Here is a 72,089-nt window from a genome sequence, read left to right as displayed (position 1 = left end):
GCTGTTGTTCCTCTTCCTCATCAGCCACCTCCAGATCCAGGAACCATTGACTCTCCAACTGAAGGCTGATGGGCAGCCCAGACTCTGCCTCTGTCTCTCTCTTTGCCAGCTCCATTCCCTCTTCCCCCTTGGAGCTCTCAGGTTGCCTTGATGCAGACCCTGACTCCAATGCCTGCTCCTCCTCCTCCGATTGGGCTGCTGGAGGGGCCAGAGGCTGACGAGCCACCTCAATAAACGGTGATTAATCAAGAATTACCAACCTCCGGAAAGCGGTTGTTTACTTGCCATTCCAGACAGTGGAAGACAATCTATGCTCTTCATCTGGACAACCGTTCTCATAATTTGTGGCAGGATTTTTCTTCCGTTCATCTCATTTCCATCTCATACAATCTGGATGGTCCTTCTTGGGTGCTTTGTGTCTGTCCCAGCTAGAAAAGTCAAACAAATTATCATATGCATCCTGGCACAGAAGGGAAACCAACTCTTCCCCTTGGAAATACACAAAAGGCCCTTCCTTCCTCTGCTCCTTCACTTTGTCACAACTATTTTTTGTTGTTCTTGTTCTTCTTCTTGTCCAAGTAGTTTCCTGCAGACATCAAATGGTCCAGAGGTCAAGAAGTGTATTGCCGTCCATCAACAAGTCTGCAATACAACCAAGCACTAATCCAGGACTTGGCTAAAGATAAGGTAAATATGCTGAGGTTTTACACTTTTAGGGCTCCAGTTGTCTTAGACGCAAGATCAGACAATGACAACTCGCTGTAGCCAACTCATTCCTACCCATGAGCCATGGTCGACTCACCTTCGATTAATTCAACATTTCCATGTTAAAAATCATTTCAACATTGTTTTTCATGTTTCATTTTGTCCCTCCTTTGGCATCCTTTCTTTGATGCTTCTCTTCCATTATTTCTCGATATTAGGCAGACAAATGAATAATAGAATTACAGACTCGGAAGGAGGCCTTGGAGATCTTCCAGGCCAACCCCTTGCTCAGGCAGAAAACCCTTTACCATTTCAGGCAAATGGTTGTCTAATCTCTTTTTAAAACCCTCCAGTGATGCAGCACCCACAACCTCTGGAGACAAACTGTTCCAGTGGTTAATTGTCCTCACTGTTAGGAAGTTCCTCCTTAGTTCTAGGTTTGGTTCTCTCCTTGATAAGTTTCCATCCGCTTCTTCTCGTCTTGCCTTCTGGTCCTTTGGAGAATAGGTTGACCCCCTCTTCTTTGTGGCAACCCCTGACATATTGCAGCACTGCTATTAGTGTAACTCTGGTTCCCGTGTGAATTGGCTATGGCAAGTAAGCCATGGTTAGTTTGCCGTGCCAAGAGTGGTAAGGTGTCTCAATCACCAAGGAGAACTAATGCACTTAAAAAGACGAAGCTGCAAGATCTTGACAAAAATCATCAAGCATTTCAGACCCCCAAACAGGGAATTAACAAGAGGACCTATGGGGAAGGGCGAGGGGTGTGTGTTTGTGGGTCTGGCTGTCATATTTGCTTTTCCTGACCCGGGAACTGCAGTGGGAAACAGCCCTGTGCTTGACCACACGTGGCCCATTCCTGATTCTCCTTTGTCCTCTGTTTCCTTTTCCTGGCTGATGGGTGGAGCTCTCTAGGACTCATGGACTCTTTTTCCAACCTTCAGATTAACAGATATTACCGGTTAAAACTGAGGAACTGCAGGAGGAAGGACCTTGTGAAGTCAAAAGACTTCTCATGTTCTCAGTTTCAGATGAGACAGACAAAGATGTGAGTGGGAGTGGACTGCCTATGGGGGCTGGGACCTCCAACTTTGTGGGGTCCTTGGTGCTCTATAAGCTTGGTGATTTTCTTGCGACCCAACTAGGTCACGTCATCAGTTCTAGAAGGGAAGAGGTTTTGCAGTGTGTAGGTGAAGAGAGGAGGAGGAGGGCAGGAGGGGGAGGGGAGGAGGATAAGGAAAAGAACTGTGGTTTTTGGTACTCTCTTAACTTGGTTGTTTTCTTGGAGATGTTTTCATTATCTAGATGGTTACCATTATAAGTGCTAGAAGGGCATGGGGTTTGCAGAGAAGAGGAGGAAAAGGGGAGGAGAAAGGGGAAGATTAAAAAAAGGAAAATGTGCAAATGTTTTTAATTCATAAGCATCACTTTGCCTAGGGAATCTCAGAAACCATCCACCTCACTGCATTTTGTCATCTGCCCGAAATCCTCCAGATCCTCAGGGAGGTTGGCCCCAATCAAACCTGAGGAGACGGTTTCTCTTTGATGGCTCCTGTCAAATCCTGTGAGGACAGATGAGGCGCAAACAGCTGAGGTAATGAGGAACAGGGTTTATTGACAAGAACAAGATAAAACATAACAGTAGAAAGAGTGTACCTTTTTTGATGAAATTATCAGTACTTTTGATCAGTGATTGTCATCAAAGTAAACAAACCCACATGCTGATTATGTCGCCAGATCATGCCGCTAAGCGGAAGTGATATGCACAGCCCCCTCTGGATATGATGTGCATAGCCCTCCTCCATGGCTGGGATGTGCATAATTGACGTGGTGCAGGATTCACAAGGCCATAACCCTAGCGGATATGTTGTATTGGCCTAAGCCCATCATGATAAGTATGAGTAGCCCTAACAGATAAATGTTGTGCAAGGTCCTAGCCCTATTTTTCAGATTAGAGGTGTTGAACCTAACCCCATCAAGAAAGATGCCAAAACTCTGGGTACGTGATTAGCTTAACCCTAGACTAATTCTATGGACATTTAAGGGGGAGGGGGGTTGTGAAATAAAAATGTTTTTTATTTCTAATCATTCTGGCTTAATGATGATTTTAATTTTGTGGAGTTTTAAAATCAATGCCTCAAAAGCTGGGGACAAAAGGAGCACCTAGGGCCTGCATTTAACCCCACTTTTTTCTAAAAGGTATTTGTTTCTAGGCAATGATGTTTTAATTTTTGTGGAGATAGGGCCTGCATTTAACATGGCTTTTTTTCTAAAAGATATTTATTTCTAGGAGGTTTTAAAAACACTTTCCTTTGAAGGCAGGGGAAAAAACACAGCCCCTTTTTAAACCCCGCATCTGTTTTTTACCTTCGTAAAATCTAAAGACACAAATTTTGCCAATTTCCCCTTTAAATCCTCATATAACCAATTGAAGCCCACCTACAGGAAAAGACAAGGAATATTAACAGGAATTAAAGTGTTCACAAGATGCAAATCGCCAGGCGATACGTAGGAGTTAAGCCTTGTTCAGGCATGCCTGGGACATGCCCGGGTATGTCATACCCACACACCCACCCCCTGTGATTCTGTGCATGTGCAAGAGGCATGCCAGGGACATGCCTGGGCATGTCATACCCCTGTAATTCTGGGCATGCGGAAGGCTCAAGGACTTGTTCATACAAGAGCTGGAACTTTTTGCAGGTAGCCTTTAATTCCAGCAGTCTCTTGAAGGTGGGCAACCTCTGATTCCAAATATGTTTTTAAAACAACAGCAAAAGCCAGCATCGCATGCTCGACATAAGACCCCAGCCGCCAGAATGCAACAAACCCTATTGCAAGGGTTCAGGATCAGGGACGTGCCGTCACTAGAGGCAAGGGAGGCGGGGCCTCACCAGTCTCCTCAGGGAAAGGAAAGGATTTTAAATAATTTTCTTAAAATAATTAAAGCCAGGGTAGTTGCTACCAGATTTCAAGTCACAGTGGCTTGGTGTCTGCTCTCAGTATTAACTAGGAGGAAGCCAGAGAACTCGGGGCCTCCTTTGGATAAGGAATTTTTCACCTTTTAAAAGTTAAGAAAGAGTTAAAAAGCAAAAAATTCCATATGCAAAAGAGGCACTGATTCTCCCGCCTCCTGATCGGGGAGCAGCGAATCATGCCTTATGAGCATGCTTACGTTGAACACGCTTACGTTGGCCGGACAAGAGGAGAGTTGAGAGAGTTTCCACAGCTGGAAAAGGTATGTGGATCGGACGGAGGGAGGGGGGGATTCAAAGGTGAATCCAAGGTGGCGCGGTGGTTAAATGCAGCACTGCAGGCTGACTGCTAGATCAGCAGTTCAGCGGTTCAAATCTCACCGGCTCAGGGTTGACTCAGCCTTCCATCCTTCCGAGGTGGGTAAAATGAGGACCCGGATTGTTGTTGGGGGCAATATGCTGACTCTGTAAACCGCTTAGAGAGGGCTGAAAGCCCTATGAAGCGGTATATAAGTCTACTGTTATTGCTATATTGCTTATTATTGTAATGAAATATGTAATTTTTTATTGTGGAGTGTATGTGTGTGTGTGTGTGTGTGTGTTTCTTCACAATGGTCCGGTGGGGTTGGAGGAGGCGGGGGGCCGAGGCGGCAGAGCGCGGAGGCGGCAGGGACGTTCTCGCCGCTGTGTCCCAACAGGCTAGGCGTCTCGCGTTTATGTCTGCCATAAACGCAAGACACCTGGCCTGTTGGACACAGTGGTGGCGGGGGAGGAATGGGCTGGGTGGGCAGGGAGGACAAGCAGGGAGGAGGAGGAGGAGGAGGAGAAGAGTGGTGAATCCAGGCAGGGAGCAGGTCGGGCGGGGGGGGGGGGGGGGCTGGCTGGCTGCAGGCCGGGGCAGCAGGATTGTTTGTGGAGGAGGTGGGGTGGGCAAGGCAGTGGAGTGCGACGGCGGTGAGAAGCATCTCAGATGGAGCCGGGACACCCGGAAGGCAAGCCAGCACTTAAAGGCATGCCGAAGTGCCAGCTTGCCTTCCGGATGTCCCGGATCCATCTGAGATGCTTCTCGCCGCCGTCGCGCTCCACCGCCTTGCCCCCCCTGCCTCCTCTGACAAACAATCCTGCTGCCCCGGCCTGCAGCCAGCCCAGCACTGAGCGGGGAGGAGGAGGAGGAGGAGGAGAAGTCCAGGCAGGTCGGGCGGATGGTGGGTGGGCTGGCTGGCTGCAAGCTGGGGCAGCAGGATTGTTTGTTGGAGGAGGCAGGCCAGGAACTGGAGAAGCCGGCGGATCGCTCGGAAGCCATGCCGCGCCGTCTCCATGGAGGCTCCAGTCCGAGCGATCTGCCGGCTTCTCCAGTTCCTGGCCCAGTGCCTCCTTACAGAAGCAGCTGCCACGCGGCAAAGAAGCCCAAGGCGGCAGAAATGCCACCGCTGGGCGAAGGAGGGTGATGGCGGTGGCAGTGGCTGCTTTTAAGCGCTGCCTTGTCTCACAGCCGGGGCTGCTCCATACCGCAGCCGCTGGCACGCGCTCATGCAAGAACCTCTGCATGGTGCCGGGAGGCCGCGGAGAAGCTTTGCTCCGCTTCTCGCTCAGCCTTCCCCCAGGGGCGATCCAGGACTTCCAGCAGTGGAGCCTGGAGAAGCAGCGGTTGCAGGCCGGGGCAGCGGGCGCGTGGCGTGGTGGGGCAGTTTGCATCGCGGGAGCCGCCAAGCGCCTTTGCTGCAGACCTGGGCGCTTGGCGGCTCCCGCGATGCAAATCCCCCCCCCCCCCTGCCGAGGCCAACGCTGTACCGCTGAGCTGCTTCGCAAAGTCTGGGAAGGAACTACGCTGGAGCTGGCGATTCTTTGAAGAGATGCCAGCTGAGCCTCACCAGGCATAAACCTCACAGCACGTCACTAGTTAGATTAAGAAAATGTTTTATTCAGACCCGTTTTGCACGGCTGCAGCATGGTGTGTTGCAATTTTAATGTTGAGGTGCAGAGTACTTACCGGACAGTATGTGAACAGCGAATGAGGCTTCATTATCTCCCAGCAATGGTAAGTAAATATGTTTTTATTTATGACATTGTAAATGATACTGGAGTGGATTGCTCACTAACAAGATGTGCTTTATATTTTGCAGACTCCAAAATAATAACACCTAGACAGAAAAGACTTCAAGACAACCTGATTTTATATTCCAGTGGTAATTGCCGTGGTCACAAAGCTTCTTCAGATTTTTTCTGATCTAGACTATAACTGGGATTCTGAGCTATCCCAGAGAAGATGCTATCTACCTAGTGAGCTAAAGAGTTGCAATTTGTGTAAAGGCTGGTTTGCTTGTGGCTACGGACATGATTTGTGGAATACAGATGAGTCAATTTATTGTAAAATAGCATATTATGCCTCTCTATATCTGCTTCTGATAGTGGTAATGAGGGATATTTTTCTGATGGATGTGCCATGCCCCTCTGAACTATGTATAACCAATAAAACATTGTGTTAATGTCAACACTTGACCCATTTGTCAGTGTTCTTTCAGTATAATGATGCATGAAAAAGCATTTAAGCCATATTTAGTATTCACTATGATATGTAGGGAATTATGGAGGTGTAAACACCCTGTTTCAGGAAGCTAGAAAACATGATAAAAACCTGATCTTGAAGCAAGTCAAGACGTGGCTGTCAGGGCAAGATGCTTATCCGCTTCATAAGCCTATAATAATTAATTTTCCTACAAATAAATCAGTAGTGTCTGGCTTAGATCATCAATGGCAGGCCGACCTCATAGATGTGTCCAAAATTTCTAAAGAGAACCATGGAAAAAAATACATCTTAGCAGTTATTGATGTGTTAAAAGAGGGCGGGGGAGACACAGAGAATTTCAAGAGAGAAAGAAATGACATTTTTCTTTGAGAAGCGGGTACTATAATAGCATCCGACAACTGTTAGAAAATATGAACAAGCTTATATCAAATGTCAAGGATGGCCCTAAGACAACCCTACATTATGATTCAGTGCCATTACTATGTGCCATTACTACGCTGTGTGCCTGTGTGTGGGCAAGACAATGATTTCATAACAATGACCTATGACTGTCCACCTTATGTGCCAGTCAGCAAACATCACATTGATACTGTTACTATAGAATCAAAACCAACCTGGACAAAAAACGTGGCTTACTAAAGGACACAAGCCGGGGGAGGCCTTCCAGGCTTCAGAGGAGCATCCATTATGTACAGGACCAGTTTAGGAGGGTTGTTCCGTGAACTTTTTTTTTTAAATCCAATGCCTTTTTTGAGACAAGGATTAGAAATCATTAAGCTGCATGTGAAATCTGCTGCTAAAAACATTGCCAGAGATGTTGCATCTTGTATCCTGTGTTGTTGAGAGTCAGCAGAATGGATCAGGGCTGGTCATAGCCAGGAAGAATTACGAATCAGGCCTGCCTATTCTATTTAAAAAGAGAAAGCCTTGTGAAAAAGCCCCGTCATACCAAGAGGAGACATGCACAGGAGAGGAAACCCTGTGCCAAGAAAGACATAAGACAATATGTCATTTATTCATTCTGCTTCAGAGGAATGTGTTAAATCTGAACTGGATCTTTTTCAACTGGCACCTACACAGACCACTATTGAAAACAGTACCTATGTCGAGATCTCTCCTTTTTCCAGAGTGGGAGGAGGGAATGGTCACACGTGGTTTTATCACAGCCTGATTGGTCCAAGACTGAGGGGAAATCTATAAATACTGGTGCCTGTCCACTGTTAGCCCAGATTCTTTCTCAGTCTGGTCCAAGCTGTAGAGTAGTTTGGTAGGATTCTGCTTTGTTTTTCTCCTTTTTGGGTGAGTTCTATTCAATCTGATTTCTATTTGGCTAATTGGGCACTCTAAATCCTTTTAAATTCTAAATTGATCTGCTGCGGGCCCCAAGGGACAGATCTCTGCCTCGGGCGACTGGGGGAGGGCCCAGTGGGACACTAGTCTCCCCCCCCAGGCCAGGAGCCTCAGCCCGACCCCCGGGTGTGTGGGGGTGCCAGCTCCTTTTAGGCTGCTTAGAAGCAGCCGTTTTGCAGCAGGAGCGCTAAAAGCGGCTTCGGAGCCTCGAGGATCGAGGCGAGCAGCCCGCCTTACAGCTGATCGCTCCGGAGGGCGGCTGCGCTACAGGCTCCTTTGATTGTGTTGCCGTGGGGACAGAGCAGGGGTGAGGAGAGCGTGTGTGTGTGTGCCGTGCGGCTCTCCCCGCTCGTTTTGAAGAAGCGCCAGCTGGGAAAGCCTGGCTGGGGTGCTGGCATTATTTTCAGGGCTTTTCTCCCGCGCACGGAGTTTCGGCAGCCATTTTGGATGCTGCCACGTGCGCGTGGCCTTGCCTTATCAACGGGCCTAGTGCAGCCTAGTAAGAGGCCTTGAGCCTAGGTCTCCCCACAGGCTTCAGGCCCTGGTTTCAGGTGGGACTTTGGAGGCCGATTTCCTGCTCCTTTCGTCGGACACGTGAGTGGGGCATGGACGAGGGAGCGGAGATTCCCCAGGGGCAGGGGGCAGGCCCAACTGGGAGTGAGGAGGCCTTGGATCAGGAGGTGGGGGGGGGCTCCCTCTCAGAGATCCCTTTCTTCAAGGCGCCCCTCCAGATCTGCCACTAGGGATGAGGCAGGCGCCATAGGGCGCTGGAAAAGACCTTTGCCAGGGCAGAAAGGCAGGCCCAGTCCTCCAAGCCTTTATCTAGGGACAGATCCAGGTCCCCGCTTGGGCCCATTTCAGAAAGGTCACCCCTTAGGGGTTTTAGCCCAGCTTCTTCATGCAGCTTCCCTGGTAGGTCGCGGGCCTTCTCCAGGAGGGGGCGTTCTCCATCCTTCATAGATGATCCTCTGGAGGGCACGTCCAGCGGCCCCTGTTCCTCCCAAAGGTTGGGCCCCTCAGGGCCCTGCTTCTACTTTTGGGGATGTGGAGGATCTGGATAATCTCCCCGAAGGGATTAAACGGCTTATTTTCTGCAGCCATCACTCCGGGCATTGCCCAGTGGGACAAAGGCTCCCTTTACTCTAGGCATGGGGGGCTGAACAGGGCTCAGTTTCGGGCTTCCTCCCCTTCCATGATCAGTGAGGCTTCCTTCCTGGGGGGGGGGGAGTTACCCCAGGAGATGGGATTCTCAGATGATGAGAATACCACTGTTTCGGAGAAGCCTTCTTCTAAGGTCCTATTTATGCCCGCCTTGTTTAAAGTTCTCTTGGATAAGGCGCGGCACACCACCAAGGTCGGAACTGGGGATCCTTCTGTGCCCCCCCCCCCAAGGGATCCTGACATGGTCATGTGCTCTGCCACGGCCACCAACAAGGAGGAGATCCCTGCCCCTCCCTTGTTCCTAGAGGTTCTGACCGACCAGTGGGCTAAACCTTCCAATTTCTCTTCTCCAGGCAGTACCCACTGTCGGCATTATAACGTGGAGCAAACCTTTGCTCAGGCCATTCAGCTCCCGACGGTTGACACCCCTGTGGCCGCATTGGTGTCCTCCTCCCCAGTGGTGTCGGGCGATGCGGCAGATAAGAGGAAGCCGGAGGATAAGCGCACAGAGCTTACTTTGCGGAAGAACTTCAATGCCACAGCGTGGGCCATTAAGGCGGTGGCCTCGGCTTCCTACTTTAATCGTGCCACGATCATGTGGCTCAAGAAGCTGCAGGAACGCATTCCCATACAGGAAGACCGGATCCATCGGGATCTGGTCAAGATTCTGGCAGCGTGTCAGTTCTCAGCTGACGCGACCTTGGATACGGTCAAGTTTGCTTCTAGCGCCCTGGCCATCTCGGTCACCTCCCGTAGGCTCCTGTGGTTGCGCCATTGGCAAATGGACAACAAGGAGAAGTGGGATTTGGCGGCTGCCCCCTTCAAAGGGCCCGATCTTTTCGGGGAGGCCCTTACTCGCATCCTAGTGGAGGATAAGGACAAGAAGAAGGTCCTCCCCTCCACGGCTAAGAAGGCCGAGAACAAGTCGCGCCCCTTCCGTAGGCAACGGTATAGGGCCCCTAGCTACGGCTATAACCAGCGCTTCTCTTCTTTCTCTTCTGACAGGCAGTTCTTGGGGCAGCCCTTCCAGGACAGGAGCCGATTCCAGGGCCAGGTTCGGCGGCCCTTTCATGGGGGAGGCGGCCGTCCCTTCCGCAGGGGGAAGTGACCCGAACCCGAGTCATCCCATCGGCGGCCGCCTTGCCCTTTATGCGGACCGGTGGGACGACATCACGTCGGACGCCTGGGTCCGAGCCACGGTTCGTTATGGGTTCAGGTTAGAATTTCTCTCCACTCCTCCAAACCTCTTTTGGTCGTTCCCTCCGTCCCAGAGTCGAGAGCACCGCTGCCTGATGAGTCAGGCGATCGCCCACCTCCTCGAAATCCAAGCGGTGGAGGCGGTTCCCACAGGGGAACGGGGCCTGGGCCACTACTCAAATCTCTTCGTGGTCCCAAAGAGCACGGGGGGTTGGAGAGCAATTCTAGACCTCAAGCGCCTGAACAGGTTTCTGGTCTACAGGCGGTTCAAAATGTCATCGCTCAAGTCCATCCTTCAGGGCATCAGGTAAGGCGATTTCCTGGGACTTCCTGGGAGGAGCCTGCTGGTGGTGGCAGCAAAAAATCAGCTGCCTCCGAATTCCTGGCTACGTACCTGTTTAGAGGATCTTCCATCTGACGTCTTATCAGGTTTTCTTATCCTTCAGGCAAGAAGGAAAGAAGAAATTGTTTTGCTGGCAAATGCTCTTTGATTTTTGCAGCTTTTGTGCTTGCAGGGAGAGGGGGGCTAGCCCAAGGCAGAACGGCTGTCCATGCTGGGAACTTCAAACTGCCTTGTGCGGGACAAAGTAGGTCTCCCCCACTCAGTTCAAAGTTTTGATTGATTTAATCTTATCACGAGCTGGATCCGTTTGCGTGAACAATAATTGTTTATCAACATTTTAGCTTCTTTTCTTTTTCTCCTCCAAAAAACTATTTACTTAGAGGCTTTTAAAATGGCGCCGAGCAGGCTGGTTTCTCCGGTAATAACGAACACTTTTTGTTAATTGCCACAAGAATTCAAAACAAAAGAGATTGCTTATCATTTGTTTTGTTTCACAATCGGCCAGCAGAAGCTTTTTAATTAGTTTCATTTCTACAAGAATTTCACTCCCTCATTAATCTTGCTTATCTGGAAGTTAAATGGTGATGAATCTGCTGAACGGTCTTGTTACAATGTTTACTCACTGAAAGTTTTGCCAAGCCTTAAACTTCAAAATAAAAGGGGAACTCAGCCTCTTTACTTAAAGTTGCATATTCAGGCAATAGAGTTTTATTAACTGCAGGCAGATAAATTTTGAAATGGCTTCAAAACTAAATATTAACTTGAAGTCGTCACCCTCTACTTCCAGGGGCACATCCTCAGTGCCTGGCACAAAGCTGCAGCCTCCGCTTCCTACGCCCCCTGCTGGGGATGTGTTAACGAAAGAATTTTTCCTGAGCAATCTAAGCGAGGCTCTTAATGCACTGACAATTAAAATGGAAGATAAGTTTAGAGATAATAGAGAGGTGGTAAAGGAGGAGAGAAAAGTGGAAATAAAAGAAATGAAAGAAGAAATCAAAAGTGAAATAAAAGGACTTAAACAGGAGCTGTATGAGAAAATTGACGCTAAGGTTGTAAAATTAGAGACGAAATGCTGAGACTTGTAACTGTATTAACAGAACATATTTCTGGAATGGAAGATACTCTAGAGGTTCTTAATGATGCCAATGCTAACTTGACATTGAAACAGAGGTGGTGGAACAAAAAGTGGAAAATGCTGAAAAGAAATTATTATGATACAGTACCGACAAATGAAGTTCGCATTAAGGGCTGTGTGAGGAGAAACAGGAGAACCTGAAACAGATCCTATTGGAAGCTTTTGATCGCCTGATGGGAAGACCAGGGACCAACCTTGACTGGCAAATTGACAAAGCTTACAACGTTAACTCCTGGCTGGCAAAGCAGAAGCAGCTTCCTTGAGACATCGTTATATATTTTACTACAAGAGAGCTTAGAAATATGGTACTGCAAGCGTCTTATAACACTAAGCTTCAAATTGGCGGTCAAGACCTGAAAGTTTTGAAAGAGATACCACCTCAAATGTTAAGAGCCAGGAGAGACTAAGCTTTTTGGTCGAAGAACTCAGAAATCGTCAGATACAGTATAGATGGGATGCACCATTTGGCATTATATTTACATTTGATAAGCAACTCTGTATGGAAAGCCCGAGATTTTTATTATAATATATTGAAGGCCGGATACCCTGCACCATCTGGACCTAGAGAAAGACCACAAGAAGGACAGGATAGACAGCAAACTACACAACCACCAGACAAGATGGAGCATCTCTCTTTTCTAGAAGTGCAAGGTGCTATGGAACAAAGACCTAGCCACATGACTACTAGACGTATGGAGAAACAAGTTAAAAAGCAACAGCATCAACAATCACCGGCCATCGATCAAGGAACTACAATAACAAATCTGGAAGCAGTGGGAGGAGCTAGACCTAAGGTTAAACAGGCCATGCAGGAAGCTCTAAAAATGCTTCAACCAACCAAAGATGACAACTAAGATTTTAACATGGAATGTCAACAGACTGAATTCTCCACAGAAGAGGAAGAAAATATTTCATTATCTCAAACAGTTTAAGAACGATGTAATTTGTTTGCAAGAAACTCATATCAAGTCAACTGATCAAAAATATTTGATCAACTCAAAACTTGGTCAACATTTTGCAGCTTCCGCTATGGAAAAGAAGAATGGTATAGTTGTATACTTAAGAAAAGATATGAAAGCTGAATTAATAGAAGCAGATCCCTTCGGAAGATATATTGCTTTAGACTTAATCCTAGAAGGGAAAAAGACATTACTTTTGGGAATTTATGCTCCCAATCAACAGCAAGATAGATTCTATAGAAATCTTCATGCTAAATTAGTACAGTGGGACTATAGTTCCTGTATACTATTGGGTGACTGGAATGGAGTGATAGACACTAAGAGAGATAAGAAGATTTCCCGCCTAAATACTAAGATGCGAGCAAAGTTACCCAAACCTTTCTTTGACATTATGGATGATTTTGAATTGAGAGATATTTGGCGAGAAAGAAATGCAGAGGAATATGACTTCACTTTCTTCTCGGACAGGCATCAATCCCTTTCAAGGATTGATTTTATTCTAACCACTAATGATTTGCTTTCTAGGGTCAAGAAAACAAAGATTGCGGCTAGGGTCCTTTCGGACCATAACCCAGTTTGGATGGAGTTGGGAAGGGTAGTGCAGGCAAGAAGGTCTTGGAGATTGAATGAAAACTTATTTAGATATGAAAAGTATATTAACGATTGTAAAAAATTACTATCTGAATATTTTGTTTTGAATATGAATACGGGTACATCTATGGAATTTGTATGGGATGCAAGCAAAGCGTATATGAGAGGAGTCTTGATGAATATAAATAAAACACATAGAAATAAGCAAGGGTTAAAACGAACAGAACTGGAAGAGGAAAGTAAGAGAAAAGAGCTGGAGTTAACAATGAACCCAGACGATACAAAGGTTAAGGAAGCTATTAACATATTAAAATCTCAATTTGACATGTTGATCTCTGACCAGGTAGCCACTAATTTATTATATGCAAAACACAATACTTTTTGTAACGCAAACAAACCTGGCAGATGGTTAGCTTATCAGATTAGGAAAAAAAAGGAAAACTCGAAATATATCTAAACTGATTTACAGAGGGAAGGAGGTGTTTCAACAGGAAGAGATTCAAAAGGCTTTTCAGGAATTTTTTACAGAACTGTATAAAGGGGATAAAATTAATGGTTTAGACATAGACAAATATTTAGACAAAGAGAAAATACCTTCAGTTAGAGAAGAGCACAGGCAAAAATTGAATCAACCAATAACCTCGGGGGAAATCTTGCAGGTAATTAAGCAATTAAAGTCAGGAAAAGCACTAGGTACAGATGGCTTGACAGTGGTTTACTATAAAAACTTACAGTTAGAAATGGTAGAACCTCTTAGAGAATTATTTAATATGATTCAAACGGAAGGTAAAGTGCCTCCATCTTGGAAGACAGCGTTTATATCTTTGATACCCAAAGAAGATCAAGATACTACTCAACCCAAAAATTATAGACCTATTTCATTACTGAATGTAGATTATAAAATTTTCACTAAAATATTAGCAAATAGGTTAATGTTGGTTATTCAACAATTGATACATACGGACCAAACAGGTTTTATACAGGGGAGACAGATGAAAAGTAATATCAGATTAATTATTAATGCATTAGAATATTTGGGAAAGAACAACCAGATCCCTGCTGCGTTTATATTTTTGGATGCTGAGAAGGCCTTTGATCGAGTTAACTGGCAATTTCTGCTGAAGATATTGCAAAAAATGCAGATAGGAGATAATTTTTTACAGTCAATTAAAGCAATATACCAACAGCAAACAGCACAAATCATAGTCAATGGAAGTTTAACAGACTCTTTTCAAATTGGAAAAGGTACAAGACAGGGCTGTCCTTTGTCCCCATTATTGTTTATTATAACTTTGGAAGTATTGTTGAATAAAATACGGGGCTTGGATGGTTTAAAAGGGATCAAGATTAGGCAGCAAGAATATAGAGTCCGCGCTTTTGCGGATGATTTGGTCATAATATTGGAACAACCGCAGGAATCCAGTATGGTTTTAATGAATACGATTAATCAATATGGTCAAGTGTCTGGCTTTAAAATAAATTTAGGAAAAACCAAAATATTAGCTATAAATATGAATATTAAACAAAAGGAAGAATTAGGAGTGATGCTAGGATGTGAGGTAGTTAAAAAAGTCAAATATCTTGGAGTTAACATTTAACTTCAAATGGGAAATTATATAAGCATAATTATGAACCACTTTGGCATAGTATACAGACGGAGATGAAAAAATGGGAGAAATTGCACTTATCTTTGCTGGGTAGGATAGCGGCAGTGAAAATGAACATTTACCAAAATTTTTATTTCTTTTCCAAATGTTACCTATACTTAAAAAGATGCGAACCTTTTAGAATGGCAGAAGGGTATCAACAAATTTGTATGGGCAGGAAAGAAGCCGAGGGTAAAGATGAAATAATGCAAGATGTACATGAGAGAGGAGGATTGAAACTACCTAATTTAAAACTATATTATGATGCAGTGGCATTATCTGTAATTAGTGATTGGACTCATTTAACCAATGATAGAATATTGAATATTGAGGGACACGATCTGGTATTTGGCTGGCATGCTTACCTGTTATTCAACAAAAAATTGGATAAGAATTTTAAAAGTCATATTTTAAGAAATGCTTTACTGCGGGTTTGGAAGAAATACCAATATAAATTAAATGACAAGATACCCATGTGGGCAATTCCTAGACACGCAATTGAAAATATGAATACAGCACAAAAACAGGACAGAATTACTTACAGACAGCTTCTTACCTCGGAAAGGGGGGTATTACAATGAAAATCTTTAGAGGTATTAAAAGAGGAGAAGGTAGTTCAAACATGGTTCCAGTATGGGCAATTACAGGTTAGGTGGAAAATAGATTAAAAAAATGGTTTTATCCAAGTTGAGGATAACTTGTTTAAATAAATAAGAGATCAAAGCTTAATGCATATAAAGAGGATATATAATGTATTAATACAGATGGATTCAGAAACAGAATTAGTTAAAGATTGTATGATAAAATGGGCTCAAAATATTGAAGAACCAATAATGTTGGATACATGGGAAAGAATCTGGGTAAGAAATGTGAAATTTACACAAGCTCAAAATCTGAGAGAAAATTTTTACAAGATGTTCTATAGATGGCATTTAGATCCTAAAAAGTTGGCTTCTATGTATCCGAATGTACAGCCTAAATGTTGGAGGTGTGGTTCTCAATGCTACATATTATCATATATGGTGGACCTGCCAAAAGGTTAAGGCATTCTGGATAAAAATATGGTGGGTCATGCAAAATATTTTTAAAAGAAGGATAAAGTTTATTCCTCAGTTATTTTTACTAGGTATATGTACTGACTTTACAGCGGTAGAGACTAATTTGATTCTGCACCTAATAACTGCAGCAAGACTGTTGGTGGCGCAATACTGGAAGAAGGAAGACTTGCCTACAATCCAAGAATGGATATTGAAAGTCACAAACTTAGCCGAGATGGCTAAAATATCGGCATATCTTAAAGATCACTCAACTGAGAGATATAAACGAGACTGGAAAAAATGGATTGACTATATACAAAATAAATACGGGACCAAGAAATTCCAGTTAGCCTATGCTTAAGATCAGAAATGATTTAAACTGTTAAAAGTTAGTTCAGTAAGAAGAAGCTAAGGTCAATGTAGAATATCATTAATTTCTTTATTTCTTTTTTCTCAATAGATTTTAGACTGTTAGTTAAAAATCCATACCGTGTACGGGTTCTGGGAAGTTGGGGGGGAAGGAGGAGGGGGGTTGGGGGATGGAGGGAGGGAGGGGCACACAAAAAAATTGTACTTCAATGTCTTAATGATTGACGAATGATGAAATATTTGTGTTTTTTAAAAGAAATAAAATAAATATTTGTGAGAAATGGAGAAACATGCAAAAAAAAAAGGAAAGGCGATTTCCTGGCCTCCGTGGATCTCACGGAGGCCTATCTTCACATTCCCATCCTGCCCGCTCATCGCCGGTTCTTGAGGTTCTCCCACGGGTCCCACCATTACCAGTACAGGGCTCTTCCCTTCGGCCTGGCCTCGGCCCCGCGGACCTTCACAAAGGTCCTGGCTGCTCTGGCGGCCGATCTGCGATCGGTCCCGGTTCGCCTTCAATATTATTTAGACGATGTCTTGCTTCAGGCGGGCTCCCTGTCTCAGGCCGTCTCAGATCTTCGGCTTACCATTCGGAGCCTCCAAGCCCTGGGGTTCTCAGTAAACTTCGAAAAGAGCCATCTCACTCCCTCCACTCGCATTCTGCATCTGGGGACAGTCATAGATTCCAGGTTGGGGGATGTGCGGCTGTCTCGGGAGAGGCAGGTAAGCCTTCGTCGGCTGGCGGAGAGCGTTCGCACAAAGAGCTCCGCTTCCATCCTCTCCATCTTCGGCCTCTTCAATGGGAACTTATCCCCTATCACAGGGGACGAATGAGCAATTCCCTTCGGACTCTCTGCATCTTGACGGGAGTCCATGCATCCCTGGTGTGGTGGCTTTCCCCGGCCATCCAGCGGGGGTGTTTGTTCTGGGAGCCGAGCAGGGTGACCGTCACCACGGACGCGAGTCTGTTCGGGTGGGGGGCCCTGGTGGGCTCTCGGATGGCGCAGGGCAGATGGACAGCCACGGACCTCCGCCACAACATCAATTGGCTGGAGCTGAAGGCCGCGTGTCTGGCCCTGAGTCACTTTCGCTCCTCGGTGGAAGGGAGGCAGGTTCTCCTCCTGACAGACAATGTGACCGCCAAGGCGCACATCAATCGTCAGGGCGGGACCCACACGAGAGCTCTCTGGCTGGAGGCTCTGCAATTGGGGTCATGGGCAGAGAAACACCTGCAGTCTCTGGTGGCGGAGCACATCTTGGGACTCTCCAACGTCCAGGCGGACTGGCTCAGTCGAGCGACTCTGGACAACGGCGAGTGGCAACTCCACCCGTCGCTGTTCTGGGAGATCTGTCGTCGGTTCGGGTCCCACCAGGTGGACCTGTTTGCGTCTCCCGAAAACGCCCAACTCCCGCGTTTCTTCCCCCGCTTCCGATCCAGCTCGGCGGAGGGCACGGATGCCCTCAGGAGCCAGTGGCCCCCGGGCCTTCTCTATGCCTTTCCCCCATTCCACTCATCCTGGGGACCGTCAGGAAGGTGGTGACGGAGGGGCCCTTGGTCATTCTGGTGGCCCCGTTTTGACCCAGGAGGCCCTGGTTTGCGGACCTGGTTCAGCTGTTGGTGGCTCCCCCATGGAGGATTCCACAGGGGGAGGTGGTCCTACGGCAGGGGGCCCTGATTCACCCAGAGCCTCAGTGGCTCCAGCTGACCGTGTGGCTCTTGAGCGGCGGCTTCTGAGGAGGGGCCATCTGTCTTCCGGGGTCATCTGCACCATCGAGGCGTCCCGTCGTCCCTCGACGACCCGCATTTATAACTCCACCTGGGCGGCCTTCGTCCGCTGGTGCTCCCTCAGGGGCATCTCTCCCGACAGAGCCACCATTCCCAATGTCTTGGATTTCCTTCAGAAGGGTCTGGAGGACGGGCTCTCGCAAAACACCTTACGACGCCAGGTGGCAGCTCTGTCCTCGGTCTTGGGGGGGGCGGGATCTTCTTCCCTTTCCCAGTCTCCCCTGGTCAAGCTGTTCCTCAAGTGGGCGGCATATCTCAGGCCTCCCCCCGTTCATAGATTCCCCACGTGGGATCTTCCTCTAGTCCTCAAAGCCTTAACGGGAGCTCCGTTTGAACCTCTCCGCTCGGTGCACTTGCGCTTCTTATCACTGAAGGTGGTCTTCCTGGTGGCCATCACTTCTGCCCGGCGTATATCCGAGCTGGGCACCCTGTCTTCTAAGGACGACCTCTGTCATTTTCACCAGGACAGAGTGGTCCTTCGTCTTGACCCGGCATTCGTCCCCAAAGTAAATACCCCCTTTCATAGGGCTCAGGAGATCGTCCTGCCCGACTTCTGCCCGGGTCCGTCCAATGACAGGGAGTGTCTTTGGCATCGTCTGGATGTCCGCCGTGCCCTGCGGATCTACCTCCGGTGGACCAAGGATTTCCGCAAGTCGGAGGCCTTGTTTGTCTCCTTCTTACCTGGAGCTCTGGGTTCGAGGGTGTCCTCAGCCACCATCGGCCGTTGGCTGTGTCAGGCCATCTCAGAGGCCTACGTGGCCTCAGGGCAGCCGGTTCCGTCGGGCATCACGGCGCACTCTACCAGGAGCGCGGCGACCTCAGCAGCGTGGGCCACGAGGGCCCCGTTTGAAGACATCCGCCGGGCGGCTACGTGGGCCACTCCAACCTCGTTCATCCGGCATTATCGTCTGGATGCTTTCGCGTCTGTGGACACGTCCTTCGGTCGTAGGGTCCTACAGGGGGTGGCGGCTGAGGCTCCCCTTGGGCTCTAGAGTTTCAGTTCTCCCTCCCTGGGACTTTAGCTTGGGTATGTCCCACGTGTGACCATTCCCTCCTTCCACTCTGGAAAAAGGACGTTGGTCTTACCTGAACGTCTATTTTCTGATGGGAGGAGGGAATGGTCACAACCCGCCCTGAGTTCTGTCAGTTGGGGCCAAGGGGAGGGCCCGGGGGTGTTTCCCGGGGTTTGTGGTGATGTTGTTTCTTGTTTTTCAGTTGTACCATTCGTGTTCGAGAATCTGGGCTAACAGTGGACAGGCACCAGTATTTATAGATTTCCTCTCAGTCTTGGACCAATCAGGCTGTGATAAAACCACGTGTGACCATTCCCTCCTCCCATCAGAAAATAGACGTTCAGGTAAGACCAACGTCCTTTATCAACGCTAACGCCCAATGCCCCCCTGGAATTTTTCATCATGGGGCATGGTGAGCGTTACATGGATTTAAACAACACCCTGTTGTGTGTGAGTTGCAAGATTGTAAAGGCTGACGGGTCGGATATTGATGATGGGGCAAGGGTGGCCCTCACCAATTACCCCAGAGCATTACTGTTTAACCAGCTGGATGTTACCTTGGGAGATCATTACACAGAGCCTTCATTGCTATTTTTATCGGGCCCTATTTGAACTGATTCTCAACTTTGATGGTGATGCGTTGGATACCCAATTTACTTCTGGGGATTTTTACAAAGATGACTCGGACCTCATGGAAAGTACCTTACTGAAAGCAGCTGGAAACTCTGGTTTCAAAGCGAGAGCAAGACACCTGGCCAGTAGTCGTAAATGGGACCTGCTCGTGCCTCTGCGTAGCGATGTTTTTTCAAGACAGACTGCTAATTAACGGCATTGATGTGAAAGTCAAACTCACAAGAAGCAGAAATGAATTTTGCATGATGAAGGATGGCAATGAGAATTACTTTTAGATTTCTAATTTCTGTTTCTGTTAGTTAGCAATTGATAAAAGAAATCCCATGTGAAAAAGTATTCGAAGCCTTTTGATTTTAATTGTCAATTTATTCATTCCTGCACATTCTAATATTTATTCATATCTTTGTTTTTCCACTGTTGTTCAAGCATATTCCAGCAGCTGTTAACATGTGTAAAATTAAATATATATTGTATTTCCTTTGAAATGCCCAACCAAATATTACTGGTTTTAAATTCATATCTTGCTTTACCATTGCTTCTAACCATGACATCAGTACTTCTTGAATATTTTCTTGGTCTATCCTAAGTACTGAACCTAATTCATATATTCCTTTTTTTGAACTGAGGAATAAATTTCAGAAAAAGAAATCTGTATTGCTCTGTGAATCTACCTATGACATTCATTCTTGATCTAACTTCTTAGATGAAAAACTATATCTTTCCTGTTTGTTGGGGGACATCCTTCCTGAAAAGACTGTTCATTGTTGGGTGAAAACAGAGGTGTCTTCTGTTACCTATAGTGTAGTCCTCAGCTACAACCACAATCGAGTCCAATATTTTTTTATTTCTTCAGTTCGTGTTATTTAACAAGATGAAAAGTCATCTTTCCTATGTAAGTAGCTGTTTTATTGCTTTGTGTGCTGGTTTCATCCTTAATATAGTAGTGCAAGCAATTAAAGTCTTCCTTTCTATATTTCTTTGTGTAGGCCATTCATTGGAGCAAGGTGGTCAGTGGGTGACTTCAACACACAAAAGGACAGTAATCTTCCTTTTCTATTATTTTGTGTGCTGGTTTCATCCAAATGCAGTGCATGCAATGAAAGAGATCATTTCTGTCTCTTCTTTGTGCAGGCCATTCATTGGAGTCAGTGATATTGAAGAAGGGCAGGTAGAGGTAAATTCCCCCCAGCAGCCCCCTCCCCCCTCTGTCAGTTCTGAGAGAGAGAAATTAGCAGCATTTCAAACATTCAGTTAACGGCCCATTTTCGAATTTGCCCCTATTAAAAATCAAACTCTAGATAGACACCAAATTCCTTGGCCAGCTTTAGCCATCCCTCTCAGTGCCTGTAGGAGCAAACAGTTCATTTAGTGACCAAAGTTACAATGGCAATGAAAAAAGTGACTGATGACCATTTTTCACACTTAGCGACCATTTTCACACTTAGCGACCGTTGCAGTATCCTCATGGTCACGTGATCAAAATTTTGATGTTTGGCAACAGATTCGTATTTATGATGGTTTACCAATCTGAAAATCTGGTCACCTTAATCTTAATCAATGTCAATACAGTATGTCTTTCTAAAATAATTTATTTTTTCAATGTTGCAGAAGAACAATCTCAACTTCCTGTAATAACATCAATAGAACAATAATGGAGACACATTGAGGAATATAATGTTTATATAGTATATTGTAGTCAGTATACATGGCATTAACAATTACATTAACACTTGGAATATTTTCTTTTCTTTTTTTCTTCAATCTCCAGGAAAAGGTGCCTGTGGGTTTCACTGGAGGAGCCATTTACTTTTTACAATATAAGTAGGACAGGATGTTGAGGAGAAACCCATCTCTGCTGCAAACAACGTCCCATTAACACCATTAGAACCAGCATGCATGACATCCTTCCTTGCTCAACAATGTGATGGTTCGTAAGTGTTTGAACTAATTTGGTTGCCAGTTTTTCTATATTTCTCCATTATAAAGATATATTATTATTGTTGTTGTTGTTGTTGTTGTTATTATACAATTGTATCACAGCGGCCAGTTGTTTCGCCGGATTTGGCACTGATTACTAGTTGGGCCCCACTCAGGGGCCTAGGACATTGTAATGTATTTTCATAATATGCGTGCGGATCCAAGCAGTGCAGCTTTTTGCATTTAACTGATGGTGATTTTGTCCATTTTTAACTGTTTTAAATATAATTCCAGTGCTTTTGGAATAGCACCCAGTGTGCCAATTACCACTGGAATTACCACTGCTGGTTTGTGCCATAATCGTTGAATTTCGATTTTTAAGTCCTGGTATTTTGCTGTTTTTTCATGTTCCTTCTCGGCGACCCTGCTATCACCTGGTATTGCGATGTCTATGATTGTGACCTTATTTTTCTCAACCAGTGTGATGTCTGGTGTATTATGCGCCAGTATTTTGTCGGTTTGTATACGGAAATCCCACAAGATCTTGACCATCTGATTTTCGGTGACTTTTTCAGGCTGATGTTCCCACCAGTTTGTTGCTGTTTTAATATTATAATTTTTGCACAAATTCCAATGGATCATTTGTCCTACTGAATTGTGCCGCAATTTATAATCAGTCTGCGTGATTTTTTTTATAGCAGCTGAGTATGTGATCAACAGTTTCATCAGCTTCTTTGCAAAGTCTGCATTTGGCATCATCAGAGGATTTTTCGATTTTGGCCTTAATGGCATTTGTGCGGATAGCTTGTTCTTGCGCAGCCAGGATTAGTGACTCTGTTTCTTTCTTTAATGTACCTGTTGTTAACCATAACCAAGTTTGTTCACTGTCCACTTTATCTTTTATTTTTTCCAGAAATTGGCCATGCAGTGCTTTGTTCTGCCAACTCTCCATTCTTGATTTTATCACATCTTTTCTGTATTCTTGTTTCGTCTGTTGGGCCTTCAGTAGATTTTTGTTCTTTACTTTGATTAATAGATGTTCTTGACTTTCTTTTAAATAATCAGCCAGTGCATGTTTTTCTTCTTCAACTGTTTGCTTCACTTGTAATAATCCTCTGCCACCTGATTTTCGGGGCAGGTAGAGTCTATCAGTATCACCACGTGGATGTAAACTGTAGTGCATTGTCATTAGTTTCCTGGTTTTTCGGTCCAAAATGTCCAAATCAGCTTGTGTCCAGTTAACTATACCAGCTATGTATCTTATAGCTGGTATTGCCCAAATATTTATGGCCTTGATTGTATTTTCACCATTCAATTTAGATTTCAAAGTTTTCCTAACTCTGTTGGTATACTCTCACCTGATAATAGTTTTTACTTCTCCATGCTTGATGTCATCCAACTGCAGAATGCCTAAGTATTTGTAGGCTTCATTTTCGTTGCATTTAATTAGTTGGCCATCAGGCATTTCAATTCCCTCACATGCAGTGATTTTGTTCCTTTTAATGGATACAGTGGCACATTTTTCCATGCCAAACTGCATTGAAATATCAGTGCTGAATACTCGGACTGTGTTTGTCAGTGATTGGATTTCTATTTTTGACTTTCCATAGAGTTTCAAATCATCCATATATAATAAATGCAAATTTTTTTCAGCTTCTTTGGCTGTTTGGTAGCCTAATTTCATTTTTTTTAAAGATTATTGATAGTGGGATCATGGCGATGATGAAGAGAAAAGGTGAAAGTGAATCACCCTGGAAAATTCCTAACTTGATATTAACCATTCCGTAGTTCTCATTCCCTACTGCCAACTCAGTTCTCCATTGTTTCATCGCCTTTTGAGTAAAGGATATAATATTTTTGCTAATGCCAGTTGTTTCTAAGCATTTTATGATCCAACTATGTGGCAATGAGTCGAATGCCTTTTTGTAATCAATCCAGACCATATTCAAGTTCGTTTTTCTGTTCTTACAATTTTCTAATATCGTTTTATCAATTAAGAGCTGATCTTTTGTGCCCCTGCTCCTTCTTTTGTTGCCTTTTTGCTCTACTGGCAAGATGTTGTTTGTTTCCAAATAATCCATCATGTTATCTGCAATAATGCCTGTGAGTAATTTGAAGGTTGTTGGCAAGCATGTTATTGGTCTGTAGTTTTCAGGTGTTGTTCCTTTAGTTGCATCTTTCTGAATCAAGTATGTTTTTCCAGTTGTCAACCATTCATCAATTTGGCCCTTTTGTAAAATTTCATTCAGTGGCCTGACCAATATTGCATGCAAACTGGTCAGATATTTGAGCCAGAAACCATGTAATTGGTCCTTTCCAGGTGATGTCCAATTCTTTACCTTTTTTACTCGATTTTTGACCATCTCAGTTGTTATTTCTAATACTTGCATTTGTTTGTTGCCAATGCTTTTCTCAAAGTCATGTATCCACTTTGCTTCCTTATTGTAGTCCTTTGCATTTTCCCACAATTCTTTCCAGAATTCAACTGTGGCCTGCTTTTCTGGTTTTTCACTTTTGGTGTCACCATTCACATTAAGACTTTGATAAAAACGCCGTTGGGCTGATCGAAATTGCTGATTTTGTTTATATTGGATGATTCGTGCCTCATGTCTTTCAATTTTTCTAGCTGTTGCTGTTATCTGCTGTTTTACAATCTCTACAGCTGCATTGAGGTTTCTTGAATCCAATCTATATCTTCTGATTAGCCGATCTATGATTTTGTTGTTTTTAAGCCGTTGCTCATGCATGTTCTTTAAGTTACTAGCATCTGCCCTTAATTTTTTTACTTTTTGTTCTAATCGGATTTTCCACTTTGGCTTTGATGCTTTTTCCGTTGTGTGACTAGGTACTTTGATTTTAATGCCTAGTTCATTAGTGACTATTACAGCTGCACTGTACATTAACTGCTTCATTTCCAAGATGGATCCCGATTCAATTGTTGAAAACACTGAATTAACCATTTTCATGATAGGGGCCAAAATTTTCTTAGGCACAGTTTTTAGTGATGGTAAACGTTGTCTTTCCTCATTAAGCAGAAAATGCTCCATGATCTTATCCTTTAATTCTTTTTGTTTTTGAGTTAGTTCATCAGTTGGCTCAGTGATAAATGGTTCTAGTGGTAGTGTTGTTATTTCCTCCCCGACAGCTTCTTCTGGGAGTTCTACTATAATGTCTTTAGTTGTGTCTTGAATATCAGTTATTTCTGCTTGTGATGTTGTTTTTTTGGTTTTGCAATTTCCCTGAATTTCCTCAAGTTCAACTTCACTAAACACTTTATTCCGTATAATAAATCGCCTTTGATCTGCTAGTCTTTGTTTACTAACAATTATTATACAATTGTATCACAGCGGCCAGAGATATATATATATATATATATATATATATATATATATATATATATATTTGATTTGAAGTTTATTTGTATGCCGCCCTTTTCCCTGGGGGGACTCAAGGGCGGCTCACAACCAAAAGGGGAGGGGGGAGACAAACTTTTAACATATAAGACAATACATAATTAAAAAAAGAGAGGAATTGGGTTCTGTTGAAACCTGGTATCTTTTGCTGGCTTGCATTTCCTGCTTTGGGTTTTTGGGTGGGGATGCTTGGCCTTGGAAGCTAAAAGGAAAGAAAACTGAGAGCTTGTTAATGTTAACATGAATTCAATTGCTATGTTTTATTACGTTTTGTTTTCGGCTAATTTATTCAATAATTGTCCTAAGGAATCATTCTGATTAGAGGAACTGGAGGGCAAATACATTTAGAATATATATATATATATATATGTGTGTGTGTGTGTGTGTGTGTGTGTGTGTGTATGATAGATAGATAGATAGATAGATAGATAGATAGATAGATAGATAGATAGATAGATAGATAGATAGAGATGTTTGTCCTCAGTTGACGCCACCTTACTACCCACCAGGAAAGTGACAGGAAATAAATCTGTCAAGACAACCCTGGCTTCCGGGGTTCCTAGAGGCTCGGGCACATTGCCCACACCTGGCACATATTAGATCAACTGATCAAAAATATTTGATTAATACAAGACTTGGTCAACATTTTATAGCTTCTGCTATGGAAAAGAAAAATGGTATAGTTATATACTTAAGAAAAGACATGAAAGCTGAACTAATCGAAGCAGATCCCCATAGAAGATACATCGCATTAGATCTGGTATTGGAAGGGAAAAGGACATTGGACTTGGACTTAATCTTCGTAAACGTAAACGTCCACAAGGCAGTGATCATTGCATTGTGAAGGCCAAAGGCAGAACGTCACGGATTACAGAGTTGTTTATCCGTGTGTTGTCCTGCCATTGGATTCTCAGCTTGTTTCACGGTTCCGTCGCCACGGGAACCAACACTCCCCATTTATCCGGGCTTGTGACCGGCTATGGTTTCCCATAGGCTGGGTTGAAAAGGACATTGATACTGGGAATATATGCTCCTAATCAACAAGAAGATGGATTTTATAGAAAACGTCATGCTAAATTAGTACAGTGGGATTATAGGTCGTGCATACTACTGGGCGACTGGAACGGTGTTATGGATACTAAGAAAGATAAGAAGGTTTCCCGCCCAAATACTCAAATGCGAGCAAAACTACCTAAGTCCTTTTTCGATATGATGGATGACTTCGAATTGAGAGATATTTGGCGAGAAAGAAATGCAGAAGAATATGACTTTACCTTCTTCTCTGATAGACTCAATCCTTTTCTAAGATCGATTTTATATTAATTACTAATGATTTGCTTTCCAGGGTGAAGAAGACAAAGAACTCAGCGAGTTCTAGAGTTTTATCAGATCATAACCTAGTTTGGATGGAGTTGGGAGGGGTGGCAAGGTCTTGGAGATTGAATGAAAATTTATTCAGATATGAAAAGTATATTAATGATTGTAAAAAATTGCTAACAGAATACTTTGTTTTTAATATGAATAATGGTACACCTATGGAAATTGTATGGGATGCAAGTAAAGCGTATATGAGAGGAGTTTTGATAAATATAAATAGATTACATAGACATAAACAAGGGGTAAAACGAACAGAACTGGAAGATGAAATCAGGAAGAAAGAGCTAGAGTTAACTTTAAATCCAGGAGATACAAAGGTTAAAGAAGCAATTACTATATATAAAGGCCCAATTTAATATGTTGATCTCAGATCAGGTAGCTACTAGTTTGTTATACGCAAAACATAATACCTTTTGTAATGTAAATAAATCTGGCAGATGGTTAGCATATCAGATTAGGAAAAAACAAAACTCTCGAAACATAACTAAATTGCTCTATAGAGGGAAGGAAGTGTTCCAACAGGATGAGATTCAAAAGGCCTTCCAGGATTTTTTTTACAGAGCTGTATGAGAGTGATAAAATTAACAGCCTAGATATAGAGAGATACCTAGACAAAGAGAAAATACCCATAGTTAAAGAAGAGCAGAGGCAAAAATTGAATCAACCAATAACCTCGGGGGAAATTCTGCAGGTAATTAAGCAGTTAAAGGCAGGGAAGGCACCAGGCACAGATGGCTTGACAGCGGCTTACTATAAAAATCTACAGTTAGAAATGGTAGAACCTCTTAAGGAATTATTTAATAAGATTCAAACGGAAGGTAAGGTGCCCCCATCTTGGAAGACAGCTTTTATATCCCTGATACCCAAAGAAGACCAAGATATTACTCAACCAAAAAACTATAGACCTATCTCATTACTTAATGTAGATTATAAAATCTTTACTAAAATACTAGCAAATAGGTTAATGTTGGTTATTCGACAATTGATACACAGTGATCCAACAGGCTTTATTCAAGGGAGACAAATGAATAGTAACATAAGATTAATTATTAATGCACTAGAATACTTGGGAAAGAACAATCAAATTCCTGCCGTGTTCATATTTTTGGATGCTGAGAAAGCCTTTGATCGAGTTAATTGGCAATTCCTGTTGAAAACACTGCAAAAAATGCAAATAGGAGAAAGTTTTTTACAATCAATCAAAGCAATATATCAACAGCAAACGGCTCAAATTATAGTCAATGGAAGTTTAACAGACTCTTTTCAAATTGGAAAAGGTACAAAACAGGGTTGTTCCTTGTCTCCACTATTGTTTATTTTAACTTTGGAAGTACTGCTGAACAAAATACGGGGCTTGGAGGGTCTAAAGGGAATTAAGATTAGGCAGTGTAGGGTTTTTACAGTGAATCATCTGGATGGTCCTTAGAACTGAGGTTACACGTGTAAGTAGAAACTGCAGCAATCTGCAGAAAATATTTGCCTGTCAGCTATTCTTTGCTCTTGCAGTGTTCCCAGGGATGTTCGAGGACACGGGATGATACAAAGTAATAACCTGCAACATTTTATTCACTCATTTGATAATACTTGGTTTACTTAGCTATTACAACGTGAACATTCTCACGAACACCAATGATATAAGGACTAACCAATTATTGTGCCTTGGAGACTTGTTAGCCAATAATGATATAACACGTAAAGTAGGTAGAGCTCTAAGAAGCTGAAAACACTATAAGAATGATGTTTCATGATTAATAAGTTTGCTGTTGATGATGCTGTTGATTCTCATGTTAATTCTGGATGCTCAATAAACTTTGGTTGATTCAGCTATCCGTGAGTGGACATTCCTTTCATCTTCCGCCTCGGGAACCCTAAATGCAACATTTTGGCGCCCGAACAGGGACAGTATGCAATTAATGTACACCCTCAGAACTATCAATGTGCTGCCATTGGATATTTGTCGTTACCTGTACAAGTGGGTGCTTATGAAAGTTTACCAACTAGAAAAAGACGTGCAGCCTTGGGATCAAAATGTTCTGATGAAGTTATTATTGATACTCAATTTTCTTCATTGCATACTTTTGGACGTGCATTAGTTGGAGCAATAACTGGAACTATTTCTTTGGGATCATACCCAGGAATATTAACTCAAGAAAATAGACATTCTATTTTAGGTCTCACATGCCGATTGGAGAAATCTATTAATGCTACTGCTGCAATTATTAGAGACTTGCAAAATGAAATTGAAGAACTTAATCAAGATTTAATGCAACAACGCTTTGCTATAGACTATTTGCTAGCTCGTCAAGGTGGATTTTGCACTTTAGTTGGTCAACGTGCTTGTGCTGTGCATTTTCATTCACTTAATAGAACTATTGAAGATGAATTAGCTAATTTACAAGCTTCTATAAAAAATAATGTACATGATGAATTTTCTCCTTTTGATTGGTTAACTAATTGGTTACCTAATATTTCTTGGTTAAAACAATTGTTTTTCTATGGTGTGAGCATAATCGTATTACTTATACTTTGCTGTTGTTGTATGCAATGTGTTCCTTCATTTTTTGCCATGTTTCGTAAGTCTCCTGCACCTACTTTGAATATGATTCAAATGCATGCTCTTGAAAAATCTCTTTTTTCATCATTAAAAACAAAAAGCGAGGAAATGTAGGGTTTTTACAGTGAATCATCTGGATGGTCCTTAGAACTGAGGTTACACGTGTAAGTAGAAACTGCAGCAATCTGCAGAAAATATTTGCCTGTCAGCTATTCTTTGCTCTTGCAGTGTTCCCAGGGATGTTCGAGGACACGGGATGATACAAAGTAATAACCTGCAACATTTTATTCACTCATTTGATAATACTTGATTTACTTAGCTATTACAACGTGAACATTCTCACGAACACCAATGATGTAAGGACTAACCAATTATTGTGCCTTGGAGACTTGTTAGCCAATAATGATATAACACGTAAAGTAGGTAGAGCTCTAAGAAGCTGAAAACACTATAAGAATGATGTTTCATGATTAATAAGTTTGCTGTTGATGATGCTGTTGATTCTCATGTTAATTCTGGATGCTCAATAAACTTTGGCTGATTCAGCTATCCGTGAGTGGACATTCCTTTCATCTTCAGCCTCAGGAACCCTAAATGCAACAAGGCAGCAAGAATACAGAGTGCGTGCTTTTGCGGATGACTTGATTATAATATTGGATCAACCGCAGGAATCTAGTATGGTCTTAATGAATACAATTAACCAATGTGGTCAAGTGTCTGGCTTTAAAATAAATCTAGGGAAAACAAAAATACTAGCTATAAATATGAATACTAAACAAAAGGAAGAACTAGGAGGAATGATAGGATGTGAAACAGTTAAAAAGGTCAAATATCTGGGAGTTAATATTTCAACCTCAAATGGGAAATTATATAAGCATAATTATGAACCACTTTGGCATAGTATACAGACAGAGATGAAAAAATGGGACAAGTTGCAGTTATCTTTGTTGGGAAGAATAGCAGCAGTGAACATGAATATCTTACGCAAATTTCTATTTCTTTTCCAAATGTTACCTATACTTAAAAAAGATGCGAAATTGTTAGAATGGCAGAAGGGTATTAATAAATTTGTATGGGCAGGAAAGAAGCCGAGAGTAAAGTTAAAAATAATGCAAGATGTGCGTGAGAGGGGAGGTTTGAAATTACCCAACCTAAAATTATATTATGATGCAGTAGTATTATCTGTAATCAGTGATTGGATTGATTTAACTAATGATAGGATACTTAATATCGAGGGACATGATTTAGTATATGGCTGGCATGCTTACCTGTTATACAACAAAAAAGTCGTCAAAAATTTTAAAAGTCATATTTTAAGGAATGTTTTATTGCGGGTTTGGAAAAAATATCAATACAAATTAAATGACAAGGTACCCATGTGGGCAATTCCTAGACACGCAATAGAAAATATGAACATAGCACAAAAACAGGATAGAATTACTTACAGACAGCTTCTTATCCTAGAAAGGGGTGTATTACAACTAAAACCCTTAGATGTATTAAAAGAGGAAAAGGTAATTCAAACATGGTTTCAATATGGGCAGTTACAGGCCAGGTGGAAAACAGATAAAAAAATTGGTTTCATGCAAGTCAAGGATAATCTATTTAAACAAATAAGAGATCAAAGTTTAATGCATATAAAGAGGATATACAATGTATTAGTACAGATGGATTCCGAAACAGAATTAGTTAAAGATTGTATGATAAAGTGGGCTCAAAATATTGAAGAACCAATAATGTTGGATACATGGGAAAGAATTTGGGTAAGAAATGTGAAATTTACACAAGCCCAAAACCTGAGAGAAATTTTTTACAAGATGTTCTATAGATGGCATTTAGATCCTAAAAAGTTGGCTTCTATGTATTCGAATTTACAACCCAAATGTTGGAGATGTGGTTCTCTCGATGCTACATATTTCCATATATGGTGGACTTGCCAAAAGGTTAAGGCATTTTGGATAAAAATATGGTGGATTATGCAAAATATTCTTTAAAAAAGGATAAAGTTTACTCCTCAGTTATTTTTGTTAGGTATAATTACTGACTGTACAGTGGTAAAGATCAACTTGATTTTACACTTAATAACGGCAGCAAGACTGTTGGTGGCGCAATACTGGAAGAAGGAACACTTGCCTACAATTCAAGAATGGACATTGAAAGTCACAAATTTAGCCGAGATGGCTAAAATATCTGCATATCTTAAAGACCACTCAAATGAGAGATATAAACGAGACTGGAAAAAATGGATTGATTATATACAAAATAAATACAGGACTAAGAAATTCCAGAAAGCCTATGCTTAAGATTAGGAATGATTTAAATTGTTTAAAGTTAGTTTAGCAAGGAGGAGCTAAGTTCAATGTAAATTAATGTTATTAATTTCTTTTTTTTTTTAATATATCTTAGACTGTGTTTGTTAAAAATCTATACCATGTCTGGGTTCTGGGAAGTCGGGGAGGGTAGGTTGGGGGGGTTGGGGGGGGAGGGTGGAGGGGAGGGATATATCAAGTTAGATGAGATGCGTTAGATTTCAATGTAATTTGACTCCACATGTATACTTTTTTTTTCTTTATTTTATATTCTCATTACTATTATTATTACTACTTTTTCTTTAAAATAGGATAGGCTAAGCATATTGACATGTAGCGGAAATACACCAAGGAGAGGAGGAGTGGGAAAGAAGAAAGATGGGAAGAGAAGGATAGGAGAGAGGGTAAGGGGGGAAGATGAGAAGGATAAGGAGGAGTGGATTGTAGAGAGAGGAGCAGTAGAAAAGGAGGGGAAGTAGAGTAGAAAAGGATGATGGAGGGAAGATAGAAAGTTGGAGGGTGGTAGAAGAAAGAGGTGTATGGAGAGCAGAAGAGCTATAATGAGTTTCTAATTTGGGGGGCATTGTAGACAAGAGGAACTGATGTAATTATTATTTAATACTATATGATATGGGCTATGTATAGTATACATGTGAGTGTGTATTATGAAAATGGAAATGGAAAAAAAATTAAAAAGACAACTCTGAGATACCTGTTTGTCTGGCAATGATGGGCTAAACAATGATGAAAATGAAGCAGCTTGTAGGGGCAAAAACCACTTACAAAAGCTGAACTTTTCAATGTGTTTAATAGTGTATTATATGAATCCTTATGATTTCAATTGCTTTTCAGTTCTCTATGCAACTGACAAATTCCCATCTGTCCAAAGAAAGTTATGGTACATGTGGTACAATCAGGAAAACACAGGACGTAAATTGCATTTCATGAAATTTCCTGCTCAGGTAAGCAATCTGTTAACCTTTTGAGCGTGCATTATCAAGAAATACAAAAAGTGTGCTCTCATAATCATGGGGACAATTCATTGGTGACCTGTTTCCAGATTCAATTTTAGCTACTGTTCTGGGTATCGCTTGTATAAGGCTACTTACACAATTATTTGTCACATTATCATTTTCACATGTGAACAAATGAATCTGGGGGGTCAATTCTCTCAAACAACAATTTCCCCTTTCATTTTTGTTTTAATCAGCTGGGGAACTAAACCGAAAGATTTTATTTATTTTATTTCATCAAGCATGAATTAGATAATATATATAAGTATAGACATGATTATGATTACATAAAATGAAAGTGAATTCCATGGAATATTAGGACAGGGATGGCAGACATGCTGGTGTGCTTATGCACGCCTCTTAAATGTAGTTTGTAATGTAGTTTGATTTCTCCAGAGTTATTTCACAAAAAGAGGGCTAAAAAAAAGGTACGGACCAGAGTTTTATGTAAGTCTTGACATATATAAAAATGCCTTTGTGTGGTGCCCTTTCTTATTGGAAAGATGTACTTTCAATTGCCCAGAGATTTCCCTTTTTGTGTCGCATTCCTTAAATCTATTAAGTACCAAAGTTTACCTTGTGGCAGTCACTTACAACCTGATAACTATATAAAATCCAAGAAAAACTGAATCATTTAATACCCCTGGAGGTATTAGGGAACACTTTAATTAATTGCCCAAAATGCAAGACTATGTATAACAAATAAAATACCAGGTATTTTTAATTAGTTTTAATTTGGTGTAAAAAGAGCCTAAGGGGCAGTGGTGGGTTGCCAATTTTTTATTACCGGTTCAGGTGCACTCACGTGCACAACACTTCAGCGCATGCACATAGCAAAGGTGGGTTTCTCCCGGTAAGGGCGTACCTATAACGGAAATTGGCCATATCTTTCTGTACCGTTGGCTATGGCGGCCTGGCCACACACCTGTACCAGTACAGTGCCCTGGCCTGTCCCCGCTCGCTCCCTCCCCACCTGCCTGGTCACCGCTCACTCTCTTGCCTGCCTCTCCACACCATGCTTGCCGTGGTCACCCATTTCCTTTGGCCACCCAGCCAGTGGGGCTGCAGCCTGCAGGCTGCAGGGGTGGTGGTGCAAATAGTAAGGGAAGTGAGCACCAGCCAGCATCCCTGCCTCCTTTCTCTGTGAGCACAGCCGGAAAGAAGTCAGAGGGAGAGAGGGAGGAGAAAGCCATCCCTAGCAGAAACTCGGCTTTCTACTCCCTCTCTCACCATGATTTCTCCCCACCCCACTGCAAGCGAGGCGGTTGTCAAAGAGAATGAAGGAGCCGAGGTGGCGCAGTGGTTAGGGTGCAGTACTGCAGGCCACTTCAGCTGACTGTTATCTGCAGTTCAGCGGTTCTAATCTCACCGGCTCAAGGTTGACTCAGCTTTCCATCCTTCCGAGATGGGTGAAATGAGGGCCCAGACTGTGGGGGCAATATGCTGACTCTGTAAACCGCTTAGAGAGGGCTGAAAGCCCTATGAAGCAGCATATAAGTCTAACTGCTATTGCTATTGCTAGTGAAGCACAGGGGCTTCTTCCAACAGCCGAGGAAGGAAGAGGTGCGGAGGCTTCAACTGTTGGAAAAAGCCCCCACGGTTCATTCTTTTTGACAACTGCCTTGCTTGCAGTGGGGTGGGGAGAAATCAGGGGGAGAGAGGGAGGAGAAAGCCAAGCTTCTGCTAGGGATGGCCTTTTCCTCCCTCTCCCTCTGTGATTTCTTCCAGGCCGTGCTCACAGAGGAAGGAGGCAGGAATGGTGGCTGGCATTTGCTTCACTTACCGCTCGACACCACCACCCCGTGGCCCACCAGCTTCAACCCCGCCTGTCCTGCTTAGCTGGCTGGATGACCGGAAAAGCCGCGAGACAGCAAGCGCCAGCCAGCATCTCTGCCTTCTTCCTCCGAGAGCCGCGGCAAAACGGCCTCAGGTGCCCTCTGGGGAAAGCCCCTCAGAGGCATTACTTCTCGGCCTGAAACAAAGCCGCAGGGAGGAAGGAGTCTCTGGTAGCTGTAGCAGGAGCAGAAGCATGGCGGTGGCTGAAACACAGTTCTGGGCAGTCAGTTCCAGCTCTCCCTTCCCCGAGTATGTCCCGTTGCTTCTGGCATCCCTTTTGGTGAATGTGCTTGGCGGTGGGGCTCTTGCCATCAAGGAGAGCATTGCTGGCAGCCGCTTCTTGCCATCACCGTTGAGCTGGATTCACCAAAAGCAGCAGCAGCAATGGGACATGCTCGGGGAAGGGAGAGCCAGAACTGATTACCCAGGATTGTGTTTCAACTGCAGCCGCCACTTTTGCTGCAGCTAACAGATACTCCTTCCTTACCGCCACTTTGTTTTGGGCCAAAAAGCGGAAAAAAAGAGCAGCTCCACTCTCTCTTCTCACTTTTCTCAGCCGACACGCTATTGGGGGGGCAGTGTCCCTCAGCTGCCCTTCCAGGAAGACCACCACACATCTTCCATGGGTGGGAGATTGAAGGGGTGACCGCAGGTGAAGAGCAGAGAGGGGTTTTGGCAGCACGAGAGAAAGACTTCCAAGTCATTGGAGGTGGTGTGTGGCTGGTCTGCTGTTCCGACTTTCCCCAGGTTCAAAATGCCTTAAAAAACAAAGTTTTAGATTTTGGAGGTGGGGGTTGTAAAGGGTTAGGGGTGCAAGGGTCTTGTAACTTGACAGCTTTAAGACTTGCACACTTCAAATGCCAGAGTTTCTGAGCCAACATTTTGGTTGCTAAGCAAGAGCATTGTTAAATGAGTTTCACCACATTTTACAAGTTGGCCCCACCCACCTGGTCACATGACTGCCAAACCACACCCACAAACAGGCCACACCTACAAAATAGGTAGTAAAATTTTTTGAAACCCACCCCTATACTATTTCAGATAAGTTATTGTCTAGTCTCTTCTTAAAATCTTCCAGTGGTGGAGCACCCACGTCTGGTGGCAAGCTGTTCCACTGGTTAATTGTCCTGTTAGGAGGTTTCTCCTCAATTCCAGGTTTCTTCTCTCCTTGATTAGTTTCCATACATTGTTTGCTTGTCCTACCTTCTCACCTTCAGGTTTATAATGGACAGCAGTCTAAGGCTTATGCCCAATGGTGGGTTCCAAATTTTTTAACAACTGGTTCTCTGCTGGGTGGCATGACTGATCATGTGATTGAGTGGGCATGGGGAACTCTATGTCACTTGTGTAGGTGGTATCTGTATGAGACAGGCATGATTGGGGAAGGAATCCAGGGGCGGGGGGAAGAACCAACATGCTTTTGTGTATGTGAGAGAGGGGGCGGGGAGAGAGAAAGAGAGACTTTCAAGCTTGACTGGGAAACCTGACTGCAAGAAGATAAGCTGGGTAAGCTGTTTTTTGGGCTGTTTTCAGGCTGTTTTTCGGGCTGTTGTCAGGCTGATTTTCGCTTGAAAAATGGCCTGAAAACCCCAAAAATGCCCACAAAACAGGCCATTTTGTGGACAGTTTTGAGGCTGTTTTCTGACCAAAATTGGCCCAAAAGACACCCTGAAAATATGGTCAGTTCTCCACCCTTCCAGAGCCCCTGCACTTACCTGGCATCCCAAATGGGCCGTCTGGAGATTCCTGAGAGGGGCAGGGGTGGAGTGGGTGGGGCCAGCCAGTCTTTGCAACTACCAGTTCAGTGAACCAGATGTAAAATTAACATCTAGTTTGTCCGAACCTATCCAAACCAGCTGAATCCCACCCCTGCTTATGGCATGTCTGCAAGTCAGCATGTTTCCAGCCCTTTCAAAATTCTGGGCCAGTGGATAATGGAGGAGGGACCGAGTTGAGGGAACAATCTGGTAAAAAGAAGCCTAGGAAGAAAGGTGCAGTGGAAATTTGACACTGCAATTCTTTCTACTCCGCAAGCCCTGCCATTTATTTTTCCATGCAGATTCCTCATTTTTTGAACTTGAGCGGTTTTATGCACACTCCATGAATGGAAAAAGCTCCTTATGTTTAAAATGTTCTGTATTTTGGAATATATCTGGAATCTCATTCTGAGGCTCTCTACCAAAGATTCTTCCTTCTAATAGACCAGCGCCACCTAATGGTAGCTTGGATGTTCTCAATAGGGGTGGAGATAGCATCCATGTATGGGCTGACACTGTTCATACTCTGATTGATTAATTAGTGAGCCTTATAACCCCCCTCCTGGTGTGGCTCTATCCAGTTTCCAACTCAGCCCACTCTGGGACGGTCGGGTTATCCAACCTTTCTCCGGATTTGAATTGAGAGTTTGAAATTTCTACAATAAAGAACAGATCACTTTCTGAGCATTGGGGCTGTGAGTACTTCTAAACTGCCAATTCAGAGGTTCCTGTAACATTGCCAAAGGGCTTAGGCCAACAGGCTTGTCTGCACACCAGATATCTCTTACCCCTGTGACTTTGATCACATCGAGACTGCTTTCAGAAGGGGGTATAAGAGCGGGCCCTTATTTGACAGCCAGAATCGCAGCTTTGCTGCAGGGCTTTTCTTTCCAACCGTGGCTTGCTGGAGGGAACTGTCATTTCTCTGTCGCACTTGCCCTCAGTTGTCACCCGGACACACGCGCAGGAGCACTCTGCTTTCCCCAGCACCGGGAAGGTCATCCGCGAAACAGGAGCCACACCACCTGCTGGGCGATCCTGAGGAGCTCCAACAGCAACCGCAAGGACCCCACGGACCCATGCTTGCCTCAGCTAGGTCCAGGCTGCCATTAAAAAGTGTACGAACGCCATCTTGGCTGGGGGTAGAATCTCGATCAGGTTGCAGCCACCATTTTGGATAGTCGGATCAAGCTGTCGGGCAAATGGCGGACAGCAGAGCATAGGAGGTGGTGGCAGGAGCAGCCAAAAGTGGTTCTGAGGCCGATCTTGGCCTTCTCACACTGGGGCATTCAGCACCTTCTCCCAAGCGCTTATCACCTTAGGCCCCTTCAGGAGGAAAGGCACCCAGCAAGGACTCCTCTTCTTCCTCCATTAAGGAGTCCAAAACCAAGAAGCCTTCTAAATCGAGCTTTAAGTCCTCTCATCGGGAGGCATCGGAGCCTACACCATAGTGCCAGGACAATTTGTCCATCCCAGCGGGCCGCCCTAGTCCCCTGCCACCTCTGCAGCTGGAAATAAGTCAGGGGCCTTTTAGCCCGAAGCTTCCCATTGATACATCCGGGCTTTGGGGCAGCACAGTCCCCAGACCACAGAGCAGACCAGCAGAAGCCACCTTCACCCCAACTGCGGCCGGTCTTAGGCCAGAGAGGCAGTGGGCATCCATACCGGTGGCCTGTCAGATGCCCATTATTCCATCAATGACTTCAGGCATACAAGACTTCATTGCTGACGCTATCAGGCAGGGGATTGCGGCCGGCCCTCCAGGAGGACGCCATCAGCTAATGTGCTCCTTATGGAGCATAAGTTGGAGGCTGATACCATCCCGACACCTCAATTATTCATCAACATGCTGCAGAGGCAGTGGGCAACTCCAACATCTGGGCCAGAACCTTTGGCCAATGACCGACGGTTCTACAACATTGCTGATCTCCTCAACAAATCCCTCTCATGGGCTAATGTTGATGTCCCCATCGCAGTGCTACATTCAAATACCACGCTTCCTGGGGCTCAGGAGGACATCCTTAAGCCAGAGGACAGACAGGCCGACAAAGTCATCCAGCGCGGTCACCAGGCAGCGGCATGGGCTGTGTGGGCCTCTACGGCCACGTCCTTCTTTTCACGCTCTAGCCTATTTTGGCTTCAACAGCTGCAGGAGCACATTCCGGCAGGCGGCTCACGAGCCCACCAGGACTTGAACAAAATTGTTGCAGCTGTGCAATTCACCGCAGATGCCACACTGAACGCTACCAGATTTGCATCAAAGCCATGGCTTCTTCAGTGGTCTCACAGAAGCTTCTGTGGCTACGCCAATGGCAATCGGATGTCAAGCACAAGTGGTGCCTAGCATCAGAACCATATAAGGCGCTTACGCACTTACGCACAAGGATAAGCATAAGATCCTGCCCTCTAACCCTAAGAAGAGGTTTGCCCGATCCACCACCTACACTAGACGACAACAGTTCAGGGCTCAGGAATATGGGAGGTCTTTCAGGCAATCAGATTATGGCCCATCGGGTTCCCAAAAGCAAGGTGACTTTGGCTAACACTCCCATCAGCAGTATTGTCAACCACAAGGAGGTCAATCTAAAAGACCCTTTCGTGGGGGCGGTAACCGATAGTACCGCAAATCTTTTTTTTAATTAAAAGTTTAAATGAGTTTTACAATTATATACCTTCCCTCCTTCCCCCTCCCCCTGCCCCGATCCCACATCCCATCCCCCCCACCCACCCCCAACAATCTCCCAGAGCAAATACAGGGTATAAACATTTAGCAACCATATACTAAAATAAACTAACTAACTTTAGCATCATCCCTCACTTGTACTTTAACTCCCCTTCTGTAAAGCTAACTTTAGATAAATTGTAACATTCCTTGCTCATTCATTCATAATCTATCTGAAGTTTCTTAGTCCCGTATTTATTTTGAATATAATCAATCCATCTTCTCCATTCCAGCTTGTATTTCTCATCTGAATAGTCCTTGAGGTATGCTGATATTTTAGCCATCTCTGCTAAGTTTGTTACTTTTAACGTCCATTCTTGAATAGTAGGCAATTCTTCCTTCTTCCAGTACTGCACCACCAACAGTCTTGCTGCCGTTGTTAAGTTCAGAATCAAATTAGTCTCTATAACAGTACAGTCTATGATTATACCCAACAAGAATAACTGAGCAGTAAACTTTATCCTCTTTTTAAGAATATTTTGCATAATCCACCATATTTTTATTCAATATGCTTTGACCTTTTTACAAGTCCACCATATATGATAATGCGTAGCATCAACACCATCACATCTCCAGCATTTAGGTTGTAAGTTCAGATACATACAAGCTAATTTTTTAGGATCTAAATGCCATCTATAAAACATCTTGTAAAAATTATCTCTCAGATTTTGGGCTTGCGTAAATTTTACGTTTCTTACCCATATCTTTTCCCATGTTTCCATCATTATTGGTTCTTCAAAATTTGTGCCTACTTTATCATACAGTCTTTAACTAGCTCTGTTTCAGAGTCTATTTCTATCAATATATTATATAATCTTTTTATATGCATTTGACTTTGGTCCCTAATTTGTTTTAGTAGGTTGTCTTCATTTCGCATGATACCAATTTTCTGGTCTTTTTTCCATCTGGCCTGTAGCTGTCCATACTGAAACTAAGTTTGAATTACTTTTCCTCTTTTAGTACATTCAGAGGTTTTAACTGTAATACACCTCCTTCTATAGTAAGAAGCTGTCTGTATGTGGTTACATCCTGTTTTTATTCTCTATTGTGTGTCTGGGTGTTGCCCACATAGGTATCTTATCATTTAATTTGTTGATATTTTTTCCAGACACGCAATAGAGCATTCCTTAAAATATGACTTTTAAAAATCTTATCCACCTTCTTATCATATATTAAATAAGCATGCCAACCATATACCAAATCAGGGACATGCAGTCAGGGGAGGCAGGGGAGGTGGGGCCTCACCAGTGTCATGAGGAAAAGAAAAGAAAATTAAATTAAAAGGAAAAAGGCTAAGGTAGTTGCTGCCAGAATGACTCTGCTTAGTGCTAACTGCAGGGGGAGGCGAGAGAACTACGGGCCTCCTTTGCATAAGGAATTTTTCGCCTTTTAACCCTTGCTCAGAGTTAAGCAAGGTTTAAAATGCGAAAAATTCCTTATGCAAAGGAGGCACGTGGTTCTCTGCCTCCTGATCTGGCAGCAGCAAATCATGCCTGTTGCCTTTTTATTTATATTTTTACATTTTCATCATGGCGGGCAGACAAGAGGAGAGTTGAAATCCTCTGACACAGCTGGAAAAGCCAGGTATGTGGGTCCGAGGGAGGAGACAGGGGGGAGGAATTCAAAATTATTGTAATTTAATTTGTAAGTAATTTTTTATTGTGAGTAATTTGTGAAAGAGTTTGTTTGAGAAGAGAGGGAAGGGGCAGAGGCAGGGAGGGCAGCTTGTTTGAGAAGAGAGGGGCAGCTTGCCAGCAGAGGCGGGTCTTTTACCCGCCTCTGCTGGCGGGCTGGCACTTTCTTTCTTTTGCCAGGCCCCTTGCACCTGCGTCCAGCCCCCTGGAGCTCGCCGTGCCGGGGGAGGAATGGGCTAGGTGGGCTGGCAGAGAGAGGCGCAGGCTGTCAGGACAAGCACCACAGCAGCGCCCAGTCTGGAGCGGAGCGCTCACCACATGACGGCACATGGGAGAAGTTCTGGCAGATGGGACAGAGAGAGCCGGGGGGGTGGGGCTTACAGGGCCGTCTGGAGAGGTGAGCTTCCCAGAGGCTGGTCTCCCGCACCCCACACCCTCCCCTCCAGCCGGGCGACAATGCTGTGCTCTTTGCCACCAGTGACTCTCAGTGCTGCTGGAAGAAAGAGGCGGGCATGGAGTTTGGCCACCGCGATTGCCCGATTCCCGCTGGCCCCGCAGCCCCTGCCACTTCCCTTTTACCCACACCACCTCCGCCATGCTCCTGCCTGGGACAACCACGGCCACTCGTGGCTCTGCCAACCTCTCACCCTCCCCTCGTCCTGGGCTCTCCTCATGGTCTCTCGTCTTGTATCTGAAGGGGGGGGTCCCTGGCCACCCGCAGTCTGTCACCCTTTTGCCCTCCACTCGTCCTCTCCTGAGAAAGGAAGGAAGGGAGGAGGGAGGAGGAGACCGAGAAAGGGATGGAGATAGGAAAGGAGGAAAGAAAAGAAGGAAAGAAGGAAGGTGTTAGGAATAAGAAGGAAAGAGGGAAGGAAAGGAAGGAACAAGATGAGAAGGAGGAGGAGACAGAGGAAGGAAGGAAGGAAGGAAGGAAGGAAGGCTCCTCAGAGGCAGATCTACAGAGATCTACTGCACATGGGAGAAGTTCTGGCAGATGGGAAGGAGCGCGCCTCTCCAGCCACCTGGAAGGAAACAGCGAGTTGAAGGGTGGGCTGTTGCACCCCGCGAGCAAAGGGGCTGCTAGGGGCCGCAAGACTGCTTTGTTTTGGCGGGTAGTTCTAAGCAAGGCGGCAAGAGCGTGCCAAAATCAGTGCCCTGTCAACCCCTTGGTTGCCCACCCCGCCTCTCTCGAGCAGACATCTGGTTTGTTTTGGTTTTTTACATAAAAGCATAAAGGAAAGCCACCCCCGAAGCCTCGACACGTCCCGCTCTATGGCCATCGTCCCTCTCTATGGCAGATGCAGCGACCATAGAGCAAGACACGCTGGCAGACATAGGGCACCTTTTGCCTGCTTGCCTCACTGGCCGTGAACCTTACCACACATCACTGTACCAAATCATACCCTTAAATGTTCAGTATTTGTCCTCTGTTGAGTTGGTCCAATCACTAATTATTGATAAAGCTACTGCTTCATAATATAGTTTTAAGTTTGGCATTTTCAAACCTCCTCTCTCACGTACATCTTGCATTATTTTAAGTTTTATTGTCGGTTTCTTCCCTGCCCAAACAAATTTATTAATACCCTTCTGCCATTCTTCCAAATTTGCATCTTTTTTGAGTATTGGTATCATTTGAAAAAGAAATAAAAACTTAGGCAATACATTCATTTTTATTGCTGCTATCCTTCCCAGCAAAGAAAGTTGTAGTTTTTCCCATTTCTTCACCTCTACCTGTATTCTATGCCATAATGGTTTGTAGTTATACTTATATAATTTCCCATTTGAGGTTTTAATATAAGCTCCTAGATATTTGACCCTTTTTACTATCTCACATCCTGTTATTCTTTCTAATTCTTCTCTTTGATTAATGTTCATGTTTTTAACTATCACCTTTGTTTTCCCTAGATTTATTTTAAACCCAGATACTTGACCATATTGATTAATTATGTTCATTAAAGCCATAGTTGATTTCCCCGGTTGGGTTAAAGTTACAACCAAGTCATCCGCAAATGCTCAAAGTCTGTATTCATAATGCCTAATCTTAATTCCCTGTAAATCATCTAATCCCCGTATTTTATTCAACAATAACTCCAGGGTTAAGATAAACAATAATGGAGATTGGGGACACCCCTGTCTTGTTCCTTTTTCAATTTTAAAGGTTCTGTTAAACTACCATTAACTATAATTTGTGCTGTTTGTTCCTGGTATATTGCCTTGATAGAGTGTGTGAAATGCTCTCCAAATTGCATCTTTTGTATTATTTTCATTAAAAATAGCCAATTCACTCGATCAAATGCTTTCTCCATGTCCAAGAATTTGAGTGTTGCGGGGACCCAGATACTCCACTATATTAACAATTTGTCTTACATTACTTTTCATTTGTCTCTCTTGTATAAAACTAGATTGATCATTGTGGATCACTTGTTGTATAACTAACATCAACCTATTTGCTAATATTTTAGCAAACATTTTATAATCTGTATTGAGTAGTGATGTAGGCCTATAATTTTTTGGCTGGCTGAGATCTTGATCTTCTTTCGGAATCAGGGAGATAAAGGCTGTTCTCCAAGATGGAGGTACCCTTCCTTCCAATTGGATTCTGTTAAATAGTTCCTTAAGAGGTTCTACCATTTTTAATTGTAAATTTTTATAATAAACCGCTGTCAGTCCGTCTGTAACAGGTGCCTTCCCAACTTTTAACTGTTTAATTACCAGGAGGATTTCCTCCGAAGTTATTGGTTGATTCAATCTCTCCCTTTGGTCATCCGTAACTATAGGGATTTTCTCTTTTTCCAAGTACCTATGTCTAAACCTTGTATTTTATCACCAGTGTACAATCTTGTATAAAATTCTAAAAAGCCTTTTTAATCATATCCTGTTGATAAACTTCTTTACCTTTATAATCTATTTTTTCTATAGTACGAATTTTTTGTTTTTTCCTCGTCATATATGCTAACCACCTACCTGGTTTATTTGCATTGCAAAAAGTATTATGTTTAGCATATAATAAATTAGTAGCCATCTGATCTGACATCAACATATTAAATTGCGCTCGTGATAAAGTGATTGCCTCTTTTGTCTTCTTATCACCTGGGTTAGATATTAGCTCCTGCTCTTTCTTCTTTATCTCTTCCTCTAATTCCTTTCGTTTTGCTCCCTGTCTATGTCTATATAGATTATTTAAATTTATTAAAACTCCTCTCATATACGCCTTACTTGGATCCCAAACCATTTCCATATTCATATTAAAAGCAAAATATTCTTTCAACAGTTTTTTACATTCATTGACATTTTTCTCATATCTAAATAAATTTTCATTTAACCTCCAAGACCTTCTAGGTTCCTTCCCATATTCCAGTTCCATCCAAACCGGGTTATGATCTGTTAAAGCTCTCGAGCATATCTTCGTCTTCTTTACCTTAGAAAGAAATTCATTTGTGATTAATATAAAATCAATCCTAGAAAAGGATTGATGCCTATCAGAAAAAAATGCAAAGTCCTGTTCTTTAGCATTCCTTTCCCGCCAGATGTGTCTTAGCTCAATATCGTCCATCATATATAAAAAAAAAGACAGGTAATCTTGCGCGTGCCTGAATATTTTGCAATGGACCCTTCTTGTCTTTCTTGGTATCCAATACTCCACTCCAGTCACCCAGTAATATGCACGATCTGTAATCCCATTTTATTAACTTGGTATGGAGCAACTTATAAAAATTTTCTTGTTGTTGATTGGGGGCATATACTCCCGTTAAGAGTATCTTTTTTCCTTCTAATAGTAGTTCGATTGCAATATATCATCCTTGAGAGACTGCTTCAATTAATTCAGCCTTTATATCCCTTCTTAAGTATATAACTATACCATTCTTCTTCTCCAGGGCAGAAGCTACAAAATGTTGTCCCAATCTTGCATTCATCAAGTATTTCTGATCATTTATTCTAATATGTGTTTCTTGCAGACAAATTACATCATTTTTAAATTGTTTCAAATAGTGGTATATTTTTTCCTTTTTTGTGGTGAGTTTAAGCCATTGACATTCCAGGTTAAAAATTTAATTGTCATCTTCAGCTCCCTGAAGCTTTTTAAGAACCACCTGGAAATCCTGTAGTTTGATCTTCAGCCTGGCTCCTCCCACGGCTTCTGTGTTAATGTTTATAGTTTCTTGAGTTGTTGTCTGGGCTTGTTGCATCTTTAATTCTTGTTCCTTGTGTTTGGTAGCCGCTCGGGTTTGTCTTTGCTCCATAATTCCTTCTGTCTCCACAAGAAGATTCAAAGCTTGGGCCACATCCAATGATTCTTGGGTATCTTGCTGTCTGGCCTCTCCTGCTTGCTCCCTTTCTCTGAATCCTGGAGATGGAGGGTAACCAGCCTTTAATACGTTGCTGTAAAAATCTCTGGCCTTCCAAACTGAGTTGAGACGATGTCTTTGCCCCAAGTAATTCACCACTAATCCGGCTGGGACTTCCCATCTATATTGTATCTGGCGATTTTTAAGTTCATCCACTAGGAATACATAGTCTTTCCTAGATTTGAACATTTTTGGTGGAATTTCCTTCAAAACTATCACCTCCTGACCTGCAATATGAAACTTGGTTTTATAGGACGCTTGTAATATCAGGTTCCTTATATTCCTAGTAACAAAATAGACTAGAATGTAGCGGCATGGTGCCACCGGAAGAGGACATACTACCGCAAATCTTAATCTGCCCTAGGATCGAACCCCCATTTCGCAGACCAGTGGGAGACAACAACCTCCGATTCATGGATTAGAGCCACGGTCAGGTTTGGTCTGACCTTAGAATTCATCTCCCACCCCCCTAGTTCATTCCTCCAGTGCCCAACTTCTAGTAATCCCCAGAGGTGGTTGTTGATGAGTTTAGCGATCCAGCAGCTCCTAGACATAGAGGCCATACAGGAGGTCCCTGCTGACCAGATTCGCCAGGGGTTCTATTCCTTGTTATTTGTCATTCCCAAGGCCTCTGGGGGGTTGAGGGCCATCCTTGATTTAAAGCAATTGAACAGGTTTATTAGGTATAAACGTTTTAAAATGCATTTGTTACATTCTATTTTGGAGGGGATTCATGAAGGTGATTTTCTTACATCAATCGATCTTACAGAAGCGTACTTGCATGTACCTATTCTGCAGGAACATCGACAATATTTATGATTTGTTATAACTCTTGCCATTTCCAATACACGGCATTGCCTTTTGGCCTTTCTTCTGCGCCCAGAGTCTTTACTAAGGTCATGGCTGCTCTGGCGGCCCATATGCGCACTGTACCTGTGAGAGTCCAGCTTTATCTTGATGACATCTTGGTCCAGTCGGCCTCAGAGGCCAGGGAAGACCTCCTCACCATGTTACATGCACTACGCACACATGGGTTCTCCATCAATGAAACTAAGATCTATTTCTCTCCCACCACTAGGATTCTACACCTGGGGACCTGGATTGATTCGATGGAAGGTCAGGTCTTCCTGTCTGAGGAGCATGCTAGTAGCCTGAAATAGTTGGTGACAGACATAGGGAAGGAACATAGGCCTACCCTGGCCAGTCTCTTTAAACTGTTGAGGAAAATGGTGTCAGCCACTGCCATAGTCCCCTGGGCTAAGCTCCACACTAGGGACCTCCAATGGTTTTTGCTCCCCTTCCACAAAAGGAAAATCAACAATTTCCTAGTATGGGTGGCTGTGCCCAGACATGTCTGGCAGGTGCTTAAGTGGTGGAGGGCCCCCGGAATACTGAAGGGGTGCCACTTTAGGATGGGTGACAAGGTCAACATCACCACGGACAACAGTCTGTATGGTTGGAGGGGCTCACATGAGGTCGTACATCACCCAAGGACAGTGGTCTCAGTAAGAGTCTACCCAAAGCATTAACTGGTTAGAGCTCAGGGCAACAAGATTGGCTCTGCTAGACTTTCGACAACATATTTCTGAACAACACATGCTGATCTTCACAGATAATATCACGGCCAAAGCCCACGTGAATAGGCAGGATGGTACAAAATCTAAAGATCTCATGTTAAAGGCCAGTATACTGGGAGCCTGGGCTGAAACCAAGCTCTATTCCCTCACAGCTGAACATATATTGGGAGTGGATAATGTTAAAGCTGACTGGCTGAGTAGAACCAAGGTAGACCAAGCCAAATGGTGATTGCATCCTTCTCTTTTTCAGGAGATTACAAGACGCTTCGGAATGCCGATCTTGGATCTGTTTACCACCTCTTACAACACTCAGCTCCCCAGGTTCTACATGGGGTTCCACGCACCAGGAACAAAGGGGGTGGACGCCCTTTGCAGTCCCTGGCTGAGGGGTCTGCTTTACACCTTTCCACCTACACCCCTCCTCCCCATGGTGATCTGCAGGGTCATCAGCCTCCGGGCAGAGATCATACTAGTAGCCCCGTACTGGCCACAGCGTCCATGGTTCGCCGACCTTCAGACATTGTCATTAAAGAGGCCCTGGAGAATCCCATCAGATAGGAACACCCAGAGCCCCGTTGGCTTCAGTTGACCACCTGGTATTTGAGTGGCTCGCTCTGAGAGGAAGCGAATACTCGGACAGGGTCATTGTTACAATATAGGCCTCCAGAAGGCCGTTGACGACCCGCATCTACAATGCCACATGGAAAATATTCTGTAATTGGTGTTCTGGCAAACATATCATTCCAGAGAGCTCCTCTATTCCCCAGGTGCTGGAATTCTTGCAGGATGTGTTGGAATGGGGTCTCTAAGCCAACACCATTAGACAGGTGGTGGCCTTGGGAACCATACTTATCTGGGGGGGGGACGGACAGTCCCTTTTCCAGCACCCCACAGTCAAGAGATTCCTGAGGGGGGCAGTAAGGCTGCGACCCCCTGTGGTGCCCCGATACCCAACTTGGGATCTTACCATGGCCCTAGAGGCTCTTACCAAGCCACCATTCGAACCACTACACAAGGTCCCCCTGCAAATACTTACCTGGAAGGTAGTCTTTCTGGTGGCGAATACCTCCGCTAGAAAGATTTCTGAGATACATGCTTTATCGGTTTGGGGAGACCTATGTAAATTCTACCAGGATCAGGTTGTCCTCCGCCTTGATCCTACCTTTGTGCCAAAAGTGGGTTCCTGGTTTCACGGTGCCCAGGAGATAGTGTTACCTGACTTTTGTCCCACTCCAACTCATCAGAGACACTGTGGCACAATTTAGCACCAAGCACTTAAAATCTACATAGAGCGCACGGCTACACTATGGCGTACAGAGACACTTTCCGCCTCCCTTCATGCACCATCCCTTGGTCAGAAGGTCTCTGTGGTTTGCATTGGCAAGTGGATCAGGCATTGCATTGGGTTGGCGTATCAATCACGAGGAGTGGCGGTTCCAAAGGGCATCACTGCTCATTCCACGAGGAGCGCTGCTTCCGCCACTGCATGGGCTACTCATGCCTCATTAGATGAGATCTGCAGGGCTGCATTGTGGGCTTCTCCTTCGCCCTTTATTAGACACTACAAATTAGATAAATTTGCTTCAGCAGATGCGGCCTTTGGTTGTAGGGCTTTGCAAGCAGTCAGGGCAGAGGATCGTCAGGTAGAACAGTCTGAATCCCACCCGTGAGAGCAGTTAGGCTTGGGTATGTCCCATACATGGATGCTATCTCCACCCTTATTGAGAAAGGGCTTTGGTACTTAGTTAATACACCTCTTCTAATAAGGTAGAGATAGCATCCAGCCACGTCCAGCTGGTACAACAGTTCTAGCAGCATTTCCATTGGGTAGAGTCACATCTTGTTTGTGGATTCTATGACCTTTCTATGCAATTTGGAATTCTTTACTAAAGTTATCGTTGGATAACACCTATGAGTCTGTATTTATTTCCTTTGTCGAAAACTGGGTAGAGCCACGCCAGGAGGGGGTTAGAAGGCTCACTAATTAATTAGTAATCAGATTCAGTCCAATCAGAGTATGGACAGTGTCAGCCCATATATGAATGCTATCTTCACCTTATTAGAAGAGGTGTATCAGGTAAGTACCAATGCCCTTTTCCATTTTCTTCATGGCTGAGAGCACTGTGATTTTTTTTTGTCTTTGTAATAAACTATTGTTTTCATACTTTGGAAACATTCTTGCCAATATTTTTCATCTTCTGTAATAAAATGTATTTTAGAAACATTCTGGGTTTTTTTAGCCCCTTTAGAGACATCCAAAATAGTTTCATGGTTCCTCTGATCAGTAGACTTTCTGGTTGCCCAGATTCAGCCTGTGCCCAGATGCTGCTCACAGAAGAGGTACTTCCTTGTTACAATCTGTGTTGCTGGGGTTTGTGCCAACTTCCCTCACTGCATTCTTGATCTAGATAGGTTCAAGGCCCAGAAGGACCTTGACAGTCTTGAAGACTGGACTCTATCCAACAGAATGCAATTTAGCAGTGAGAAAAGAAAGGTTTTACAATTAAACAAGAAAAATCAAATGCATAGGCACAGAATGGGTGGGACTTGGCTCAACAGCTGTCAGAGTGAGAGGGATCTTTTTGAAATAAAAATTTAAAAGATCTGGATAAGATTGAGCGAGTCCAGAACAAAAATGGTGCAAAGTCTAAGGGACAAAACGTGTCAGGAGAGAGTGGAAGGACTGAATATGTGCAGCCTGGTGGACAGAAAGGAAAAGGGGAACATGACTGTAACCTTTAATTATACTAAGGGTGAGAATAAGGTGCTAGAAGGCAGCATTTTCAGTATTAAGCAAAAACTCAAGAACGCGAGGGGGGCATAATCTCAAACTGATAGGAGGGAATTTCAAAAGCAACCTTAGAAAGGATTGCTTCACAGGAAGAGTAGGGGAGGTTTGCAGCCAACTTCCAGCAGAGGTAATGAGTCAGTCATCAGTAACGGAATTTAAACATGAACATGTGTCCAGCAAAGCATTTTGATAGAATAACATTTATTCACACAATCACAGGATATCTGAAGAACCAGCTTTTCCCAATAATTCTTAGGAAAGGGTTGTCCGATCTGCTCTCACTGCACTAAAATGATCAGAATCCATGGGGGGGGAGTCGAGTGGGGGGGGGGGGGGCGATTTATTGGATGAGGAAGGGTCCAGCAGTTGGAAGGCTGGGCTTGGGGGAAGGAGGCAGGCAAAATGAAGGGCTGCAGGAGCTGTCTGCGCGTGGCTGGCGGTCTCCTTCATGCTTTCAGGCTTAGGGGAAAAATTTTGGAGGACGGCGAGTCTTTTGCAAAGTGCATTAAACACAGCAAAGAAATTAGGCTCACGAGAAATTATCCCATTACAAACACAATACTGAAATATGAAGGTAAAATGCACGGAGCTCATGCAAATGCCCTAAATAATCTCGGCTTTGAAACTCTTGAGTAGCCCCTACTGAAGACAATGGAGCCTTAGCTTTTTCCTCCTTCCTCATCGCTTTCCCCTTCTCCCAGTTTCTGGCGGGCGAATTCCTCAACCATAATGTCATCACTGAAAATCACAAGAAAACAAAAGCCAGGTTTCAAAAGGAGAGTCCAAACTATGATCGAATTGGTCTCTAGTCTTGCGTTCAAGCCCTCATTCCCTCCTCAGCTCTTCCGCCCAGGGAAGGTTTTCCAGGACAGAAGGGAATCGTACCCCCACCCCACCCCGTTCCATGCACCACCAGCTCAGCCATTGGCTCAGCCCAGAGTCCCAGTTCTGAGGCAAACCCCATAGTTTCTGAGGAGGCTGGAAGGAAGCAGAGCTGAAAGGCCCAGCTCTCAGAGCTCTGAGGAGCCCTCCCCTCCTTCATGATTATGTGGGTCTGAGGGTCTCCTTGGGTTCTGCTAGGGGTACCTCTTCTCCAGATGGGCAGGGGGGAGCGGGCTGAATGCAAGAAGCCAACCCACCAGGCAGAAGAACACATGGGACCCCCCACAAGGGATGGGAGAGGAAACCAACACTGATACTGGTTCAAAACTCCGCAGCTTCAGATACTCATTCAAAGTGTAAGAATATATAAACATGATTTGGGGTGTGGGTTTGTCTAAAGGAGTGTTTCTCAACCTTGGCAACTTTCAGACGGGTGGACTACAACACCCATTATCCCCCAGCCAGCAATGGGGAATTCTGGGAATTCAAGTTCACCCATCTTCAAATTCCCAAGGTTGAGAAACTCTGGTCTAAAGACTAGCTGATAAAAACGTACAAGATTCCCACATTTTCCTTTAGTGAAACACGACAATATCAAAAGCTTTCCAATTAATTAACTTTTCATGGAAGTGGAAGTTGGGTAAAACTGCATAAAATTATGTTTTCTCAGAGCTGAATTTATTTTGGAGAATGAATTATGCATAACGACCTGCTGCCAATTCTAGTGTGGAGCCTTGTTTCTTACCTGGATATTGCTGTAAGTCAGGAAGAGGCAGAGGATGAGAGAGAAAGGCAGATGCCAGTTAGTCACATTAATCACCACAAAGTTATTGAACAAAACCTCCTATACCTCTTAGCTGGCCATGTACAACACACACACACAAACAGGCCAAGCAGGCAGGTCCACTTGGGTCTTCAGGGGCCAATGGGGTCCTGCAGCTCTGCAAATCCTGAAAACCCAAGTCTCCCTTCAGCCTGGTGCAGCCCTTCAACTGAGGGGATTTGCCCCTCATGACACAGCTCTTGTCGGGGGAGGGTGAGGGAGGAGATTGATGCTCAAGGAATTGAGCCTTTTGCAAGGCTTGGAAGGTCTGGGGCTTCCCCAGCATTGGGCTCAGGCACTTAGATGCACTCCCTAGGGCTGTGTGTGTGTGTGTTGTTTGTGGAAGGGTTGATTGATGGGAGGGGGTATTCTTTTTTATCTTTGGGTGCTGAGGTGGGAAGCATCAATTGTGCCATTGAAATGGTGGGGGTCAGGTTCCGTCCTGTGGCACCAAAATGATCATAACTCCAGGGGGGGAGTGTTGACCGGGAGGGGGCACTGTGCATTGGATGAGGAAGGGTCGAGCGGTTGGGGGGGCTGAGCTTGGGGAAAGACCCCATTTCATTTTCTTTTCATTTTCATCAATGAAAAAAACCTTCTAAGGTTGAGAATCTCTGCTTCAGACATTTGCTGCCTGCTATGGGCCATTTGGGGAGACAGGCCCTTCACATCCACCCTTCCCTCCATCAGTGGCCCTTGGATTTCTCCCAGCACTGAAAGAGGGGGCCTGTGGCTGATCCCACTTTGGGGCACTGGAGCATTTCCCCAACACCACCTTGTCTGAAGATCGAGGGGCTTCCTAGACAACACTTACTTTCGGGGGGCTTAGGATGCATCAGAATAACCGGCATCTCAACCGAGACATCACTGGAAAGGAAACCACATCCATTTATCCAAAGGAGACACAGGATTTTCTTTCATGCAAACTTCACTGAAGTTTTTAAAGTGCATTTGTTTTATTGAAGTGGTTGTTAACTGACTAGTCTTATGACCACAAGCAACAACATAAAAAGAAACCCAATAATCAATAATGGATTTAAAGAAAATCAATGAAATATACAACAGAAATACACATGCTTGGAGGAAACCCCTATCTAACAAAATGAAGTTCAACGTAGAGAAAAGTAAAGTCCTACACTTAGGTAAGAAAAACCAATTCAGGAGGGGATCAAGCTGTTTTCCTAAGCACCCAAAGGCCAGAAAAGAAATAATGTATGGAAACTGATCAAGGAGAGATTCAACCTGGAAATAAGGAAAACTTTTCTGACAGTGAGAACAATCAACTGATGGAACAGATGTTGCCCTTGGAAGTCGTGGAAGCTTCATCACTTGAGACTTTCAAGAAGAGGTTGGACTGCCATTTGTCAGAAATGGTGTAGGGTCTCCTGCTTGAGCAGGGGTGGGGGGTGGGGGTTGGACTAGATGACTTATAAGTTTCCTTCCAACTGTTAACCTGATCTGACCAATCAGCTGGAACCTAAGAAAGGTTGGGAAGAGATGGCTTCTGCAGTTCTGATGACAAGAAGCGAAGCTGCCCTCCACCCCTGTGGAATAGGAAGAAAGAAAGAAAGAAAGAAAGAAAGAAAGAAAGAGAGAGAGAGAGAGAGAGAGAGAGAGAGAGAGAGAGAGGGAGGGAGGGAGGGAGGGAGGAAGTCCCTGCATCTCCAATGAAATCTGGGTGAGAAGGGATACTCCGCAGGCCTCCTTCGGGTGCTCAGGCTACCGAGACCCAACCCGTTTCTATCATACAAGCAGGTGGTGATCCTGGCCTGAGATCCCCTGACCAAGGATACTGGGGACACCTAAGCCTCACCTGCCAGATCCCTTCTCCCATTGGCTTCTGGGTGCAATGAACCAGGTGAGAAGCAGGCATTGCAGCCCCCACCCCGTAGAGGCTATGGACTCAAGCACAGCTCCATGGGCCACTGACTGGAGCCACCAATGGGCCATTGGAAGCTGTGCTTTGCCTCCTCTCATACACATCCAAGCCACCCAAATGACACTAAGAGTTTTTGGCGTATTTTTAGTGCTTGTGACCATCTTTAAGCCCACTTTCCCTTCCATTTGTGTCTTCATCAACTCCCCAAAATGAGACCTCTCTCCGTTTCATATTTTTTTAGCTTTCCCCTTTCTCATAGACCCAACATAGGTTGTATTCTGGGCTTCCTTATACTTTCTACATTTCCTCTTCTTCTGCGTTGCCATTTTGTCCAGACTGTGGTTGCCAGCAGGTGGGCCCACAGAGACTGACATACACACCCCAGCCATCCTGGCTCTGGTCAACCAAGGCTTTCAGGTTTGCTCAAGAAGAGCAAAGTCACTACTGGGTCCCCAGCCTTCACTCCCTCTGTGCCCCGGGTGGCGTTTCCTGCCAATGGGGAGGGCAGGAATGGCAGCCTTTTGGTACATTCTGACCAGGAATCACAGCCCAAATGGTTCACACACTTCTTCTACACAAGCAACATCTCTAATCCTAGGGACTCCCCTGAAAGCCAGCTTACTGGCACTCCTCCCTCAAGAGCCCAGTCTGTAAAGCTTAAGCCAGGCCTCTTTCCAAAGAACTGGGAATCATCTGATTGAGTCATCAATACATCTGTCCTTACCTTGATGTGAGATCTCCTAGGATGCTGTGGAAAGAAGGAAGGCTCAGTATGGAACATACAAAGAGCACTCCACATAGATGAAAGGAGAAATGTTTTATTTATATTTTGATGTATTTCATTTCAGTTATTTCATTTCATTTATATTATTTCATTTCATTTATTTTAATTTATTTATTTAATTAATTTAATTTATTTATTTTATTTATTTACTTTTCTGTCTGTATTATTCTTATAAACCACTCAAAGGCAGTGAACATCCCTAATACTCAAGGATGGATTCTACCAGTTCAGACCAGTTCAGGAGAACCTGTAGCTCCAAAGATCAGCTGTTAAAACGGCATACTAGAATAATCAGAGAAGTTTAATCAAGGAAGTGTAGCAACTTCAGTCTTTTTCCACAGTTCCTTTGTGCCTAAATTGGAGAGAAATTGGAGATTGGAAGCTGAACACCAGTTGTTAAACCAGTAGTAACCCATCCCTACTAATACTCCTTCCTTTTCCTATTTTCCCCACAACAACCCTGTGAGGCAGACTGGGCTGAAAGGGGTGAGCTCAAAGGGAGCCAGCTGGCTTTCATGACTAAGGTGAGACTAGAACTCACAGTCTCCTCGTTTCTAGTCTGGCACCTTCACCCCTGAACCAAATGGGCTCTCAGAACAGAAACTTTCCGCTGCTGTTTTTTTGCTAGTCTCCCATTTCTGTCCAACTTAGGCAAAAAGGAATTGTGTAAATGGACTGAAATTGCTACAGCTTCCTTGATTAAACTTCTCCAATTATTCTGGTTACAGAGTTCTAACAGGCTGGCTTGAAGCATTAAGTGGAGGGCCAAACTCCCTGCAACCTTTGTTTGCTGGATGAAGGGATGAATGGCAAGGATGCCTGGCTTGGTCTTTGCATGGAAGCTCCAGTCTGTTGAAGAAAGAAGGAAGTCTCTCTTGTTTTTGCTTGGTCCCTTCCTGACCTACTTTGGGTGATGGGTTAGCAGCATGTAAACCAATTCACCTCTCTCTTTTTCAGGGAATTTTCCCAATCTAGTCTATCCCCCTGGGACGTCCTGTGGGTCTCCCACCCAAGTCCTAAGAAAGGCTGACCCAGCCTCATTTGTTCAAGAGCAACCAAAGGAAGCTGGGTATCGAATTGATGGAGACCTCAAAAACGATGGGCTATTAAAGCAAGAAGATTGCTGTCACCCAATTCTGGAAGAGCTTTGCAGCTCTTTGCAGCAGGTGAATATTTGAATTCGGGTCAGCTAATCTTTAGCAAATGGACTCGGAAGAGGCCTCTGAAGTTATTTGAGATGGTTTCCCACAACTTTTTCTCCTGTCATCCAAAGTCACATATCACATTCTTAGTAAAAATCAGTCATGATAAGGCTTAAAACCCAAGGCTGCCCTTATGTGTACAAGAAGTCCTCGACTTACAACCACAACAGGGCCTAAAATTTCTCTCAGTAACCAAGACAGATGGTTAAGTGAGGTTTGCCCCATTTGACCACTTGTCTTGCCACAGTTGTTAAGTGAATCACTGGTGTTGTTAAGTGACTCTGGCTTTCCTGTTAAGTTTGCTCTTCAGGAGGTTGCAAAAGGGGATCCCAGAAGGCTGCAACCGTCATAACTATCACACAGTTGACAAGCATCTGGATTTTGGACATTGAGCCGTGGGGATGCAGCAACCATCGTAAGTATGAAAAATGGGCATGAGTCCCTTTTTTCAGTGCTGTTGTAACTTCAAATGGTCACTGAATGAACTGTTGCAAGTGGAGGACATATGGAGTTCATATGGATGAAAGAGAATCAAAATGCCAGACAAGCACCTGCCAGGAAGAGGGCAAAGGAAGCCCGGGCAGTGAGCGAAGGCTCTCTGAGCAGATTGCCCTTCAAGGCCAGGGAAACTCACCCCACCCATGGCTAGACAGTCCCCAAGGTCAAGTGGGGTCGAGTTCCCCAGGGGGGAGGGTAAAGGCAGGGGTCCAGAATCCAAAGGGTTTTTTTTCATACTCTTCTGGGGAAAAGACTCACCCTCCTCTCGATACCACCAAGGTGACTTTCACTTTGTAGGAAACCAGAATGCCCAGAACCTCCTTGTCCATCCCAGGCCTCAAGCTAAGAAAGAAGAAGGGGAGACCTTGGAAGAGCTGCTGAACAACAGCCAGAGGGAGGAAGGGAGAAGGGGCTTCCTCTTACATGGTGGTGGAAGCCAGGTTGGTGTCCTCATGCTTCAGCATGCCATCCAGAGCCAAACCACGCTTCTCACGATTCTTGCTCAACATGGGAGTCACCGCAAACGTTTTGGAGAAAGTGGAGTTGGCAGCCACATTCTCCCTATGGGGAAGGGGAGACAAGATCAGTGGACGAGAAGCTGCTGGGCTCTGCTGATGCCTGCAAAAACTCCAGCTTGCAACCGAGGGGTGGGGGAGAAATCATTTTCCCCCAGAAGAGGAATAGACTTTAATCAAGGAACAGGCGACTTACACCCCTGCGCTCCCATTCTGTGGGCACCTAGTGCGTGCAAAGGAGGGGGCTTTACTGTGTCTGCATGCGCTTGAAAAAGCAAGAGGGACGGGATCCCTGTGATGCATCAAAAGAGCCAATTTCATGGCTTGAGGCAGCAGGGATCTCTCCTTCCCTGAATTCACTGGAATTATCCCCAATTCATCCAAATGGAGGAATTTCATGATCCTGGACTTTGGCTTCTGAAGGAGCAGATCACCTAAATAGCCATTTCCTCCATTGTTTTCAGGGGGGGGGGATGCATTCCCCCCTCCTCAGTTCAGGAGTGATCTTTTCCCTTCTCAAGGGCTCTCATGTCTCCATACGACATACAACCATAAAGACTCCATTTTCAAAACTGACTTTAAAAACCCAAGTGTGAATCAAAGACATATATAGCCTGTTTTGGAGCAAAGCAGGAGACCATCAGGGATGCGTAAAGAACTGCTGTCTTTAGCCAAGGCCCAAGAGAACATTCCAGCGAGCCTGGACCAGCGCCTTTTTCTCCTCCTCCACTCCCGCCTCCCAAAGACCAGCCACTTACACAAATTCCTCTGAGCAGACCGTCTTTGTATAGTTATCCAGGGAATAGAGAACCACATCTGTGAGCTGTTCAACTGGAGAGAAAGAAGGAGACACAGTAGCTACAGAGCCCTCACATCCTGGACATAAAATGGTTCCAACCTCTACCCGCAAAATGACGCTATGGGGCTCTGCACACCAGAACAGGACACAAGGACAGTTTTTTCCCCAAATGCCATCACTCTGCTTAAAAATCAATTCCCACAACACTATCAAATAATTTACTAAGACTGTATTGCTATTCTTCTCATCCTTCCTATTACCTATCTCCTTCTACTTATCTATGTTGCTTGTATCTCTACAATTTATATTGTTTTGTTTCTTTCTTAGTATGATTTGATTGCTTATTTAGTATCCTATGACTATCGTTAAGTGTTGTATATTATGATTCTTGATGACTGCATTTTTTTTCCTTTATGTAGACTGAGATCATATTAACCAAAGACAAATTCCTTGTGTGTCCAATCACACTTGGTCAATAAAAAAATTCTATTCTATTCTACTCTACTCCTATTCTATTCTCAGTGGTAATCCTCTAAGATTGTAGAGAATTGGGGATTTTATGCAGCTATTACTAATTTATCAAGCCATTCAGGTGAACTATGTCCCTGATAGTTTTACATTTCAGAATAACAGAATTGGAACGGACCTTGGAGGTCTTCTAGTCCAACCCCCTGCTCAGGCAGAAGATCCTATATCATTCTGGACAAATGACTGTCCAATCACTTCTTAAAGGCCTCCAGTAATGGAGCACCCACATATTTTGAGTGTCAATTTGAAGAGAAGGTTGGACTAACAAGGCCTCCAAGATTCCTTTCAACTCTTCTACTGTTAGTACACTACGTGTACCGTAAGTTGGTGGGATGCGAGAGTGAATCATGGTTCAAAAAAACTGATATGGCCATTCAGATAACCAACTGTCAGTTCCCTAAAAGTGATACTGCCATTCAATTGGGAGGAGGGGAGCCTCGGAGTTAAATTATTAGCTACATCTGAAACAACTGAGTTTTACAACTTTACAACTGGTTTCCTGTCACCGGGAGACTGAAGGTCCCAACATCTCTGGAGGGATGTTTATGGCAGCCATGTGGGATATATAACTTTGATGTCTAACTAGAGATAGCCATGGGAACGTGTGCTTTATTGACTCCCAGGGCAGAAGAGTTAAGGAAGTATCTTCACACTTGTGTATTGGTCAGAATCTGCGTTCGGACAAAGGGGAGGGGTCATTATCAGCTTAATCCCATTTGCATGGCCTAAAGGTTTTCAGATGATGCTTTGCTTCTAATAGTTTCCATCCTGACTGATTAAAGTTTCTTTTTGAAATAATCTGTTTCCAAGAGTCTTTACTTTCTCAAGTTAGGAGAGGAGCCATTACAACCAACAATGAATGAGAAGGGTGGTGAATATCTGCTTAGAAAAATATATGTTTTGAATATGTGCTTTAAGCGTGAGCTTACAATGCATGTACCTGGCAAATAAAAACATCTCAAAACACGACTTTGGTGGTTTTTGGTGAAAGATTACAAAATTAGTGAATTATCTACAGATACTTTTTCCAGAACCACATTCACATGTTCTGAACGTTGTGTAATAAACTGCTTGAGCTCAAGTTATGAAATAGTTCACACTAATGTGAAAATAGGATTAGGGATTAGGCATTAGGGTTGTAAGGCACAATGCATGATGGAAGTTGTGTGTTTTGGAATACATGCACTGTTCACTATGTGATATAAGCTGAGCAGGGAAATAAGCAATGATATACAATGTCTTTTTGGTTTTCTAGTGCAGCGGCCCCCAACCTTTTGGACACTAGGGACTGGTTCCATGGAGAGGTTTTTCCGTGGCCTGGAAGGGATGTGGTTTTACGTGCTGCCTGCATCCCCTGGATGGGGCTTCGCTTGTTTGCACAGCCTGGTTTCTGACATGCCATGGATTGATGGCTAGTCCAAGACCAGAGGTTGGGGACCCCATGGTTTAGTGCATTTATAGACTTAGTGATGATGGTAGAGATGTGTAAATTGGGGAAACCATCATCACTGGGGGTTTTCAGAATAGACTGGACAATTAGGTCTAGTCCTTGAGGACTAGACAATCTAGCCCTTGAGGACTAGACAATCTAGTCCTTGAGGACTAGACAATCTAGTCCTTGAGGACTAGACAATCTAGTCCTTGAGGACTAGAAAACGTTGAGGTCCTTTCCAGCCCTATTAAATGAACATATTTGTACTTTTTTAATCAAACAATTGTGTTGATGATGGAGAACCCGATAACTGGCAATAAATGCTAGATTGAATGATGCTACAATCAAAAGAGCAGATCTAAAAAAACCAAAGGCCAAGATTTTTGAGAGGAAAAATAAAGTGTATGATTTCAAGTTACGGATAAAAGTTAATAACCTAGACTCCTAGAACAAGATACAACTGCTGTATCTTAGAATGTTTATAAAGATATTAAAATAAATGGGAGAAATTTTAAAGAATGTTAAATTCTGTTGATCTACCGTGATGCTTCCTAGGATGCCCACCAAGGCCCACCTTGTAGAGCTGGTGAATCCTCCTAAAGTATCCAACCTTGCAAAGAACCAAGATAGCAGTTAAACAGAAATGGATCAGGAAGTGACCTGATCGTGTTGTCTAAATTATGACTGCCTGAATATGTTTGAATACACCATCTCAAGGCATGACTTTTAAAGTCATTCATCATCATAAGGCAACCTCCATTTGGTGACCAACTCAGATGAAGAATTACTAGATGATGCAAATGGTTAAAAGGCGAAGATGGCTGGAGGGCCCAATTGGGCTGCTCCCATGGCTTGTTTAATTTGTCCCTTACCTGATATTTTTATTTTCTTCACAATCTTGCTGGTGGTATTGTTGATGTCCACATTCACTTCAATTGGGTCCCCATGGTAATAAATCTGAAATCACAATAGTTTAATAAAATCAGATTTTAAAAAAAGCATCCTGTCTTCGTGGAGTGGAGCACCATTGAGCAAACTGCTCTGCCCTCTTTCCTCTTTCCCTTCTAATCTTTTGATGCTACACTACAAACCTATCAATCTATGATTAGATTGTCCAGGCTTAGGAAGACAAACGTGGTAAAATCAGAAAAAGTTGATGACAAAGTAGCATATGTGAAAAATGCAGATCCTCCGGAAGGCCCTGCCATTTCAATGAAGCAGGAGCCAAGAGCCAGGGTTCCCGCAAGAGTTGGGATGACCAAACAGAGCTTGAAGGAGAGACTCTGAACCTGTCTGAAAGCATCTAGGACAACTTGCCATGGCCAACTTGCTGTGGGACAATCTGCCACAGAATAAGAATTACACTAAGATCAAAGAAATGGTAGGATAGAATCATTAAACACAGGATGCCAAAGGAGGGACAAAATGAAATGCGAATAACAACAATTAAAATAGTTTTAAAATTATTTCAAATAATAAAATTGAATTGTTCCAGATAGGTGAGCTGGCCCTGGTGAGTTGCCCCCTTCCGAGGACAGAGACCTTCAGCACAGAATCGACGGAGAAAAGATGGCAGCGACACTGACCTCCTTGTTCATGGACGCCTCGAGGTGTAGGGGCTTGTCTGACATCATGAACTGCTTGGTTATTTGAGTTTTGGGTAAGAGGCCCGTGAGGGTGGGGGCAAACTGCACCTTCCGGATCACCAGCCGCACGGAGTTCCTGGAAGCAGAGGAAAAAGGGCTGAGCCCTCCAGAGCCACCATAGGGAGCAGGAGAGGGAATCCGTGTAAATTATTCTTTGAGCTTTGCTGAATTTGTAAACTATAGTAGAAAATAACCGTGAGGGAAAAATCCTGTCCCACAAAGGCTCTGATTAATTGGAAAAAATCCAATCAAAGTTAAACCTGTGAAGCTAAAACTGGAGGGAGGGAGGGATACTTTCAGGTGTGATGGTGGGTCAGCAAAATAGACTTTGCAGCTATTTGGAGGGAAGAAGAGGCAGCTACAATGCCCCCCTCCCCCATACCAAGCATAGGACTGCAACGTTAACTTGAAGCCCGGAGCCCAAAACCCAGCAAAGAGGTGGCATCCCATGTCTGGACTCTGGCCGCTAGTTAGCCATCCTCAAGGAGTATCTGGATGTCAAGAGCTAAACCGAGTTCATTCGCCCATCCAACTCACCTGAATAGTACCCATGTTTTTCGTCCTCCAAAAACAAGAAGGACAAGCACCCGCATTCTGAAGAGAGCCCACGTGCGTGTCATTCAGGACCCCAAAGACCCAAACAATTGGAGGCCAACTGGGAACTATTATGCCCCCACCCACACACACACATATTTCAAATCTACTCTAGCTAACCAAAGGCCTGCCCCTAGAGTTGAGAAGGATTTGCATCCTGATCAGAATGAAAGGGGACACAAATATTTAACAGGCTACGATACCAGATAAAGCAAGTTTGAATACACGGTAATATCTTTTGGTCTGGAACTGTTTCACGAATGGCATACAGTAAATCAGGGGTGTCCAAACTTGGGACCTTTAACACTTGTGGACTTCAACTCTCAGAATTCCCCAGCCAGCCTGGCTGGGGAATTCTGGGAGCTGAAGTCCACAAGTCTTAAAAGTTCCCAAGTTTTGACACCCCTGTAGTAAACAATGATTAAAAATGGCTGGCTTTACTTCTTATGAATTTTCTCTTCTGGGTCTTGAGCACAAAACGCCTTCACCTCAAAATCCACACCACAGGACTGTGGGAGAGACAAGAGCAGAGGTTACAAGTTGATGAGGGCCATATTGCACCTTTATTTACAGTTATCGTTAAGGTTTAAGAAAGGAGTTTTAGCTTCTTGAAGAATTTCCCACCTTGTAGAACATTTATTCTAGGTTGCCATTGACCTAATGTAAACTGAGGCACAGGAAGATGAAAAGCAGTGACAGGTGGACTAATCCCCAGGGGAAATTCCTCCATTACATCTATGGAGATTCTCAGACATCTAGGTCACGGCTGTCCCAAAGGTGTTTTTTCCAAAGCCAGTTTTTTCTTGAAGACGTTTCACTTCTCCTTCAAGAAGCTTCTTCAGTTCTCAGTTCAGTTTCAGAACTGAAGCTTCTTGGAGGAGAAGCGAAACGTCTTCAAGGAAAAACAGTGGTGGACTACAGATAGTCCTCGACTTATGACAGTTCATTTAATGACCATTCAAAGTTACTCAAAAAAATGACTTATGACCATTTTTCACACTTGCGACCACTGGAGCATCCCCATGGTCACGGGATCAAAATTCAGATGCTTGGCAACTGGTTCATATTTATGATGGTAGCAGTGTTCAAAGGTCACGTGATCCCCTTTTGCAACCTTTTAACCAGCAAAGTCAATGGGGAAGCCAGATTCACTTAACAACCGTATTACTGACTTATCAACTGCAGTGATTCACTTAACAACTGTGCCAAGAAAGGTGGTAAAATGGGGCAAAATTCACTTGACTAATGTTTTCCTTAGCAACATAAATTTTGGGCTCAATTGTGGTCATAAGTCGAGGATGATCAGTTCCTTCCCAGATGAGCCCTCTACAATTCTAAGCAGCTGAAGATAAAATACTTTTAGAGCAGGGGGCAGCTTTAAGACTTCTGGACTTCAACTCCCAAAGTTCCTCAGCCAGCATGGATAGTTGAGGAATTCTGGGAGTTGAAGTCTACACAAGTCTTAAAGCTGCCAAGGTCGGAAACCCCTGGTTTAGAGAAGAGGTGAGATTTGTATTTGATACTCAGGACCAGAGATGGTGTCCAGAGACCAGTTGCTCTGCTTCTTCATTCCCTTTGTATGTTGCAGTGGTTGCTCCAGAGACACTGCAGCTCAAGGAAGGAGGGCAAAGGAAATGCAGCAAAACATGGAAAGGGAGGATCATCTGAGGAATATTTTTTTTTAATGATCGTCTGAGACAAGTGGGGAGAACCAGAGGTGGAGTTCAGGGTCCAGCCAAGGAACCAGACAAGTGGATAGGCAGCTCCAAGGGAAACTGGTTGAGTTGGGAGGATGGGCCCAGTGCTGGGGAGGGAGTCAGCCTGAGAAAGCAGAGCCTTGAGGCTTCCAAGATTGAGGGGTCCCTAAGAGTCCCTGAACTGTGGCGCTATGGCTGGCACTTGGCTTGGCGACACGCACACCCTTATGGAGGAGAAGGGTGAAATCCCAACACAAAGCTGCCACCCACCTTTCCAGGGTCATCTGCTCCTGGCTGCAGAGTGATTGAACAGGGCAGATTGGTCGCCATCTGTAGAAAGAAAAAACCAAATGCCATAACTCTCCTGAAGGGAGGTCCCGAAATGAGGACACGCAGAGCTTCTCCCTTCCCGAAAGTCCGAGAAGGGGCACATCTTCAGCAAGGTCCCCAAGCAATGGGGAAGGAGAGAGAACAGGAACCCCCTAGGCAACACAATCATACTGGGGGGGGGAAGGGGAATAAAGGAGGGTGGGAGGCATGGTTAGGTGGCGCAGTGGTTAGGGTGCAGTACTGCAGGCCACTTCAGCTGACTGTTATCTGCAGTTCAGCGGTTCAAATCTCACCGGCTCAAGGTTGACTCAGCCTTCCATCCTTCCGAGGTGGGTGAAATGAGGACCCGGATTGTTGGGGGCGATATGCTGACTCTGTAAACCGCTTAGAGAGGGCTGAAAGCCCTATGAAGCGGTATATGTCTAACTGCTATTGGAGGGATGGTGTCAGATCTGCAAGCCATCTTTTCTTTTGGTTTGGATTTCAGGCCTTCCACATTTTCTACTGTGGGAAAATGGGAAGGGGGATTGTATGGAGTTAGGTGATGTGTAGCCATAATAACATTCTCCTTAGAAAGTCAATGTCATTTTTGTCTCTGCGCCTGGCCGGATGTGGATGGGAGGAATCTGTTTTCGTGGCAGTGAAAGATTGGACCATGTGATGAACCTATGGGTGTTGGAGCAGGATCTTGAACTTTCATTTGGGTGGGGGAAACCTGGAAGCTTTCAGATTTGGTTTTTCCCAGATGTGCCAACATGACATCTCTAATAAAGTGGAACTTTGAGGAAACACAAGCCTCGGAGTTTTATTTCATTGTTTTTTGGAATCCTGATAGCTGTAGTTTTTGGGGTATTTTTACTTTTTAAATTACAGGCTACTGTAAAATAGAAATAATAATTGAAAAATAGCACTCATATACCGCTTCATTTTACTTTCCAGCCCTCTCTAAGTGGTTTACAGAGTCAGCCTATGGTCCCCAATAATCTGGGTCCTCATTAACCAACCTCAGAAGATGGAAGGCTGAGTAAATCTTGAGCCGATCAGGATTGAACACCTGGCTATCTGCAGAGTCAGCCTGCGATGCTGCATTCTAATCACTGTGCCACCAGGGCTAACTAACGCCTAAAAACTAACTCCTAAAAAGTCAGAAAGAAGATAAGTGTGGAAAGAACTGAAGAAGGAAGAAAAAAATAGGGAATTCTGACTTTTTCCCATGCAATAGGATAAAAAAAAAGTTACGGTCTCAACCTTTTGCTTTACATCGAAGGAATTGATGGGGTAGCTCACAGCCAGATCATAGAAGCTTCTGATGCCACATGTATGGCCATGGGCAGGCCATACATGCATAGCTGTGGGAAGGAAGGGGGGAAGGGAGAAGGGAGAAAGGAGAAGGGGAAAGGAAAAAAGGGAAGAGGGAAGGGAAACCTCACAAATCACGGGATACCTCAAAGGTGAATGGGTAAGCATGTTCTCCTAACTTCTTCATCAACTTGTCCTGTAAGGGTGTGAGGGTCTTTGGAACCTGGTCTGGCACCGGTGGGTAAAGTTGTGTTGTGAGAAGATAGATATCCTTCCTGTAGGTCAACCCTATGACATCCAGGTCATCTCGACCATACCGGAATGCACATGTGAGGGTCACATAGACTGAACCGTCAGAGGACGGAGGAGGAAAAAAAGGAGTAGAGAAAAATACAAGATAAGGCTTGTGAGTAGGTTTAGGCGGAGAGATGGAGGAAAGAACAATTGCCCTCAGTTCAGGGTCTGGATGGGAAAGAGGCATTAATGGAACATGGAGTGGTTCTTGGATTTGAGGCCTTCTGGATCTTTGCTGTCTTTGGTAGCAATGACTAAATATCTTTGGTATTGGATGTGATTGAAGTCCCACAGACTGGCAAACCAGTCAGGAAACACCATTAGATGAACGAATTCTACTTTTATCATAAGGCTACATTAACACAATCTTGCAACTATGAAGGTCCAAACTTTAATTTTAACCATCTGATCCATCAGGGAGGATCCTTCCTAACTAAGGTTCTTTCCCTGACCATTGAGTGACTGAGGGCTCCTGCTTCTCTTATCTGATTGTCTCCTAGGCAGCATCTCTTTCCCTCGTCCCCCAAGGTCACCCATACATTCCATTACACAGACAAACCTGATACACAATCTGGGGGTCCCAATAAAGGAGAATATTTGTAGCTCCGGGATGAATTGAGGGGTCCTTGGGGCTCTCTGAGCTTGTTTTCTTGCAGACATTTCATTACCCAACTAGGTAACATCAACAGTGCTAGTACAGAGTGCTGTTTGCTGTCCGTTTATATTCTGGTGTCTTGCATGTCTGGGGGGAGGGTGGTCTTAGAGGTTCTTTGGTTGGGCTGTTTAGTTGTGGCTCTTTGGCAGTTTCTTGACTGGCGTATAGCTTACTTGATTGCTGGTCTGAAGTTGACTTTGGTGATGCCGATCTGGGTGCTGATTACTGGTGCAGTCTTTTTGTTCTCTTTTGGGCTGCTTGGTTGTCTCTTTTGCATAGCCTACAGATGTTAATGTCTACGTGTCTATTGGCAGCTGATTTGGGGGTCCAATTTGGGAGTCCTGGTGGACTCACAACTCCTGCTTGAGAAGCAAGTGACAGTTGTAAGAGGGCCTTGCACAGCTTCACATTGTGTGCCAGTTATGCCCTTTCTTGTGCAATGAGGCTCAGTCCTTCATGCCCTGAGCACCTTTAGGATGGATTACTGTAATATAATCTACATGCCCTTGAAGAGTAACTAGAGGTTTCAGCTGGTGCTGGGTGTAGCTGCACGGACAGCTTCATGCGCCCTTATAGGATACCTTGTTTTTCCATGAGCTGCATTGGCTTCCAGACTGCTTCCTGGTTCAAATCAAGGTGCTGGCTTTGACCACTAGCCTGACTTGGGACCAAGCTATTTAAGGGATCATCTCTCCCCAATTCCATGCATCTCTACAGCAGGAAGGGTGTGCTGTGGGTCCTGCCTGCTACCTTTCATCAGGTGGAACATGGAAGAAACACCTTTTCCATGGTGGCTTCCACCAGGGGTGGGTTTCTCGCCCCGTTCCAACCGGTTCGGTTGGAACGAGGCCGGTGGTGTCCTCGCGCATGCGTACTAGCGTCTGTGCGATGCTCCAGCTGCTCCTGGAGGATCGCGCAGGTGCTGTATGCGTCCTGCGCATGCGTGGAAGCGCAGAATTCGGCAAAACCGGGTAAGGAGCGGGCGCGGGCGCACGCGGGCGCGGGGGGGGGCCTTCGCCATTCCCAGAAGTTACTTACTTCCGGGTTCGGCGACCAACCGGATTGCGGGGACCGCCGCGAACCGGTTGAAACCCACCCCTGGCTTCCACCCTTCGGAATATCATTCCCTCTGAGATGAGGTTAGCTACGTCCCTGATAGGCTTTTGAAAAGCCCTGGACGGGTGTTTTCCCCAGCAACCAGGAGGATCCCATGGGGAGCTGAGAGGTGGCTCTTTTGTACTTGGATGGTTGCTATTCTCTTGCAATCTGGCTGGTTAAGTATTTTATTATGTCTATTGTTTTAAGTGTTTTAACTGTTGTATGCTACCCAGAGTCATGTCCAGTGAGACGGGTGGCCACATCAATTTGCTAACTAACTAAACGTTTCTGAAGAGGGCAGAGAGGAAAAGAAACAAGAAAAGTACCTTTCCTGTCATTCACAGTTTCTGGGTCTAGCAAAACAACTCCATCTGGAAATAAAAATATAACAGAACCTGATTAAAAAAAACAGAACAAAAACCCAGCATGAAGAAGATGCAAAAATCTTCTCTCTTGGCACAGCAATAAAACTCCACAACAATTCCCGGGCTTTCCAGAGGATGTTGAGGGTCCTTGGAGCCCATGCGTTGTTGTCATCTATTCCACCAGTTGAAAGCAGAAGTCCAACAAGAAAAAGGGAAAACAACACAAGTGCAGTTCTTTTTGTTGCAAGAAGCAGATATTTGATTTCAAACTTTAGGGGAAGACGAATTCCACTACCTGGATCTCGCTAAGGAGAGGAAAAGTACAATCTGAAAGTACTGTGACCTAGTTAGGAGGGCATCATTTGGGGCCAAGAAGACCTAAGATTGTTGGTATAGCACAGAATGGATTGAATACAGCAGCAAAGCCATGGGTTTGGCAAAGCATGAGTTTAACAAAGACAGAATGGAAATATAGGCTTAGAGCTGGGGTGTCCAAACTTGGGAACTTTAAGACTTGTGGACTTCAGCTATGCTGGCTGGGGAATTCTGGGAGTTGATGTCCACAAGTCTTAACGTTCCCAAGTTTGGACACCCCTGGCTTAGAGGAAAAGAGAGGCTGGAGACAGGGGCTCTGGTCTTATCTTAGGTAACGGTACAGGTTCCACTTGCACATATGTGCTAGTTGTTCTTGACTAGGGGGCGGTGCTCATCTCCGTTTCAAAGCTGAAGAGTCAGCGCTGTACGAAGATATCTCCGTGGTCATGTGGTATATGAATGCACAAGCAAGATTCAAGATCTTGCTAGATGAGCAGACATCATAAGGCAAGAATGAGCAGACATCATAAGGCAAGAATGAACAAGTCAGGATGCCAGAATCTGATGGGAACATTGGAGGTGATGGGACGAGAGAGAGGGAGGGAGGGAGGGAGGGAGAGGGGACACTATAGAGAAGGTGGTATAGTGTTGTCTATCAGGGATGAATTTACTGGTACATATTTTTTAAAAATTAAAGAGAAAAAAGAAAAAAATGTAAAGGGGTTGGGTCATAGATGCCCAACCTTTTAAACTGTCTGGGGTGCACTGAGTGAAGACCGAAAGGGCTGAGCTAAACCCTCCGGTTTCCAACTGGCCAGAGTTGTTGGTCTGACTGAAACAGCTAAATAGAGAGAAGCACAACAATGGTCATCTGCGAGTTTTGCAGCAACAAAACAAAGTCCCTATCAACAGAAGAAATATTCAATATTTACTGTAATTTGACCTTGGAAACTGAACCAAAGTTCAGTTCAATGAACCCAGTTCATTGTGGGTTTTTTTTAATCCAAAATAGTAATATCAGGGTTTAGTCTATTTGTGAACAACTTATCCCAAATTCAGCCCACTGATCTGTTAGTATAGGTTCTATCTCAAACCAATCCAATAGTTTATCTCTTACTTCAATGTTTTTCAACCTTGGCAACTTTAAGCTCTGTGGACTTCAAGTCCCAGAATTCCCTAGCCAGCATAGGAGTTGAAGTCCACACCACTTCCAAGCCTGAGAAACCTTTCTCTTCCCCACCACCATCTCATGCCAATTTAAACCCTAAATCAGGCCTACTCACACCATGTATCTGATGAAGGGAGCTCGTGAAATCATATGTCCTTTAATAAAAAGTGTTAATCAGAAGATGGATTAGCAGGTTCTTCCAACTTTTGGTTGCCCTGGACTAACACAACTGCATTAAGTAACTACAAATTTAGATTATCTCGTTACAGAGCCTTCTTGGCCCTCTACGTCACCATCTTCCAGAGTGCAGAATCTGTACAATGCAATCAGCACTAACAGGATTTAAAGCAAATTACATACCGACAGGTTCCACAGATTCCACGTGATCCACAAAGTCTCGCTTTCCCAGGTAGATGGATAACTGGATAGACAGGAGACAGGAGACACCTTTCACTCAATAATCTTGGCCAATGGCACCATGACAAAAGTTGGCACTTCCACACAATACTACTCGGAACTCAAAAAGCCCTCCTTGATGGCACCTCATCAGTTTGGACTGTCAAGTGATTCTAATTTGCAGGTAATGCAAAATGATGTAGAAAACAAATTCAAAATGATATTTGAAAGAGTAGAGAATGGGCTGCCAAGTACAGAATACAATGTAAGACACAAATGATGCCTTCTATTGATTTGTTTTTTTCTAAAAAAATCAAATACACAGTACAGTATGTGATAAGACAATAAGATTATTGTCACTCTTTTTTGAGAACACACTGGCACACATTGCAAAATGAAATTCTGGCAACTTTTCGGGGCCAGGACAGTTCAAGTTGTGGGGGAAGGCCCAGGGAAGAACAGCCGGGGTCCAACTCAGAAGCCCCCTGTAACACTATATTTCTGGACCTGGTGCAATTTAAGCTGCTCGGGAACCCCCTCTAACCTGAATCCTATTTGAAAAAAGATCTCCAACTGAGCAGCTTAATGGATTGGACAAAGATCGGTCTGGGCTTTTCTTGGCTGGCTGCTCTAATCCAGAAAATGGGGCACAACCTTCTTTTGTATAACAGCAGTCCTCGAGTCACAAGCGAGCCCAAGTTTTATGTTGGTATATAAAAATTTGTTAAGTGGGTTTGCCCCATTTTACAATTTTTCTTGTCACAGTTGTTAAGTGAATCATTGCATTTGTTAATAACACGGTTGTTAAGTGAATCTGGCTTCTTCCATTGACTTTGCTTCTCAGAAGGTCGCAGAAGGGGATCATGTGACCCTGGGACACAGCAAACGTCATAAATATGAGCCAGTTGCCAAACATCCAAATTTTGATCATGTGACCATGGGAATGTTGCAACTGTTATCAGCGTGAAAACCAGTCATGGGTCACTTTTTAAGCCATTGTAACTTTGAACAGTCACTAAATGAAATGTTGTAACTTGAGGACGACCCGCATTGCATATACAGAAATTGCCATCTCAGGGCCAATTCCTGCCACCAGCTGGATCTGTCAGAATCAACCCAACTGAACTGCCACATCCATTGCTGGGCACTTAAAACTCAGCCTCAGGTCTGGGGTCCAGTTCAATCTCCCTCAAATGCCCATCTGGAGAAGGGCGGCATATAAATCCAATAAACCAAACCAAACCAAACCATCTCTGTCCAGCAGTGCCAATGCGAGGTTGGCACTCCAGTTCCCCTGAATGACCCCATCTACTCTCCCTTCTCTTACTAGGACCCTGATTGAATGCTCGCTAGCCAGAAACCCTCAGGCATCATTTGGACCAATGTAGCCTCCCCCGCTCTCCCCCGTGATGTGTTTACAGCAAACTCCGATCTTACCTTCTCATTGGAACAAGTCTTCTTATACACTCTGCCAAAAGAGAAGGGGGGGGGACAAAAGGAGTGGGGAAGAAATTTCAGAGGGTAGGCAATATATTACATACCAAAATACTCAAGTTGGTTAATCTTAAGCACAAAATAGTTAAAAATATAAAATGCATGCATTAAAAGTGAGCCCCTGAGGTGTTTCTGATCATAAATAGTAGGAATAGTGTAGAGACCACAGGCAGGCGGCTCTCAAAGGTGCAATAGCAAAGTCCTCCATCCAAAAGGCAGCCCCTTTGCTCCTCCTGGATTTTTCCAGAGTCTCAAACATCACAGCTTTAAATCTGAGTTATAGGAGCAATATCACTTTAGCCCCTTTCCTCAGATTCAGAGCCTTCCATTTTCAAATAAAAAAATAAAATAAATCCCATTCAATAAAAAAGGGTCTCTAGCAGAAGAAAGGCCGAGAGATCACCCGTGACTCCTTGCAAAGGTCCTGGGCTCCACCTGGGAGATGCAGCTCAGCAGGAATTCTTTGATTCTCAGGTGGATCTGTCAATGGGGGAAGGGAGGAGAAGGGCTGAAGCAGTCACACCTCTGGGATTGCCGATCATCATGGAAATAACCCATATCTTCCTGGGAGCTTACATCTCCAACCTTAATTTTCTGCTCCCCAGTGTTCCCAATCTGATAGTATCTATTACTTATAAAACCTATAAGGTACTTTTCCTGTGACGTAGCAATCCAGTCTAATTGTTCAAATAGAAGAGAATGCAGCATCTGACCCACAGAGTCCTCGGTGCTTTCTAAGCTTTGTTGGCAGATTTTTCATGACCCATCTAGTTGATGGCTGACTTGCCTGAATGCCAACATAAAGTGCACCTATAACAGCCACTATGTAGGGCAGATGGGCAGAAGACTTGCGGTGTGCCTCCATGAACACCAACCAGCAGTCAGAGGACACTGTAAAAACTCCTTAGTATCACAACACAGGGATAGATTCAACCAGAGTTTCAACTGGGAAACTCTGAGCATTTTAGACCAAGCCAAATGGCAAAAAACGCTAAGGGATTTTTGGCATCCAGATGAATCAGCTATGAATAGACATATCAAGACAAACCATACCATTCACAAAAAGCTAAAAAAGGAAACCAAAATACTCTCCAGCAACTGACACCCAGATAAGCAGGGATTAATAGCAGAGAAACACGGAGAAAACAATTCCCTAATCAAGCAACTACCAAGGAGAAAACCACTTAATGCCTGCTGGGCAAGCTGCTGCATATAAAACAAGGAGCAAACCCTGCACTCAAACAAGCTCAATCTAACGAGGACTCCACCATTCCAATTGTTGCTAAAATTGTTAAGAGTTGAACAATATCACTGAAAATTGCGCTGTAATTGAAACCTGGCTAAATTATGAAATGAAACATAGCTGATGGAGAGAAAGGGAGTGTTGTCTTCCTGCACTACGGAATGTGAGCAGGGAAATCTGGAGGGTATTAGCTTAGCAACCAAACTGGAGGCTCCAGCTGCCTCACGCAGAAGGAAAAGAGGCCTAGCGTAGGAGAGTCAGGCTGAAGAGAAGCCCCACTGCCCCTCCAGGAAGGCTCCTAGGGGTGCCTTCCTTCTGTTGGGCCGGGGTGAGGCAGTTAAAACAAGGCACATCCTTCTCACAGACCACAGGGGAGACGAGCCAGACCTACTTTGGTCCGTCAGCCATCTTTGGAGACCGGAAGCAGAACTCCTGCAAGAGACGAGAAAACCAATCAGTAAGCCAGCAATGCAGTGGTGGGCACCCATCTCCTCCAGATGCTCTCCCCACAAAGGCCCAACTCATCCAAAGCAGGTTTCTTGGGGCAGCTTCTCCCACAGGGACTCCCTGGAGTTCCTGCTCTAGCTAGAAAAGGCTGGGGTTGTTTTTGAGGCAACACACTCACAGGGCCATAAGCTTCCTCCTCATTTCTAGAAGAATCTTTGGGCAACGGGGCATCTGAATGGCAGGTTTTTCACAGAAGTGGCAAGGGCTTGCGGCTCTAGAAGAGGCTAGCCAACTCCTTTGGTTTGCACAGTGATACCCACATAGTTAACAATACAATGTTGGTATAACTAGATTGTCAAACTGTATTCCCACCCCCAATAAAAATGTCTCAGTGGTTATGGATTCAAAACTGTTCCAGTTGTGAGACCCAGCTGGTCTCACGGTTGGGAGTTTAGGATCAGAGACCCAACTATTTAAAATGGGGATGTTGAGAAAACTGTGCTATTAGGAGTTCTCTATCGTGGTTTATATGGGCACCAGTTTGCCCCTCCAGAAATCCTGGAGGTGGGGAAACCATATTATGCCACAGCTGCCATTCCTTCAGGAGAGGCTGTTAAACCCAAATGGCTAGCTGCCAAAAAAATGTTCTCAGCTCACCGCTCACTATAACCTTCTCTCTAAAATATTTTTAGTTACCTAATCTTATTTCTTAGTGCTAAGCTATATACATCATTCAGTTTTAATTAGCTGGTTTTCAGCAAGTTTAGTGGGGATTTGCCCAGTGACTTAGGTTTAAGATCTCTAACTCAAACCAAGCAGGATTAGCTGGGAGGGATCTTTCTGTACAACTAGAATCAACGCACGGAGTGAGTAGAACAAGCATGGGAGCCCCGCTAGCTTGGATGCTGTTTACTAATAGAGAAACAGGTGGAAATCTGAAATAATGGTTTTAGCAAAGTGGAGGAAATAAGGAGCATATCTTACACTACAACATTTTAAAAAAAAATTAGTGGGAGCATTTCCACAGAATACTAAG

At 44.2% G+C, this 72,089-nt stretch overlaps 1 protein-coding gene and 1 long non-coding RNA gene across 2 annotated transcripts; one reads left to right on the top strand and one right to left on the bottom strand.

The window, feature by feature from the left end:
- Positions 1 to 2,147: 2,147 nt before the first annotated feature.
- On the top strand, positions 2,148 to 6,176 carry LOC116516076. Its single transcript, XR_004256305.1, has 2 exons — positions 2,148 to 2,299; positions 5,801 to 6,176. It is a non-coding gene; the product is annotated as an uncharacterized LOC116516076 (long non-coding RNA).
- A 42,714-nt stretch (positions 6,177 to 48,890) lies between these two features.
- On the bottom strand, positions 48,891 to 71,035 carry ARR3 (arrestin 3). Its single transcript, XM_032227966.1, has 16 exons — positions 70,998 to 71,035; positions 69,307 to 69,337; positions 67,834 to 67,894; positions 65,952 to 65,996; positions 63,724 to 63,923; positions 62,220 to 62,279; positions 60,694 to 60,761; positions 59,599 to 59,734; positions 58,885 to 58,969; positions 56,012 to 56,084; positions 55,162 to 55,299; positions 54,997 to 55,080; positions 52,979 to 53,002; positions 51,190 to 51,242; positions 50,298 to 50,307; positions 48,891 to 49,408 (listed from the first exon to the last, which is right to left on the bottom strand). Exons 1-16 carry the CDS (start codon positions 71,012 to 71,014, stop codon positions 49,330 to 49,332), a joined length of 1,164 nt encoding a protein of 387 aa, XP_032083857.1. The 5' UTR covers positions 71,015 to 71,035; the 3' UTR covers positions 48,891 to 49,329.
- Positions 71,036 to 72,089: the final 1,054 nt, after the last annotated feature.

Source organism: Thamnophis elegans, chromosome 12 (genome assembly GCF_009769535.1).
Source record: "Thamnophis elegans isolate rThaEle1 chromosome 12, rThaEle1.pri, whole genome shotgun sequence".
In the NCBI taxonomy this organism is placed as follows: domain Eukaryota; kingdom Metazoa; phylum Chordata; class Lepidosauria; order Squamata; family Colubridae; genus Thamnophis; species Thamnophis elegans.
The sequence above is the reverse complement of the archived record's forward strand: the minus strand, read 5'-3'. Positions and strand labels throughout refer to the sequence as shown.

Bases quoted from the DNA above. Each gene is read 5' to 3' on its own strand.
- ARR3 (XM_032227966.1), bottom strand. The intron at 55,300-56,011 runs GTAAGTGGCTGG...CCTTCCCCATAG, and splicing joins GTCTGCTCAGAGGAATTTGT to GGAGAATGTGGCTGCCAACT. The intron at 51,243-52,978 runs GTAAGGACAGAT...TTTCCTTTCCAG, and splicing joins CTAGGAGATCTCACATCAAG to TGATGTCTCGGTTGAGATGC.